This window comes from Nelumbo nucifera, chromosome 4 (genome assembly GCF_055504915.1).
Source record: "Nelumbo nucifera cultivar China Antique chromosome 4, China Antique-T2T, whole genome shotgun sequence".
Taxonomy (NCBI): domain Eukaryota; kingdom Viridiplantae; phylum Streptophyta; class Magnoliopsida; order Proteales; family Nelumbonaceae; genus Nelumbo; species Nelumbo nucifera.
This window is the reverse complement of record NC_142652.1, coordinates 37,645,792-37,706,739: the sequence shown is the minus strand read 5'-3', so window position 1 is coordinate 37,706,739 and position 60,948 is coordinate 37,645,792. Positions and strand designations below refer to the sequence as shown.

Genomic DNA, 60,948 nt, shown 5'->3' with positions numbered 1-60,948 from the left:
AGGTCTGAGACAGGAGGCGGACTGGGATGGCGTCGGCTCTCGCCTCGGGAGCGAACTCCAGGGCAGAAGAACTGCCTGCTATCATCCTGGGGGGCCTCCCTACAACGGCGGTGGTGCTGCTCCGAAGATTGATGACTATCTTCGGGTTGAGCGGACGCCCTCTCCCTTTGGCTCGGTGGACAGACATTCCTTCGAGGTGAGCCCGAGAGACAATTATTGCTCAATTATGATGGTTCGACCAGCGGATTATCATGGCTGAGGGCCGGTATCTCGATGTTCTCATGCTGACCCTGATCCTCTAACACCCCAACGGGGCGGTCGCCTTGAGAGGGACCTCCTGCTGGGGGTAGACTTCTTCCATTCATTGGGTGAGGCGGTCCAAACAATCAAGGACAACCTGAAACTGTTCATAGGTAACCAGGTTTGGTGTGTTCCTGGCTCTCCTCTCCATGGCTTCCGAGCTTACAGGGATCTTGGATCTAAGAGTGTTCTTGTTGTTTATCTTGAAGTGGGAGTTGTCTTAGCAACCACTTTCTCACAGACGGTACCAGTTGTTGCCGCGCGGTTTGGCCAAGGGCAATAAGGTAAATTTACTCTTCAAGTTTTGGATGTTATCCGAGGACCCCGAGGCTTCGGAAGAGGTTGACTAAAGGTGAGGACAACAAACCGAGGCGAGGACTATGATAGTCGAGGACTTCTAGTCGAGGCGAGGTCCTAGGTAGTTTGAGGTACTACAAGACAGAGAGTGTCAGAGGCCTCAGGGTGGATACCCGAGGCGGAGACTCCGATGCTTAAGTTAGTACGAGATGTGAAGTTGGGGAGAGTGTGACAGTGCACTTGGAGAAAGTCCTCGGATGCACTAGATCTCCCATAATTAATGCTTGGTAGATAATGTTGGTGCATGAGGTAAATGAGTGAGTAAATGTTGGAGTTACTCCGTTGTAACCCCTTTTCAGGGGTAGTTACCTCTTATTTATACTCGAACGTACTAACGCCTTGAATGAGAGCTGTACGAGGTCAAGCTATAGGCCTTGGCGGTATGCCAGATAGTTAGATGATTGGCTCCGTACGAAGGCAACAGGGCTCTCGCCTACAGTGGCTGACGTTAGCAGGTGTTAGTGGGCTGGGCCCTCTAGCCCTATGTGGGCTGGGCCAAGCTAATCCACATCAATAAATATAATATAATATAAGTATATATTTATATATAATGAATATATATTTATATAATACATAAAAAATATGTGACATATATTAAATATATATAAAATATACATATAAATATATATACCGATCGGTTCAGTTAATCATCGGATTTTCATAGGTTAACCGAAAACCAAACCGATCCTTTTGTTTTTCAAAAATTCCGAACGAAAACCGAATCAATCAATTCGGTTAACCAAATTTTGCGATTCTGTTTTTTCAATTCGGTTTTTCATGAACACCCTTAACAACCACTCTAACTCTTAATTAGTTCAGCTGGTCACAATTCACAAGCAAACCCTCATTATGAAGAACCATGGCCCACGGATCTTAGCCCATGGAAAGCAGGCTTTTCATGTTGTACTTGTACCAAATTACCAATGGGCCCTCTATTAGGGATGCTCATCAAACTGATGGAATTGATCGAACCGATCATCTTGGCCTAATTTGATTCGAATTGGTTAATTTTTTTATTATTTTCGGTTAATTTTGGTTCATTATTTTTTCTAACCCAATCAGGTTGGGTTGGTTTTTGCCTTTTTAGTTTAGCTGTTTATAAATATAAGAATTTTAATATGAAAAAGTGAAAAAATTCTTATATTTTCTAACCTAAAATATTTTATATTATAAAATTAAATTTGTTAACTTAATTTTTTTAACAATATTATAATAAATTTTTAAATTTAAATCCTTTTAAATCGACCGGATTAAACTAGTTTTCATTAATGATTGATCGATTTCAAATAACCAATTCTCTAACCCGATCAAGTCGGTTCGATTGGCCAAATAACCTGCAACGAACCGAACCGACCCGGGCCTGTATGCATGAGAATGCAACCGCACGTCTGGTCTGACGTGTATCTCTTAAGATTGGCGCAGCATGACGTGTTCTCCGACAGGAAGGCCAATAGGCAACCACTTTCTGCGTGTTACACGTATAAAGCTTCCTTTCCTGGACTCTGGAAGGTCGAAGTGGGCCCTACAAAGACCAGCTCATGCACTCAAAGTGGGCTGGGCCCTTGCTCTTTCTTTCGCGAATCTGGACTCGACCCACACGAAACGGCGTTTGTGTTGGCAACTCGCAACTGCGGGGTTTGGACTCCGATGCTCATCTCCCTCATTCTCTCCTCTCCACTTTCCTTTCTCTGCACTCTCGCTTCTGTGCAAATCCATGGATTATCAATCTAAAACCCAGGATAGGGTTTCGTCAATCTCGTAATTATTTTTTCTCCGATTCCTTGATTCTTCTGCTTTTTTTTTAGTCTGGAGCCATGGTGTTGAGATCTGGCAGGAGAAAGCTATCCTTCGATATTCTTAGCGGCAATGGCTCCATGGACGACGAATTTGTCCTTTTCCGATCAAATTCCGATCAAGTTCGACAGATTGATGGAGATGAAGGTCGTGTGGATCCTGGTGGGGATAAGCCAAATCGTCGCAAACGGAAGAACAAGAGTTCGAAGAAGAAGAAGTATTATATTGATTGTTCCATCGAGGAGGATCCGGTTACTGGTAATACGGGTGTTGATTCGGTGTTGGTTGATCAGAGATCTTGTTTATACGAGAACGGCTCTTGTGACAATGGAGTGAAGTCTGATTACCAAAGTTATAGGAGTCAGACCGTTATCTGTGAAGAAGTTACGGTTTCAGAGGAGAATGATGCAAATGTTCGAACTGTGCATCATGTGGCCGAGCATGATTTTCAGAATCTGCATGGGGATCGACATCAATCTGGGGAATTGAGACAGAGGAGTGTGGGTGGAAGTGGTCTATGTAATGAATCTGTATCGCGGACTGGCGAGCCTGCTAAGGAGGAGAACAGTGTGGGATTGAAGTCGTCGTCATCGGGGCAATGGCGGCCTGATCCTAATGGGAGTGCTGTTACAACTAAATTAGAAACAGAATTGTCACTGGACTGGAAGCAGCTAATGGCTGAAGATCCAAGTTGTGAGTCAACCTTTCTCAAGTACTTAACTCTTTAGTATCCCTAAAATTATTACTTTTGGTGTTTTTTGCGTAGCATCGTACATCCTAAGAAATTCATAATTTCTCTGATTTCTTGTGAATCATGCTAGTAGGGCTGCAAATGGATAATTTTGGAATAGGAAATACCTAGATCCAAAAACGATACGTTAATATTTGGATTCCAATGGAATCCTATCCGTCTAATTCAGATCGGACTCAGATGAACTAGAAATGACTTTGATAATGTATATCATGAGTATATGATTACTTAAAAATAACTTTTATGTGATTTAGAACCTATGACTCTTCAGGAAAACAACATTCGAACCAATTTATCCAATGGGTGTATATTAATTCTATGTGGATGTAAGCATATGTATGAAGAATATCAGATTGGATTGTGATCCATAATGGATGCAATTATAAATGGATGGAATTCAGATTTTGCTAGATGGGATTGGATTTGAATTCTACTTTGGACAAACAGATACCATTTGTTTCCTTCCTTACATGATAATGGTTTTGCTAAACTTCTCCATGTCCCTTTTATGGACTGAACTAAAATTTGGAAAATTCTAGAAACAATGAAGCTATGAAATTTAAGAAGAAAATAGCTAATTAGCAGGGCTATAAATTGGGCTAAATCTTTGGACCTTTGTCACCTTTCCCCTATGATGACATTTGGAGGAATTGGGAATTGGTGGCCAAAAGCTCTGTGGTGAGAGATAAGCCTGTGGTGGAGTGGTGACCTCTAGGCAACCCAGGGCCATCAGGTATTGGAGGAGTCTTCAGAAATGCATGCACAGGGTCAGATTATTGCTTTATTCTGGTCCTATTGGAGTGGGTGGTTCAGTTAGTGCGGATGTCCAAGCAGTGCTACAAGGAGAAGAGATTGCTAAAGAATAGATTTGTTAATTTAAGGTGACTTTAAATTAGTAATTGGGTGCCTGAAAGAACCGGATATGGTGGCCTGGTCTTATATGGAAGCTGGTGATGTGCGATCCGGTCGGTCCTAGCTGCCGGTCACCTTGCCTTTGACAGAGCCGAAGATGCCTGAAACAAGGAGGAAACTGGAGATTTCCGGGGAGGAACTCGGTAGGAACACTCTGAAGCTCAAGTTAATACTCTTGAGGAGGCAAGGAAAACAATGGATTTGAAGACTAGAAAGCACAAAAATCACATACCTCATTCTTTGGGGGAAGAAGGCCTTTTATAACCACTCTGGTACACTCACTCCCATATCTCTGCCAGATCGGATGTCATCAACTCTGCGGGGGCAGACATAACCGCCACTGTCTTCCCTGTCAGGGCCGTCTCTGCAACGTCTGAGATGGCGGTAGCAGGTGGCCGTTGGAGTGCGGCTGTGATGTGTCAGACCCTTAATCAGTCAGGCGCACCGCCTCCGGGTACGGACTTCTTTGGTGTCAGGTACGGTTCGTTCAGTCACGCGACCTGGAGCCGAAGTGCCGGAGTGGGGCGCGAGGTGGTCTTGAGTTCGGATAAAAGTGTGGCCTGAACTGACCCGAGGTGGGTCAGCTCGGGCTTTTGCCCTTTGCGATGCTCCTTGCAAGGTTCGGGGTCTCTAAGGGAAAGCTCGGGCTCTTCCTCCTGGGAAGTGTGGGTTCCTTTTGGGGGAGCTCGAGGCTTCTCTTTGGGGAGCTCGGGTCCTTCCTGGGATACGTTTGTCAGTTCGGGCTTCATCCTTAGCGAGTTCTCTTGATGTTGGGCTTCCCCTTGGTGAGCTCGGGTCTTCTTGGGACACGGTTGTTGCTGTGCTGAGCTAACGCTCCTGCCAAGTCACACTTGGTTACTTCCACGTGTCGTGCGGCCAAGGGGTCGGGCCAAATCTCCCTCCATCAATTGCCCCCCACTCCCCGTGCCCGGGGTCTCAACCCAGCGTGGGTAGTTCATGGGATAACGGGTGTATTTGCCTCGTGACGCTTTGGTCTTGGTTTGGAGATTCTTCGGTCTGACCTGTCTATGCTTTCGGCCCGATCAGGGTCGACTCGGCTCGACCAGGGGACAATTCCGGGTCGCGTGCATCTCACGCGCGGACGTCAAACGGCTATAAATTTTCGGACGTAAAAAATTCGCGCTAAACTGATTTCACCTCGGGGGTCGTGCAACTGGTTTTCTTGAGAGCCGTTGGATGGCTTTAATCCTGGCCATTGATGCGTGGTTACAGCGGCTATAAATAGTGGGGGCCCTGGTCACTTTTCCTTCGCCATTTCTCAGTACGCTTCTTGAGCTCGCGTCCAAGGTCTTCAGCTCGCGTCACTTTCCTCAGCTCGTGTCTCTCTCCTTAGCTCGATAGCTTTTTCCTTGGTGAGTCCCCTTAGCTTCTTTCCATTTCCTTTCCTCAATGTCCAGTTCGGGTAGTTTAGATCGTCTTTTAGGGTCTAAGGCTGGGACCTCGGCCCGGGCTGCTTCCGATAGCCCTCTGGGTGGGCCCGAGGTAGAGCCTTCGGGTCGGTCCAGTTCGGGTAGCTTTTTCCTTGGTGAGTCCCCTTAGCTTCTTTCCATTTCCTTTCCTCAATGTCCAGTTCGGGTAGTTTAGATCGTCTTTTAGGGTCTGAGGCTGGGACCTCGGCCCGGGCTGCTTCCGATAGCCCTCTGGGTGGGCCCGAGGTAGAGCCCAAGGTAGAGCCTTCGGGTCGGTCCAGTTCGGGTAGCCTGGCATCCACTTCTCGTCAAGTTCGGATGCCAGACAAGTTCGGACCTTCCACCATGACGTCGGAGAGACTTCGGTCTCTTGTTCGTCAGTTCAACCTGCCCGGGGAGTACACTTATGGTTTGCCCACGGGCGACTTCCCTTGGGTGCACGGTCCGGACGAGATCGTGATTTTTTGGGAGCAGCTCGTTGCCGGGCTGCGCCTTCCTTTTCATCCCCTTATCGTCGAAGTTCTGAATCACTTCGGCGTTACCATTGGTCAGCTTCACCCAAACTCTATCTGTAACGTCGTTGGGACCATCTCCCTTTGTTGCGCACACTACCTTCCGTTAGAAATTTTCTCCGCCATCCTGATGCTCAAGAAGCAAGCGGGTTCCCTCTCTCGGGGCAGGCGGGCCTATTACTTGTCTCCCCGCCCGAGGTTAAAACTCCTGCACGAGCTTCCGAGTAAGGTCCCGGCATGGAAGCAGGACTATTTCATAGTCCGAAGTGCTACGGGGTGGCCGTTTCCTTCTGATTGGAGGGCGACTTCTCCCGACCCCGGCGTTACTTTAGACAAAGACACGTTGGAGGGCCTCCAAGATTGGGCCCAGCTCGGGCTCGAGTGCAAAGATTATCTTGCGGAGGCTAAGCTTATCCAGGCCTGTCTGAGTTCGGGTAGGTTTCTTGCTCAGTTTCTTTTCTTCTCTCTCCCTTCTTCTTCTTTTTTTTTTTTTTTTACTGATGCCGAGCTCCTTTTGCAGGTGTCATGGAGGCGGAGAAGATCTGAGGTGCCAACTTGCTCGAAGGGATGAAGAGGCGAAAGTGGGCTACCAAGCGGGCTCGCGCCGGATCTCCTTGGGCCGTGGAGCCCGAAGCCCCAAGCCGCCCCCCAGTCATCGACCTAGAGTCTCCCAGGGAGCCCGAGGTGGCTGGGCCTGCTCCAGAGGCCGCAACGGAGCCCAAGATAGCAAAGGCTCGGGATATCGATACCACAGCCTCCCACACTCGGACGGTGCTCTCCAGCTCGGGGAGCCAGGAGGGGGTTGGTAGCATACTGACGCCGAGCTACACTCTTCGCAAGAGCAAGAAGGCTGTCAACCCCGGGGAGGTTGTGGCGTGGGTTGACCTCCCTCCAGGTCACATCGGGGCGCGCACTGCGTCACATGCTATGGTGGTAAGTCGTAGTGGTTTCTCTTGGTATTTTCCTTGTGCTATTATTCTCTTTTTGTCGGACTGACTTGTTCTCGCTTGGCAGGTAAACTCCTCCATCCACACCCTAACTCTTCAGGCGGAGAGGAGCCTGAAGCGGGCACAAGCTGCCGAGGAGGCTTCCCACGCAGCGCAGGCAGAGCTAAGGGCAGCGCAGGCCGAGCTGGAGGTAGCTCGGGAGCGGATTCGTCGTCTTGAGGGCGATGCTTCGGCTCAGCAGACCGAGCTGGAGAGGCTTCAGAGGGACAACGGGGCTCTGAGGCTTGTGGCGAAGAACCTCGCGACCTCGAAAGGGGTCTTGGAGCACGAGGTCGAATACCTCCAGGCCGACATCAAGGAGAAGACCGAGATCTTCCTCCAGGGCCTTGAGGATGCTAAGGTGAAGGCCGTCGACGACTACATTGCTTCGGCGCGCTTCGATGACTTGATGGTGGGCTCGTACCGGAGGGGTTTCAAGTTGAGCCGATGGATGATAAGGCATGCATACCTCGAGCTCGACACCAGTGCCATAAGCACTTCGCGCATCACTCCGGAGATGGCTGCCGCGGCCGACGATGATGCGGACTCTGAAGACGAAGCGGACCCTTCGAGTGCTGTTGAGGTTCCTTCTAAAGGCAAGGGAGATGTGCCTCTGAGCTGATGTATGCCGAGCCTGCGAGCTCGTTTTTGTTTGTTTTTTCTCTCTTTTTTTTTTTTGGAATGAAATGTAAACAAAGTATTTTGCAATGAAATGTCCCTTTTTTGGTTAAGTGTTGGGCACTGTCATTTTTCTTTTTTTACCAAACTGACTATATTGCCGAACTGCTAGAATTGGTCCCCGAGGCGAGTTAACATAGTAAGGCTATACGCCCGACCTGTTCTCCGCTTGGGTTGGTTAACAGGCTAGAATTCGTTGATGAGGTGTCGAGGTCATCGTCAGCTCGGTGCTGGCACTTGGCCTTCGCTTGCCCATGCCGAAGAGGCGATTGGGTCTTATGGTGCCGAGGTCCTTGTTAGCTCGGCATTCTGACCCTTAGGCTCTGGTAGTGGCTCATAGCCCACTTAGTTTGATAATTTATAGGTAATATCGTCTTAAGTTGACGATGTTCCATGCCTGGGGTATTTGTTTACCCTCAAGGGTTTCGAGCTCGTACGCTCCCCCGAGTGTTCTCTTTACTCGGTAGGGTCCTTCCCAGTTTGGTTCGATTTTGCCAACGCCGGGCTCAGGTACCATGACTTTGCGGAGAACTAGGTCGCCGACACGAAAGTTTCGTCTCTTGACTCTGGCATTGTAGTACCGAGCTACCCTTTGCTGGTACGCTGCGGTCCTGATGTAGGTGAGGTCTCTCACCTCGTTGAGCAGGTCGAGGTTGGTACGTAGCTAGTCTTCATTGGTCTGGTCGCCGTACGCTTCCAGTCATAATGAGGGGATTTCGATTTCAGCCGGGATGACTGCCTCCATACCATAGGTGAGGTTGAAGGGGGTTTCTCCGGTGGCGGTCTTCTCTGTATTTTGGTAGGCCCATAGGACGCTAGGTAGTTCGTCCGCCCATAGTCCTTTAGCTCGGTCTAGTCTGGCCTTCATTCCGCGGAGGATAGCTCTTCGTGACTTCTGCCTGACCATTTGCTTGGGGGTGTGCGACCGACGTGAAGTTTTGCCAAATCCCCATATCTTGGCACCATTCCTGGAATTTGATATCCTCGAACTGCTTGCCATTGTCGGAAATCAGTACCCGAGGTAACCCGAAGCGGCACACTATGTTCTTCCAAAAGAAGTTCTGGACGTTTCGAGCTGTGATTGTTGCGAGAGGTTCGGCTTCTACCCACTTTGTGAAGTAATCTACTGCCACTACTAGGAATTTCCTCCCACCTGTTGCTGGCGGGAATGGCCCAAGTAGGTCGATGCCCCATTGCGCGAAGGGCCATGGGCTGGTGAGATACTTGAGGTCGTCGGCAGGCTGGTGGTGACTATTGGCGTGCTTCTGGCATTTTTCGCATTTCCTGACCAGCCCAACGGCGTCTGCTTTCATTGTTGGCCAGTAGTACCCTTGTCGCAGTGCTTTTTGAGTGAGGGCCCTACCCCCCAGGTGTCCGCCACACAGGCCTTCATGAATGTCATGGAGTACGAGCTCGGCTTCGGGAGGCCGAAAGCAGCGCAGGTAGGGGAGCGTGTAGGATCTCCGGTACAGCCGTCCGTCTATTATGACGTATTTGGCTGCCTGGCGCTCTACCCTCCTGGCGGCGTTGCGGTCTGCGGGGAGGGTTCCATGTAGCAGGAAACTCGTGAGTGGATCGATCCAGCTCGGCTCTGCTTGGGCGACAGGAGCGACCTCCTCTGCCCCCCCGAGAATGCTAGGCCGAGGTAAGTCCTCTATGTACACAGTTCTCATGGTGTTGTCACTGGTGTTGGCTAACCGGGACAGGGCATTGGCCTCAGCGTTCTCGGACCTCGGGATTTGCTTGATGAAGTGTGACTGGAAGCTAAGCAGAGCCTCTTTTACCTTTGCCAAGTAGGCGACCATAGTTGGCTCGCGGGCTTCGTATTCGCCTGTGACTTGGTTGACCACAAGCTGGGAATCGCTGCAGATAACTATGTGTTTTGCCTTTACCTCTTGCGCCAGGGCTAGCCCGGCTATCAACGCCTCGTATTCCGCCCCATTGTTGGATGCCGCGAACTCGAAGTGTAGCGTGTACTCCAGTTTCGTGCCACTTGAACCGTGAAGAACTACACTAGCTCCGCTGCCCTGCTGATTTGAGGAGCCATCAACGTGAAGGATCCAGGGCTCTTCATCCCAGTTCGCGCTTGGCCTGACCAGGAGAGATACCGAACTGGGTGCGACCTCACGGGGCTCGGACTCAAACGGCCTGGGAGCACCGAGCTCACCTGAACTGGGAGCCTCGTGCTCAACCGAGCTAAGGACCTCGGAGCTGAACGTGCATTCTGCAACAAAATCCGCCAAGGCTTGAGCTTTGATAGCGGTTCGTGGCTTGTACTGGAGGTCGTACTCACTGAGTTCGATGGCCCACTTCTCGTCCCCCGAGCTAAGTCTTTCTTTCTCCTGTCCTCTGGGTTGGAGGGTTCGCCTTCCCTCTTCCTCTTTTTGATCCCGCTTTCAGTCCTCTGGTTGATCTCCTCCTCTGTCCTTATGAATTTGTCCGCGAGCTTGAGGAATTCAGCTATGGTAGCGGGCTAGTTGACCACCATGTGCCACTTGAACTCCTTGTGTGTCACACCCCTCTTGGCTGCCGCGAGCTGTACTGCGGGGTCTAGGCGCGATATCTGCAAGCACGCATCATTGAATCGCTTGACATAGCCCCGAATGGACTCTCCTTCCCTCTGGACTATCCCGAGGAGGCTCTCCTCGGTTCGGGGGCACCGCTTGCTAGTAACAAAGTGCGTGGTGAAGACTTGCACAAACTGGGTCCAGCTCCTTATCGACCCGGGGGCCAGGTTCCTGTACCAGGTGCGGGCCACTCCCCTGAAGGTGGTAGTGAAGGCCACACACATGCAGGACTTGCTGGCCCTTGCCAGGTGCATTTGGGACTGGAAAGCATCGACATGGTCATTGGGGTCAAAGGACCTATCATACTTGTCTAGAGGGGGGAGTTTGAAATTTTTGGGCATGGGAACCGCGTGGAGTTTTGATGACAGGGGGGAAGGGACTGAAAGAATAGGGGCAACTTTTACCTCGTCCGAGCTTGCTTCTTGTTTACCTCGGAGCTCGGGTAGGATGCGGGTGGTAGTACGACGACTTCGCCGGCGCCTCCGCTGCTGCTTGGAAGGCCTGGTATTGGCGCTGCTTGCCTCGATGTTGCCGAGCTCAATGGGCCCGGACTATTGGTGGTAGTCCGCGGCCAGGACGCCGAATTGGTTTTCTGCGAGCGGGGGCGCGAACTTAGAGTGTCGAGGTGCTGACTTGATTGACTGGGAGGTTCCTAATTCGCCGGTGAGTTGCGAGGCAGGGGTAGTTAGTCTTTCTCTCCTGCTTGGGGACGTGGCCTGGCTTCTGGAGGGGTTTTGAGGCTGGGGAGCTTCCCCTCAGTGAAGGCGCCCGCCCTGAGGAGAGGGCTTGACTGGCTTGATAGCAGGGTGTCGAGGTGGGAGCTACGGTTGGTTCAGAGGCAGTTGGGGGAACTGCTGTTGGTAGTGATACAGAGAAATGTGGTGTAGTACTTGATGCTGATGGAGCTGATGTTGTTGGAACTGCTGCATTTGGGCTTGCATGGCCCGCATGCATTACATCAAGTCATCAAGCTGATTCTAGCTGGTCGCCAAGGGGACAACGGTCGGTTCGGCGAAGGTTGTCTCAATAGGGAGGGGAAGGGGAACATTCACAGGTGCCACCGTGCTCGGTGCATTGAGGCTAGGGATTCCGTCCGCTGAGAGGGGGACGGTGAACTGTCCGATGCAGACAGTGGCGGGTTGAGGGTGTTCCCCTACAACACTCAAGTCGGCGTTGTGCTTGTTGCTGCTGGAGGAAGCCATGGATACTAAAGGTTTCTTTGAGAGAGAGAGTTAAAGGTTAGGGGAGGCCTTTTGAAGTCTTCCCACAGACGGCGCCAAATGATGATGCGCGATCCGGTCAGTCCTAGCTGCCGGTCACCTTGCCTTTGACAAAGCCGAAGATGCCTGAAACAAGGAGGAAACTGGAGATTTCCGGGGAGGAACCCGGTAGGAACACTCCGAAGCTCAAGTTAATACTCTTGAGGAGGCAAGGAAAACAATGGATTTCAAGACCAGAAAGCACAAAAATCACATACCTCATTCTTTGGGGGAAGGCCTTTTATAACCACTCTGGTACACTCACTCCCATATCTTTGCCAGATCGGGTGTCATCACCTCTGCGGGGGCAAACATAACCGCCATTGTCTTCCCTGTCAGGGCCGTCTCTGCAACGTCTGAGATGGCGGTAGCAGGTGGCTGTTGGAGTGCGACTGTCATGTGTCAGACCCTTAATCAGTCAGGCGCGCCGCCTCCGGGTACGGACTTCTTTGGTGTCAGGTACGGTTCATTCAGTCACGCGACCTGGAGCCGAAGTGCCGGAGTGGGGCGCGAGGTGGTCTTGAGTTCGGATAAAAGTGTGGCCTGAACTGACCCGAGGTGGGTCAGCTCGGGCTTTTGCCCTTTGCGATGCTCCTTGCAAGGTTCGGGGTCTCTAAGGGAAAGCTCGGGCTCTTCCTCCTGGGAAGTGTGGGTTCCTTTTGGGGGAGCTCGGGGCTTCTCTTTGGGGAGTTCGGGTCCTTCCTGGGATACGCTTGTCAGTTCGGGCTTCATCCTTAGCGAGTTCTCTTGACATCGGGCTTCCCCTTGGTGAGCTCGGGTCTTCTTGGGACACGGTTGTTGCTGTGCTGAGCTGACGCTCCTGCCAAGTCACACCTGGTTACTTCCACGTGTCGTGCGACCAAGGGGTCGGGCCAAATCTCCCTCCATCAGAAGCCTTGAGGAGATTTAAATGACTAACCACAAATACAACTGTAAATTGTCAATGGGAAAGAAGACCGGCAAATAGGAGTCAGCTTTTTTGGGTTGTTTTGAGGCAACAACTTGCACCTCTTTGAGGGAAGCAATTTCTGTGTACTTCCTTATTGATCTTTACTAATTAATAAAATTCTATTATTTATCAAAAAAAATTAAAGAAGAAAATAGAGATGGCGAACTTCCATTACCTCCTTATTCCCATTCAGTATTCAATTGCACTGATCATGTGGACGCTTTTAATATTTCATCCTGGTATACATACTGTTATCTCAATAATGTTTGTATACTGGTGCCTTGTTCTGTGCCACGCTGAAATACAACTAAGGATTTTGTGTTGCTTCCTTGCCATTCTCAGCATTTCATCCTGTTCATGTTGCTTTTAGTTGGTGTCTAGTAATGTTGATCAAGGTTCTGCAACTATAGTTACTAGCTAGCCAGTGATTGTCTTTCAGTTAGGGCCCGTTGCTTGTTTAATGGTAAAATCTTGGACTGATAAGCATGAGAATGCAACTTAAAGTCTGAGCATGACCACTTAATGCTGAAATGCTGTAGATTAAGTCCTCCAGTCCACTCCTCCCAAGACCCTGGATAATGGGGACCGGCAGGCATTGGTTAATGGCCTTTTAATGGTTTTCCTTCAGTTGATTTATAACACTAGTTTGGTGAAAAAGTGATGCGATTCCAATAAGCAAATTTCGTGCTTGCTTGTTTTTCAATTGTTGTTTCAGTGGAATGAATAGTCCACACCAAGGTAGCCAATGTTAAATAACCATATGGAGTTGATTCAGAACCATGTATCCTTGCCCAGAGCTTTAATAAGTCTTGCACATTGGATTATTTCTTTCCATCATAGTTGTCAAGGCGACAAGGCGCCCTTGGAGGCTCGCCTCGCTTAATCACCAAGCAGTTTTCTATAGTGTGTTAGACAAAACTTTTATATTCTTAATTTTTTGAGGTTATAATTTTAAAATAGTTATTTTTAAACTAAAATATTCATTTTGTGTGTTTATATACTAATTTCTATTTATTATTTTCTTATTTGTTAGGGTTAAATCAACACAAACATTGCTAAATGTTGTATTGAACCCTGAAAGACTTCAAAACCTGAACCAATAAGTAAGGAAGAACTTAAAATGTTGTCTAACCAACACATTTACTTCTTTTTCTTAACTAATTTTGTGTGTCTATACTATATACCAATTTTCTTCTTCCACCTTTTCTTTTCTTCTTTTCCTATAACAGAAATAGGGGTTCAGCCCTTATATTTTTTGAAATTTCTTTTCTTTCTTATTTTTTTTCTCATGAATATGTTGGAATATGTTGATTTTCTATATTTAAACATGAAGTTTATACTTTTCTCATGAAAATTATGGATAATTATTAAGGAAATATGATTATGGAACCTAGGGAACTACCTTAGGATACATATTTTTACTTGAAAAATTCCATTGCCTAGGCGACTAGGCAACAAGGCGCCCCCTTGTTGCCTAGCCTCGCCTTGGTGCCTTGAAAACTATGCTTTCCACTTTAAAACATATTTTTTTGGTCTTTGATTTGATTTTTTAGAGCCTTCTACCTGCACCAAATTGCTCCTTGTGCAGTCCTTGGTAATCTTTTTTTTTTTTTTTTATATGTAGTCCTTTGTAATCTATGCACAGGATTAGACCATAAAAATCCATCTAAGTTGACTTTAACCATATCATGCCATTAATTGGAGCAACTTTTCTATACTATTCTCATTTCTGATTTTTGTCTTTTCTACTCTTGCCACTTATCCATCTCAACCTCCTCATTTCAGTTAGACTCATTTTTTGAATTTGTTGTTTCTTGATTGTTCAATATTTTATAAATTATAGCAAGGCTTGCCTTATAACTTACTATAAAACTTTCCTTTAGTCTCATTGGTATATGTGGGTCATATAGCATACCACTTTCGACTTTAACCACCTTACTCTGATTCTTTGGACAAAGTCTTCTTTAATGTCCTTTCTCAAAAAAAAAAAAAAACTTCTTTAACGTCTGTCTTATTATGAATGATCCAAGGCATCAAAAGTAGTTAATTTGGGTTGTTTTCATGATCATCAACCTAATTGCACCACCATTTTTACTAATAAGTTTTACTAAAATTGCAAGACATGTATTCTGTCTTTGTCCGACTTATCTTGAAACCTTTGATTTTAAGGCATTTCTTTATTATTCTAGCTTTGCGTTCAACCCGCCTTTAGTTTTATCAGTTGATGCTATATTTTCAGTAAAAATGTACACCATCTTTAGTTTTGTTAGTTATTACATTGTGGAAGCTTTAATACAGTGCCTTATCTTACAGTGATTTATGAGATATATTTATATGGTCATTTGGCAGTTCTCTTTGCTGTGGAGAAATCACCAGTTAAATTTTTTATTGGAGAATTGTATTTTGGAAATTCTTTGCATAGCACAACAACCATTGGAAATGAAAAAGAGCGAGAAAGAGTCTATGATACTATCTTCCGTTTGCCATGGAGATGTGAACTGGTAAACTTTGCTCCTCTTATGGTTTTTTATAGAAAATTTGGTTGATTGCTTTTAAGTTGTTTCTGTGCTAGCTACCTCCCTTTTTCACTTGTATTTACACTTATATTCCTATTTAACAGTTATTATTGGTAAAAAAGGGTATTAGTGTATTGATTATATAGAAGTTAAGCTCCCTTCTGCTCAAGTGATGCAAATGTTGTTTATTTTATTTACATTGAGAATGGAATTTGTGCCTTATTTTTGTTTGATTAAACTGGGAAATGTTCTTGCAGTTAGCTAAGGCTTATTACCTAAATTATCTGCTCACAAATGTGCATCAATTGTGTGTTTCTGTTGCATTTTTCTTATGTCCAGATTTTCTGGAGTAATTTGGAGGTGCTGACAGTTTTTTCTTGCTTCCAATCTTACTTTTTTTTTTTTTTTATCAGCAACCCAAAAATTGATTCATTAAAATAGAAAGGAGAGATACAACAAGAAGTTGTGAAAAGAAACAACAAACCCAAGAAAATAAACCATCCCAATAGTTACAAATAAGCCCTGAACATGGATTGTCTCTGAAGTCCTTTTTGGTACCAGAAGGTGCTTATGCAGACACCTAATTTAGTTTGATTTTTATAATTAATTATTGCGGTTTAGTTAATTTAGATTGATGTTAATAATTCCATTTCCATTATCTAAATTGAATGACTTGAAAAGGGTATTTTCAATAAAAGGGCTATTACCCTATGTTGGTTTTGACTATCTGGGATATTGGGAGGGGTATGTTTGATATGGACCTGAAGGGGCCTTTTGCCCCCTAGCCAGGTTTAATTAGTACCCAACTGGGTTGTTGCTTGTTTTATTTCAATGAATGATAGATCAAATGATTTATTTGGTTTGAGATATTATAGGTGGTGATTTAATGGAGGTCTTCTTGGAATTCTTTGAGAGAGGTAAGATAAATTTGGGTGCCAATGCTACTTTCATAGCTTTGATTCCTAAAAAGATAAATGCAAACCACCCAAAGGATTTTAGGCCCATAAGCCTAATTGGGAGTATGTATAAGGTAATATCAAAGGTCTTGGCAGAAAGAATAAAAAAGGTACTACCTTCTTTGATTTCTCTGAACCAAGGGGCATTTGTGTCAGGAAGACAAATTATTGATCAGATCCTTATTGCCAATGAATGTGTGGATTACAGAAAAAGACAAGGAGAAAAGGGTCTGATTTGCAAACTGGATTTGGAGAAGGCCTATGATTTGGTGGACTGGGACATTTTACTGGAAGTATTGAGCAACAAGGGATTTGGAGAGAGGTGGTGCATGTGGGTTAAGGGCTGTATCTCTTCATGTCACTACTCTATTCTAGTAAATGGGGTAGCCAAGGATTTCTTCTCAACAAAGAGAGGATTAAGAGAAGGGGACCCTCTTTCTCCTTTCCTTTTCACCTTGATAGTTGATGTGTTGAGTGTCCAGATTACTGGAGCCGATGCTATAAATTTGATTAGAGGGTGGAGAGTAGGGAGGGAGGAAATAGTTGTAACCCACCTTCAATTTGCTGATGACTTGATTCTCTTTTGTGAAGGAGATCTAGAGGAGTTGGAAAATTTAAAGGTCTTGGTAGAGAATTTTGAAAAGGTCTCCAACTTGAGAGTAAATTGGAATAAAAGCTGTGTAGCTGGAATTAATAGGCAAGAAGGTCAGGTGGCATGGTTGGCTAGATCTCTAGGTTGTGAGGTAAGTCAATGGCCCCTTAAGTATTTAGGCTTACCTTTGGGAGGAAATCCGAGGTCTGTTAGCTTTTGGTACCTAGTCTTGGAAAGATTCTCAAAAAGACTAGCAGGTTGGAAAAGGAACTACATTTCTTTGGGAGTAGAATCCTCTAATTAAGTCAACACTAGCAAATTTGCTAGTGTACTTTTTGTCTACCTTCAAATTGCCTGTTAAGATTGCAAACCAGATTGAAAAAATAATGAGAGATTTTCTGTTTGAGCCTGGAGATACCAAAAAGGATCATAGGGTAAAATGGGAAGTGGTGTCTAGAAAGAAAGACAAAGGGGGTTTAGGGATTGGAAATATTAGAATAAGAAATGCAGCTTTGTTAGGCAAATGGTTATGGAGGTTTCGTAAGGAGCAAGAGAGTCTATGGCATAAGGTGGTAAGAAGTATTCATGGAATGGCAACAAATTGATGGGACGCTGGATTTGACCCAAGGGCTTCGCGTTTTTCCCCGTGGAAAGATATTGTTGGTATCTTGCCTTTCTTCTATCCTTTTATCAGGTATGATGCTTGTGCGGGTAATAAAATTCTTTTTTGGGAGGACTTGTGGATTGGGGAATCTCCTCTTAAGGATAGATTCCCGAACCTTTATTCCCTTTCTTTGAAAAAATCTCAATTTATCTCTTCTTTTCGTACTTCTGGGGATTCTTGGGATCTAGGACTAAGGAGAAGTTTGAGGGACTCAGAAGTGGAGTCAGCAATTGGTATTTTTTCTCTTCTAAGTTCAGTTTTTCTAGACCACTCCTCTCCGGACAGTAGAGTTTGGGCAGAAACTTCTACAGGTAGTTTTTCTTGTTCTTCATTTTTCAATGCTTTGGTCCTTCCTTCTAACCCGGTTTCCTCTTTTCCTGTTAAAGAAGTTTGGAGCACTTCGGTCCCCCCAAAAGTAAGGGCTTTTTGTTGGGAAGTGATTCTCCAAAAAATCAATATCTTGGAGGTGCTTCAAAGAAAGAGACCGAATTGGTGCTTGTCACCTCATGTTTGTAGCCTTTGTTTGAGGAATGGTGAGGCGGTGAGTCACCTATTAATTTCTTGTCCTTTTAGTGCTCTTACTTGGGATTGGTTTTCCTCTCTCTTTGATTGTAGGTGGAATCCTCCCACAAGTGTAGCGGATTTATTTGACCCTAGCTTTTTCCGACAACCAAAGAAGAAAGGAAGGGTGATGTGGAGAACAACGAGGGCAGCTATCTTGTGGGCAGTATGGGAAGAGAGAAACAATAGGATTTTCCAAGGGAAAGAAAAATCAGCTCCTGAAGTTATTGAAGGAATCACCATCAAGGCAGTACATTGGCTGAAAACTCTTGACTTGTTCAAGGATGTCTCTATAGATGATTTGATTAGAGGCTGGAATATTTTAGCAAGATCTTCTACTTCATCACCTACCATACAAGCAGTTTGGTCCCCTCCTTTGCAGTGTCATGTAAAACTGAACTTTGATGGCAGCTCTATTGGGAATCCCGGACCTTCTGGAATAGGGGGTGTGTTTAGAGATGCGGAAGGAAAAATCCTAGCTCTGTATTCTGGCCCAATAGGTGTGGGGGACTTGCTTAGAGCTGAAGTTTTGGCGCTCCTCCAGGGGCTCAGATGGGCCAAGCAATTGGGTTTCCAACAGTTGGAAGTGGAGGGGGATTCAAAATTAGTAGTAGGATGGCTGCAATCAAACAGTTTGGGAACGTGGCCCCTTAGACAACAGGTAAGGGAATTATTGAGCCTCACAAGGGAGCTGGATGCAAAAGTGTATTGGTCTAGGAGGTCAGCAAATGCTTTAGCTGACTACCTAGCAAAACAGGGGGTGAATCGGAAGTTTTTGTTTTGTGCAATGTTGTAAGATTTTTGTTATTCAGGGGTCACCTTTTACTTTGGAAGGTGATAGTTGTTTCTTATGGTTTTATCTAATGAAAGTTACCGTTTCCTATAAAAAAAATGATTTATCTGGTTTGGTAAATAAAAACTTGTAGTTTCTGTCTTATTTTTGTGTTATTTCTTTGTCATGGAGTTTCAGATATTAGCTCAATTTTTGCAGCTTATTAATGTTGGCTTCTTGGTCTGCTTGGATTCATTTCTGTCATTGCTGACTATCATGCCAGCAAGGGTACTTATGACCTTTAGGAGGCTTCTGAATACAAGGTGTGTTGTCTGAACCTTTGTATAAGTTGACTTCATTGATATATTAGTTAATAAAAATGTAAAGGTGCTAAGATTTATGATTTATCTTCAAATTCACTTATTTGAATATGCTTTTTAAAGGTAGTAGTTAATCTTTGACTTGTAGATGCTCATGCATGTCTATTTATTTGGCTCTAGAATAACTGAAAGAAATCAGGCATTTTCTGTTAGATCTTTGCAATTAAACAATTGGTAGAAGGCTATCTGATTTTCCAGTATATCAATGATATTTTAATTTCAGAATATACCATAGAAAAGTGATGCACTGTGAAGTGTCAACATGGCTGGCTTTGTGGAGATCTGATGTGTTCTTAAGAATTTTTAATTGAGTTTTTTATTTATTTTTATTTTTATTCTTTGCCTGCAACATAGTGCTGAATCTTGTTCTTTATCTGCTTCAACAACAAAAAAGGGGAAAAAATACAGCTTCTTATATTAGGGGACTTCATAAGTTATTATTAAATGATATGAATAGAATAAATATATCAGGTTGAAAAGCATCACTACCTTTCAGGATGTATAAGTATCTATAACCTTATTCTCAATCAAAGGAAATAGGCAGATGGCTTTCTTCCATTCTCAATTTAACCCCTCAGAAAGATACGACAATGGCTCCCTATGAACTGCAAAATCTATCATCAAAGACTTAAAAAAATACTAAGGATCTGGCCAAGATGTTAGCGGATCTTGTGATTTTGACTGAAATCAAAGCCATTGGTTGCTTCTTCCTCGGATGACGGAATTCTAATATCAATGTTTTTAGGTTGCCTACCCTGTCAAAAGTGAGACTCAACCCTGTTGTCCAAAGCCTCACAGAAAATCCCTTCTTCGACCATTTGAAGGAAAAACCTCCGTTGTAGATTTTATTCTCATTTTATCCCTCTCTTTTCAGTACTGAGAGGCTTGTTCCCTTTTCTTAACCAGACGATGGAGGACCTTGTGGAGGCTATACGATGGAAGAGAGTCTTAAAGGTGGAGGCAAAAAATTTCTTGTTTGAGGAAATGAGGATTGGAGGACAGATTAGCTTAAAGATCAGGGAAGCTAGAATGGCTACAGTTTTGTTGGTAGGGTTAGAGGCAACCAATGGTTTGGAGACTTTGTATTGGAAGCTGGTGGCAAAGGGAAGCAAGGGAGCTGGAAAGAGTTATATACAGAGACAGGAAAAAGATATGTGGTAGAATGCAAGAGAAACAACAGAGGGTCCTTCATGGCATTCTTAGAGATTTTCGCCAAGGGTAGAAAGCAAGTGGTATGTTTTCCTGCAGGGAGAACATAGTTTTCAAGGCGTCTAGGCGATTGTGGGCGATACTAGGATGCCTAGTCGCCTAGGCGATAAAAATTTAATAATAGAAAAACTAACTCTTGGATAGTTCCCTAGTTTTATAACCTTTCAGCATATGTATTAATTGAAAAAATAGCAATTCTCTTTAGTAAGAACATTAAATTTCCTCTAAAAATGTGGCAAATCATCACATCTAAAAGATAAAAATATTTACATATATTAATTTCATTATTTTCAAAAATAATACTACTATAATAAGTATTTAAAAGAGAAATTTCATATCAATTAGCAGCTAAAAAAGGTTATTAACTTTATATGATAAATATTCAAGGTGGAAAGTAAAATAGAAAAAACAAGGATGGAGTTTCTGTTTTGTTTAATAAGAGAGAGAGAATAGAAAAAAAAAACCTCTTTATAATTCTATTCTTTATTTCCTCTTTCTTTCTTTCTTTCTCTCTCCTCAAAACCCTTTGATCTTTTAAATTTCAATAGTAAAACATTAAAACAAAGTAAAATTGATATATATATATATATATATGATATTATAAAAGGCATCCACCTTGTCATTTTTGTTGCCTAGGTGGGCGCCTAGTTGCTAAAAGTCAAGGCGTTAGGGTGAGGCGCACAACCAAGGGTGTCTAGTTGCCTAGGTGACGCCTTGACAACTATGAGGGAGAAGAAGCCAAGGCTGGCAAGAGGTTGCTAGAACTATGAAAGACTTCTTCCTCAGATTGGGAACAGCTGAAGTAGAAAACATTGGAAAGAAAGATGAAGTCTTCAAGCACAAGGATGGGAAGAAGAAAAGGGGAGTGAAGTGGTGTTTTCAATCCAGGGGTTTCCAATTTGTTGTAATGAAGTTGATAAGATGGAATGTAAGAGGTTTATGAAGTGTGAAAAAGAGAAGGTTGACCAGAAATGTTTTTAGGAAGGAGAAACCAGACTTGGTGATGATTCAAGAGACCAAGTTATTAGCAATAGACAGAAAATTGATGAGGAACATTTGGGGAATTAGGGGTCTCAGTTGGTCCTACAGACCCTCTTGGGGGGCTTTTGGGGGGATTCTCACTATTTGGAAGAATGGGGAATTGGAGTGCTTGGAGGAATTGATTGGTCAATTCTCATTCCCTTTGAAATTTAAAAGAGCCTTAGATGGAAAAGAGTGCGCCTTGATGAATGTTTATGGTCCTAATAGTGTCTATTGGGAAGGTCCATGGTGCTTAGTGGGAGATTTCAATGTGATCAGATTTTCAAGGGAGCCAAATAATCCTAACCAAGGGATCACTACTAGTATGAGAAACTTAATGCTTTAGTGGACACCCTCAAGTTGAAAGAGCTTCCCTTATTGCAAGTAGACTTTACATGGTCAATTTTTTTTGGTAAGTAAAAGGAAAAGAATAAGTTAAAAAGAGAACAAGGAAAGCAAGATTCATCCTCCAACAGAGCTAGGGTGGCACCACACATCAATACCAACTCACCCACACTACCAAATAGAACAAAACACACACACACACACACACAAAAAAAAAAAAAAACAGCCACACGAACACCTTAATAAGAACGATTGGAAACATCAGAAGATCCTAAACACCATCATGAAAATTTATTCCTCATCAACAATTTATTCTTCCTCCCCTCCTTCCCCATTCCAAATTTCTCCCATCAGATTTTGAAAACTTACTTCCTCCTTTTTTCCAACTCCTCGAAAGCCCTTCTAACAAAAGCCTCGCTTCCCATGAAGAACAATCCCAACAATTTTCCAACTTATACTTCCCTTCAACAAGTTTTTCTATATCCATGTTTTTCTACTTCATCCCCTCCTTTGACACCACCTTCACCTCCTCCATGTTTACATGGTCAAATTTTCAGTCCCCCCTATGTAGTGATACAGTGGACCAGACCTGATATGTTTACTTGTGGTCCCATAAATTCAGTTTTCTTGTTGCTTGTTTTTGCTTTCTGCTTGCTTTCTTGTATTGTTATAGGTAGCAGGGCATTTCTTCTTTCTTATTCTCTGTTTGATTCCTGGGTTATTTTTCAACCTAAAAGTTCTGCTAACAGCAGTAACTTCAAGTTGGTATCAGAGCAGGTTTAGCTCTGCTCATGAATCTCATGTGAGCTCTTCCCAGCCGACTTCATGAGATTTTATCAGGGCTGGAGATTTAGCTCTCTTCGTGGCCTAATTCTTGGAGATTGGTGGAGTTCGAAGCTTGCCCAAGACAGTTCTATTCTTGGAGATTGCCCAGCAGTCGGGAAGAATCATAGAAACTTAGTTTGTATGAGATTTAGGGCTTAAATCTCAGATTAAAGGTGCTGCCCAGAAATTTCTGGGTAGTTTTCAGCTTTCCTGAAGTTTTGTAACAGGAGGTAGGGTTCTTGGAATCTCTGTGAGGAGCGGCTGCTCTTTTTCAACTTTCTCCAAGATTGTTTCTAGGGTTTCTTTTAAAAAACAATAAATCTACTGGATTTTGTCCCTATTCTCAGTTTTGGGGGTTCTTTTTGTATTCAAAAGGGGAGTCGATTGTGTTCTTTTTCTTCTTTGTGTTGAGTCCAGCATGGAGTTCTTTGGGAGTGAAGAGAAATCTGCTGGAGAAGGTGCTGGAGGGGCTGTTAGTATGACTGATAACAACCCTTTTTAGATTACCACAATTAGGTTAGATGGTTCAAACTACTTGGAGTGGGCTCAATCTGCCCTGATGGCCATGGGAGGAAGGGGAAAGCTAGGCTATGTGGCTGGAGACACTATGAAACCAGCCAAGGGAGACACTTCTTATGTAAAGTGGGTTCAAGAAAATTATCTTGTGATGACATGGTTGTGCAATTCGATGTAGCCCCATATTAATAGAAATTACCTTTGGGCAAAGACAACCAAGGATATTTGAGATAATATGAAAGAGATTTACTCACAACCACTTGATGTGGCTAGGGTTTATGAGTTGAAAATTGAAGTGAACAATCTAAAGCAGGGGGAGAAACCTGTATTGGTTTATTTCTTTACACTGAAATACTTATGGCATGAGATAGATCACCTTGAAACAATTGAGTGGGAGAGCAATAAGGATGCAGAAACTTATAGTAAATTGGTTGAGAGAAATAGAGTCTTTGAGTTTCTTGTGGGTCTGAATTCTGATTTTGACATTGTTAGACAACTTCTCACTAGGGAAAGTGTTACCTTGTCCCAAGCCTACTCCCTAGTGCATAGTGAAGAGAGTAGGGGGAAGGTTATGCTACAACATTCTCAAATGGAGGTAGCATTAGCAGCTGCAAGACAGAAGCATGGTGGTGGTAGGGAAAAAGAGATGAAGAATGAAGGAAAGAGGGGTATTTTGTGATTATTACAAGAAACCTAGGCACACAAGAGACACTTGTTTGAAGTTTCACCCTAATCTTATATTAGAAAGACTTAGGAATAAGAAGGGAAATGCAAATGCAACTATTACATAAGATGGTTGTTCCCTTCCTAGACCTTAATCTACTTCTTTGGAGATCTTAGCTGCAGCCAGGGCAGCTTTGACACAGTTGGAGAATGAAGCTGGACTTACAGGATCATCTTAGCCTACCTCTGCCACCACTGCTCGTCCTTCCTCTACATCAGCTTTTGCCCACTCAGGTACAAGAGCCACTGCTTTTCATGCCTCAACTCTAGGTAACACTAACTCTACTTGGATTGTAGACTCTGGTGCATCAGATCATATGACCAGCTTGTCTTCATTATTCACTTCATATAATTTGTCTTCAAGCAGAGATAAAGTATCTATAGCTGATGGCTCCCTTGTTCCTATTCCTGGCAAGGGAAACATCAAAGTTTCTGATGCCATTACCTTGTCCTAATTTACTTTCAGTCAGTAGTCTTACATGAAGCTAGAATTGCTCAGTAACTGTCTTTCCTAACCATTGTATTTTCCAAGATCTAGTGATAAGGAAGGTGATTGGGATTGGCCATGAGATAAATGGAATCTACTTGCTCAAGCATCCACCTGGAAGTGATAAAAGAGTTGCAAAGTCTTTTGTGTCTTAGTTTGTGAGTCATATTATGCTTTGGCATAATCGTTTGGGTCATTTGTCTATTGGGTCTTTGAAAAGCTTGTTTCTTGCTTTATTTAAGTCAGCTCAAATGTCTATTTTGAAGTGTGAGAGTTGTGATCTTGCAAAATATTGTATAGATCACCCTATTTTTTGAGTAATAAAAGAAGCAATGTTCCTTTTGAAATTGTGCATATTGATGTGTAGGGGGCAAATCATATTCCTACTATGGGGGGTATAAGTATTTCTTACTAGTTGTTGATGATTACTCCCGTTTCTAATGGGTTTATCTTATGCGTTCTCGAGATGAGGTTCCCACTTTAACTTATGCTTTTCATCAAATGGTCCTCACTCAATTTGAAGTTAGAATTAAAATTTTCAGATTTGGTAATGCCAAATAGTACTTCACTAAACACCTGAATTCATATTTTCTTGAGTATGGGGTTGTTCACCGGAGTACTTGTCCTCATACACCTTAGCAAAATGGGGTGGCTGAGAGAAAAAATAGGCATATCCTAGAAGTTGCAAGAAGCATTATGCTGAATTCTAATGTTCCCTTTCGTTTTTGGGGGGGTGCTATTCATACCACTGTGTATCTCATCAACTGAGTCCTTTCTCGTGTTTTGGATATGAAAGCTCCTTTTTCATAATTACATCATGAGAAAGATTTGTGTACCATCCCTTTTAAAGTTTTTGGGTGCACTTATTTTGTTCAAATTTTGGGACCTCATTGTTCTAAGTTTGATTCTAAGGCTGCTATATGTATATTCCTTGGTTATGCACATAATTAAAAGGGATATTGCTGTTATGATCCTTGTTCTGGCTCACAGTTTGTGTCCATGGATGTTAGTTTTTTTGAGGATGTACCTTATTACCTAGGTGTTTCTTTTCAGGGGGAGAATAGTGAGAGGGATGTTCCTAGTCTTGAAGTTCCTTTGCCTATTCCTATTCTTGAAGGAGAGTTGTGTAGTGAGAGTACTTGTCAGAGGTGTAAGGAGTTGAGGGCAAGGTTCAAAGTATCGATACGTATCGACCGATAAGTATCGTTCCGGGACCTCTCCGATATGCCCCTATAGTGGGTGTATCGGGGGTTCGATCGGTTCAGGGGGTGGAGGAGCCCTAAACCACCCCCTGAACCAGTTTTGAAAAAAAATAAAAAAAAAGTAAAAAAATGGTATTGATTCGCCCGATACACTCTTACCAATGTATCGGGCATATCGATATTTTGAACCTTGGTTGAGGGTTTTCCACAAGAGGTGGAGGCAAGTTGATTTTGGTGCTCATATTCAGTCTAGGCCAGTTCCTCTCATTTCTGTAGTTTCAGATTTAGGTACTTCCCCTCCTTGCTTGTTGATACATCACTCTCACCTTCTGATTCCTTATCCCCTCTAGATCTTGATCTTCCCATTGCAATCCGCAAAGGGAAGCGTCGGTGCACTTCATCCACCACCCATTGCATATCTCAGTTTATCACCTATGATCACCTTTCACCATCCTATAGGTCCTACCTGGCATCTATGTCTGCTGTATCTATTCATAGGTCTATCCAAGAAGCTCTTGTAGTACCTGAGTGGAAAAATGCAATGGAGGAAGAGATGGATGCTCTCATTAAGAATAAGACTTGGGAGCTAATTGCCAAACTAGAAGGGAAGAAACCAGTTGGGTGCAAATGGGTGTTCACTGTGAAGCATAATGCAAATGGTTCAGTTGAAAGGTATAAAACCCAGTTGGTTGTAGAGGGGTATACTTAGACTTATGGCATTGATTACCTATAAACCTTTGCACCTTTTTCCAAGATGGATACCATTAGAATTCTATTATCCCTTGTAGTAAATTTTTCATGGCCTCTGTTTCAACTGAATGTCAAGAATGCTTTCCTTAATGGTGATTTGCAGGAGGAGGTGTATATGGAGTTACCTCCTGGTTTTTATGATGAAGCTATAGGGTAGAAAGTTTGCAAATTACAAAAGGCCCTATATGGTTTAAAACAATCTCCAAGAGCCTGGTTTGACTGATTTAGATTGGTTCTTAAAAGTTTTGGTTATGTACAGGTCCACTCCGATCACTCTCTTCATTAAGAGAAATTGCACTTCTCTACACTTCTTGCAATGTATATTGACGACATTGTTGTGACTGGTTGTGATATTGATGAGATTGATTCTCTCAAACAATTGCTTAATAAGGAATTTGAAGTGAAAGACCTTGGTGACATGCAATATTTCTTGGGAATTGAAGTGGCTCACTCTAGACATGGTATCTTCATTTCACAGAGGAAGTATGTCCTTGATCTCCTTGGGGATACTGGGAAACTAGGAGTTAAACTAGTAGACACACCCATTGAATTGAATCATAAGATAAGTCTTGAAGACAAAGACATGTACCAACGATTGGTAGGAAAGCTCCTTTATCTATGTCTTACCCGTCCTGAGTCCTGACATCTCTTATGCTGTTAGTGTTGTCAGCCAATACATGCATTCTCCTAGAACCACTCATCTATTGGCTGTGGAAAGAATCCTTGCTTACTTGAAGAGATGTCCAGGTCGTAGCATACTCTTAAAGAACAATGGTCATATGCATAGTTTTCAAGGCGCCAAGGCAAGGGGGGCGCCTTGTCACCTAGTTGCCTAGGCAATGGATTTTTTTTATGTTAGAGACATAGATCCTAGGGTAGTTCCCTAGGTACCATAACAATATTTCCTTAATTATTCATAATTTTCAAAAGAAAATTATAAAGTTCATAATAAAGTATAGAAAATCAACATATTTATGAAAAGAAAAAGAAGAAGGAAAATAAAACTCAAAAAATATAGGGGCTGAACCCTTATTTTGTTATAGGAAAAGAAGAAAAGAAAAAGTATTGGTAGTAGTAATAGTAATAGTAGAAGAAGAATATATGGAAGAAGAAAATTTGCTGATTAAATAAAATTTTAAGTTCTTCCTTACTTATTGGTTTGGGTTTTGAAGTCTTTGAGGGTTCAATACAACATTTAGCAATGTTTATGTTGATTAAACCCTAATAAATAAGAAAATAATAAAATGAAGTTAGAATATAAACTAAAAAAATGAGTATTTTAGTTTAATAATGTCTATTTTATAATTATGATCTCAAAAAAGAATGAACAAAAAAGTATTTTATAGTAGAGTAAATCAGTGCTTGGCAATTAGGCGAGGCGAGCCTCAAAGGGCACCTTGTCGCCTAAGCACCCGCCTAGGTGTCACCTTGACAATTTGGTCATATGAAAATTGAGGTGTATATTGATGCTGATTGGGCCGGATGTGTTGATGATAGAAGATCAACTTTAGGGTATTGTGCTTTTGTTGGAGGTAACTTAGTGTCATGGCATAGCAAAAAACAAAATGTTGTTACTCGTTCAAGTGCCAAGGCAGAGTATAGGTCCATGGCTCAAGGTGTGGCTGAAGTGTTATGGCTGAGATCCCTTCTTGAGGAACTAGGGATTGAGTATTTGAAACCATTGAGGTTGTATTGTGATAATCAAGCTGCCATTAATATTGCTAACAACCCAATCTAGCATGACAAAACTAAACATATTGAGGTTGACCGTCACTTCATCCAAGAGAAAGTTGCTTCTCAAGATGTTTGCTTGCCCGATGTTGCCTTTGATATGCAGCTTGCTGATTTCTTCACCAAACCAGTCACCAAAGTCAAATTGGAATCAGATTTGTGCAAGTTGGGAATGATCAACATCTATTTCCAACTTGAGGGGGAGTGTAGTGATACTGTGGACCAGACCTGATATGTTTACTTGTGCTCCCATAAATTCAGTTATCTTGTTGCTTATTTTTGCTTTCTGCTTGCTTTCTTGTACTGTTGTAGGTAGTAGGGCATTTCTGTCCTTTTACTTCATGTTATGTTAAACACATATACTGCTTAGGGTGGCAATAATATAACATTCTGCCCCCATTCCTCTCCTCTTCTTCTTTTTTCTTCTCTTTTTGATTTCTGGGTTATTTTTTAACCTAAAAGTTCTGCTAACAGCAGTAACTTCAAGTCCCTACTTATACAAAGTTGGATATATTCCTCTTCTCTAATAATTGGAAGGAAATGTGGGGTACCCTAGCATCCAAAGCCTTACCTAGAGTGACTTTGGATCATTGTCCCATTAGTCTAGAGAAAGAATGTTTTGGAGGAGGTCTGTCACCCTTCAAATTTGAAAATATGTGGCTTGAAGATCCCTCTTTCAAGGAAAGATTGAAGGATTGATGGGGAGAGCCCAAATTCCTTAGGAAGTGAGAAATTAGTTAGTTTTTCTAGAAAGCTAAAGAGACTAAAGGAGAGAATTAAAGCTTGGAACAAAGAATCTTTAGGAAGGGTTTGGAAGGGTAGAGGAAACCAAGGAGAAGTTAACTTTGCGGATTGAAGAGTTGGACAAAAAAGAGGCTCTTAGAGCATTGTCTAAAGAGGGAAGGGAGGAAAGGTGGAGATGTGATTCAGTCCTGTACAATCAGAATAGAAACCTAGAAAAAATAAACAGAAATACAGAAGAGAGGAAAAATAGTGGAAGAGGAAGAAAAAAAGAAGAAAAGAATGAAGAAGGGAGAAGAAGAAGAGAGTTTGATCAGATCTCTCTCTATTCTCCTATTCTGTTTTATTAAAACCAATAATTATGGATTAATTACAATCTTGCCCTTAATGGGGCGGCCGACTATTAAACATTACTTAAAAAGAACAAAAGAATGTTAACAGGCCCACATGGACAAGGCCCATTAACACTAACGTAACATATAAGATAAAAAGAAACTAACTAAAGCACTACGGCCCATCCAACCCAATTTCTCTACACTCCCCCTCAAGCCAATCATTCCCAGCTTGCTTCTGTAATGTATTAGTTTCCCTTATGGAACACCCTTTGTCAAGACATCAGCCAACTATTCTTAACTTTTCAGAGGTAGTAAATGGCAAGCAAACTTCCCCTGAAGCAACTCTCTTCTGAATAAAATGTTTGTCAACCTCTATGTGCTTTGTTTTTATCATGCTAGATAGGATTATGTGCAATGTTAATAGTTGTTTGGTTGTCACAGTATAACATCATTGGCTTCTCACAATCCATACCCAATTCTCCAAAAGGGATCTAAGCCACAATAGTTTTGAAACTCCACAGTTCATGGCCCTGTATTTTGCCTCAGCTGAGGATCTGGCCACTACAGACTGTTTCTTACTCCACGAAACAATGTTACCTGCCACCAAAGTGCAGTATCCCGAGGTATACCTCCTATCATCAATACATCCAACCTACTCTGCATCAGTGTATGCCTCCAGTTTCATGTGTCCATGCTTAACAAAAAGAATGCCCTTCCCTGGAGTGCCTTTCAAGTAACACAAAATCCTCTCAACACCTGCCATATGCGTGTCTCTAGGAGAATGCATCAACTAACTAATGACACTCACTGAATAGGAAATATCCAGCCGGGTCATACAAAGATACAACAACTTCCCTAGTAGTCTTTGAAATACTCCCCTATCATACAATAACTCACCATCAATAGCCGAGAGTTATGATTCAAATCTATAGGTGTGGAGGCTGGTTTAACACCAATTCTGTCAGTCTTAGCAAGGAGGTCAAGGACATACTTGCATTGAGAAATGAAGATACTTTCTTTGGATTCGCAAACTATGGCGTGAATAGGTACTTAAATTCCACATGATTTGGATCAACATAGAATTCAATTTGATTTTCATCAAATTATCTATAGACAGCTTAAGTATGTTTGTGTTTGTCTTAAGAAGCTCATCATAAAATTAATTTGGATGGGTAGCTGAAAGTTAAAATGAAGCTTAGATGCTAGCTGGCTATGTGTAGTAAATGCTACATGTTGTGCTTCTCTAGTTATACCTTTCCATAGGTGTAATACTCATTTTAGTCATGGAGACCCACATGATTTATAAGATAACCTAACAATGCTTGTGACAGGCAGTTCAAGAGACCACATGCAGCAGAGCTATCTGATTTTGGGTGTTTAATTGTGTTGGCCCTTGGAGTCATTCTTCTTCAAGAAACAGGTGGAGTAAATGGAACTTCTGGATCACATTAATAATATCCCTCCAATGTTCCTTGATAAAAAAACATCCTACAATTTTGTTCTTTGTTCAGTTAGTCATTGAGCTGACCTGATATAGTTGGGATAAGGCTTGGATGATGATGATGATGATGATTCAGTTGGTCATTGGCCTGGAACTTTGAAGCATGAGAGTTTCTATATTGAGTAACTTGAACAAGAAGACTTTCTTTACAATATTTATTTTCTTCTATCAGATATCAGCCTAATATATCACATGATCCGTGGTCAAGGAACAATCAAGCTCTATGTGGTGTACAATGTATTAGAGGTCAGCCAGCAGATCAAGTGATTATGTCAATTTTGATGCACACTGCTTGCTTATTGAAATTGAACGTTATAATGCTTGGATTCAAAATCTATTTTAACTGATCCTTCAAACTGTGACAGATATTTGATAAACTATGCCAAAATTTTGGCGGGGATGTGTTGCAAACTCTGTTCAGTTCTTCAGAGGGGCTTGCAAATTCTTCACCAGAAAATATGAGATTTTGGCTGCGGAGATATATTTCTGATCAAGCATTAGCTATTGTTGCATCTAATATCCTTTTTTGTGGTTTATGCTTTTATGTTTTAGATTTTTTTGGTAGCTAGGTCATGGCAATCATACAATTTCCCTTTATTTTCCTTATCTAGTCATACTTGTGCATTCATTTATCTTATTAGCCCAGGCAATCACTTTATCTACGTGTATTGTTGCCCACAATAATGCACTGCTTGCTTTGCTGGTATCAAATAATTTTGCTGAGATTAAGAGCAATGTGTTTAAACGCTTTAGCAAGGACAACATTCACAGTGTGGTGTACCATGGTGAGTTGTTCTTCTACCTTTGTTCTTATTTGGTGGATTGGTGATCCACTACCACATTGAATGTGATCCGTGTTTCTGATGCTCAGACTTGTTAATAACTATGAATATCCTAAATGGTCCTGGGTCCTGCTATAATTGCATGCCATGGAGCCAACTAAAAATAAAATACATGGTGACAGTTCTTCTGATTTATCTTGAAAGGGCAGTCTTGGTCTTTCTGTTACCTTTCCAAAACTTTCCATATTTTCTTTTTTAATTCTATAACTTTTTTCCAGCTTATATTTAGGACTGGAACATGACAGAGCAATGCCCCGATGTTGATTGCTGGTCATAGTCAAGTATCATTCACTCCACAATTTAATGATGGATATGGTACTGAAAAGAATGGAATGGCAAAACAGGATTCGTGTATCTGAACCCATATAGTTGGGACAAGGCTTAGATGATGATGATGAGACTAGCACCATTCTGTCTGAAACTTAAAACTGAAGTAGAAGTTCTAGTATAGAGCCTACTTGTCTCCAGAAGAGCACTGGTGTTCTCAAGGTCTTAATAAAAAAGGTGTAGGGATTTTCAGTAAGGGCTGATTTGGACCATGAAATGCTGAGTTGGTTGCAGTTACAGAAACTTAAAGTTGCCACCTACCATGATTTTTTGTTTTGATAGCAAAGAAAAACCTTTATCACTTATAAGGTGCAAAGACAACACCTTCACTCAACACACAACACCAACCAAGAAAGCAAACACTCACTGACCATTACACCTCTTCAAAAGAAACAGGCTCTCCACCTCTCTCTCATCTTTCTCTCACCTTTATAGCTAGCAAAAGGAAAACAAGAATCCCCTTCATCAAAGCAACAACTTCAGACTCCCCACCCTCTGCCTGAGCCACTGCCTTTAAACCTCCCAATCAAATATTTCCTCCTGCCCTTCCTCATTCCCTGCCTCTCCTCCTTCCCCGGAAAAAAAGATTCCTTTTTAAATTTTTTTTCTGGATTATTTGTTTTGTCTTCTGTTGTGGGTGACATCTTGTCACCTTTTTTGTACCTCCTTTCTTTTCAATAAAATTTTCGTTTTTATTTATTTTCAAAAAAAGAAACTTTTCAAAATTCTCCTGGAAAAAGCCTCTCATCCTAAAAACCACATACCTAAATGCTTGCCAACCTCTACGTCCCTGTCAACCAAATTTTCAATCTCTGAGCTTCCTTGTTTCTTCACCTGCCCTTCTGTCAAGACATCGTCAACTCTCCCCTTAACTATACATCCACCTTCATTTTCCTTCTTCTCCGGATCTCCACTTCTCTCTGGCTCCTTTTCAGTCACACCCAACAGCTGATTTTTCTTGCTAATAGAATCTTGAAGCTCATGGCCTTCTCCAACAGAGCCTTCTTGTCTCGGAACTCTGACTTTTACACTCTTTCTTTTATACACCCTTTTATATTTATTAGTAGGACCTGCCCTACCAAACCATCTTGAAGTCACAAAAAAACCTTGGTAACATGTACAGCATGTTTTTTTTTTTTTTTGAGAAAAGTTAATCAATATTCATTGATAAAAGAATGAGATACATGAGGAGGTGTACAAAGCAGGGGGAGAACCACTACAATTTACAAAGGAGGAAGTTTGTTGCTATATAGATGCTCTAAGAGCACACCACATTTTGCTAAGCCATCTGCTGTATGGTTGTTTTCCCTAGGAATCCAAACTAACTTTACATTTAGGCATTCCGAAGAGTCCCTGGCCTCTTCTAAATGGTGACTTAATCTCCATGGTCCCCCCTCTGTCTCTTAACCATTTTATTGTATTTGCTGAATCACCTGCAATGGTTATATTTTGAATTCCCAAGCTTTTTATTATTCTGATTCCTGTGGGGGCAGCTTACTTGAGCTTTTGGAATTCTTCGAAACCTTCAGAGCATCAACATGATCATTTAAGCTTTTGGACTTCAGGCATTGGTACAATGCCTGCAAGGTTAACAAATCCTTAGTTGGAGAAAGAGAAGAGAAGAGGAGTGTGAGTGTTCTTTGGGGAAGAGGCTGGGGCTTTATTCTGACAGAGTAATAGTTAGTTCATCGTTAGAATGACTTTGCCCATATTACCTAGTATTTTGGTTTGTAATCCATGATTTGCAAAATCCAAATGCACCAGATTTTCTAGGTATAGGTTTCTTTAGTGCATATGGTTTATTGTGGTTGTTTAATAGTTTACTTAGATCCACAATGAATGTCTAAAGTGACAGGTATCATGCACCATAATATGATGGCAATGGTGTTAGATGGTATAAGATCACATCTGAATGTAGATCCACATAATAGTTGTTGTACTCGTCTTTAAGACAAGATTGTGAAGTATCCAGTAGGAGTCTTAGATTAAGTAGGCTTTTAATATTATGTTCAATCAATTAACTCAAGGTGGATATATAAGACTTGTTTTTCAAACTAGGCAGTAACCATAGATTTGCAAACTGGTTGAATAGAGCCAATTCACTTCAAGAAAATTAGTTAAGTTGACCTTACCTTCAAGACCTCTTATCCATAAAGGAGTAGGAGACCCCAAGGTTGGTGAGGTGATTATATCAGGAATATCGAGCCTTTATAGTTTTTGATAAGTGCATTCAATATATCATGATACAGGTGAAAACAATCAAGTTGCAAGTCTCTGCGAAGTCTCTGAAAGGGACCAACTTACCTCAAGGCATCTCTTCCCAATAAGGAATTACCCTCAGCTCATGCTGAGATTCTGGGGTGCCTTGCACTGCAAAGCATGACAGTTAAGGTTTAAAATGTGAGTGTTGATGGAAATATCGGTCATCTACGAATAGGAAACATGTTGGAAATATCCAATGAAATTTTGGGAAATTATGCAAGAAGCATGAAATATGAATGCAATGCACACTTCATCCGAAGAAATGGCCTAATAGACCCTCTGTTAAATGGTTGCAGATTTACTTGGAGGAATGGGCAGGACCTACAAACACTCAGAAGACTTGACAGGTTTCTGTACTCTGGAGGTTGGGAGGATCATGTAGGAAATATGATTCAAGAAGCATTGCCATTTCTGATGTCAGACCATAAACCAATTATGTCGAGACAACTTGTACCAATCAGTGGTCCAAGACCTTTTAAATTTGAGAACATATGGTTAGGCCACCCAGAATTTTTAGGTTGGGCAAAGGAAAAATGGGAGGGTTTCTAGGTGGAAGGCTTGGCAGGCTTCAAATTGGCCAGAAAATTTCAGCTACTGAAAGAAGAGATCAAGAAGTTGAATGTTTCGGTTTGGCAGGTTAGAATTTAGGAAGAAGGAGGTTGTGGATAAACTGGGCAGGTTGGACAAACGGGAAGAAACAAGGCTTTTGTTGAGGGAGGAGAGGGTGGAAAGAGAGAGGTTGGAGTCAGATCTGAAAAGTCTGATCTACAGAGAAGAGGAGAGTTAGAGACAAAAGTCCAGAATGATTTGGTTAAAAGCAGGGGACAGAAACACAGCCTTCTTTCACGCTTATGCCAATGCAAGGAGGAGGAGAAATTTGACAGAAAATTGGATGGAAATTTAGAAGGTGATAGGTTCTTACAAAACATTGTACACATCAAGGATAAGGAGAGGGATAACACTTGGAGATCTGGCACCAAAAAAGTTGTGTGAAAATTCAGCAATTTGGTTAGAGAGAGTTTGGATTCAATTTTACTTTCATCAAGGCTGGTTGGGAGTGGCTTGAGAAAGATTTTGAGCAAATGTTCAAGCAGTTCCACAGAGAGAAGATGATGAATGCCACCTTCATTTCTCTAATTCCTAAGAAGTAAGGTGCGATGGAGTTGAAGGACTTTAGGTTAAGATGTGTGCTTCATGAGGTGGTTGGTGTAGCTCAAATGGCTTTTGTAGAGGGGATGCAGATGTTGGATGGGGTCCTAGTGGCTAGTGAATGCATTGATTCTCGTCTGAGGAGTGGTAGACTAGGTCTGATTTGTAAGATTGATTTTGAGAAGGCCTATGATCATGTGGAGTGAGGTTTCTTAGACGAAATACAAAGCTTGATGGGGTTTGGGGAGAAGTGGAGGGCTTGGTTGTTTGCATGCATATCTACTGTCTCCTTTTCAATACTGCTGAATGGAATTTCCTCAGAGTTCTTTCAGGCTTATAGGGGCTTGAGGCAAGGAGATCCTGTGTCTCCTCTGTTGTTTGTTATGGTGATGGAGATATTGAACTTATTTCTAGAGAAAAGTGGTCAATTGGGCTTAATTGAGGGCTTTATGGTAGGAGGAGATGGACCTTGCATAACTCATCTGCAGTATGCAGATTATACTCTAATTTTTTCCGGATGCAAAGGTGGAGCAACTGCTGAATTTGAGGGCTGTGTTGGCAAACTTTGAGTTGTTAACAGGTCTGAAGATTAACCTTTCCAACAGCACAATAATAGCAGTTAGAGAGGTTGGGAGGGATTTGTTGAGGGAGTGTGCTGATGTCTTGGAATGTAGGATTGGTGAGCTCCCTTTCACATATCTGGGATTGTCGATTGGTGGTGCAATGGAATCAGTGTATTTGTGGAAAGCATTTTTGGAGAGAATTGAGAGAAGGCTAGATGGTGGAAAGCCAAATATCTATCCATGGGGGGGGGGGGAGTGACTCTAATCAAAGTGTTCTATTTAGCCTTGCAACATATTACCTGTCTTTGCTAAAGGTTCCACCTAAGGTAGCTGAAAGGATTGAAAATTTCTAGAGGGAATTTCTTTGGGAGGGTGTGGGTGGGAGAGGAGGGGGCAAGAAATTTCAATTAGTGCACTAGGACAAGGTGTGTTTACCAAAGGAGAAGGGTGGGCTTGGGATAAGGAGAGAATTTTTAACAGGGCACTACTGGGAAAATGGTTGTGAAGGTTTTGTTTAGGGAGAGAGGAGAATTCACTGTGGAGGAGGACTGTGGCTAGGAAATATGGAGCTGTGAGGTTTGGTTGGGAATCAAGGAAGGTGAGAGCTTCCTATGGGGTGAGTGTTTGGAAGGGGATTGTGGCCTTTAATAAGGAATTCAGAGACCTTAGTAGTTTTGTAGTAGGGGATGGGTCTAAAATCAGATTTTGGGAAGATGAATGGTGTGGGGTGGGTAAGCTATGCAAGTTATACCTGAGGCTGTACAGATTATCAGATGCTGAAATTACTATTAATGATTGTTATGAAAGAAGGGAAGATCAGTTGATTTGGAACCCGCAATTCAGGAGGTCTCTGCTGAACAGGGAAGTTGAAGGATGCATCTTGCTCTTAGAAAAACTTGAGGGGGCAAAACCTGCATTTCAGCAGAGAGATAAGCTCTGGTGGAAGGAGGGAAAGAATGTTAAATTCACAGTTAAGTCATGTTATATGGCTCTCAGCAGATCTATCTCAGCCCCAAGTCATATTAAAGGCATTTGGGGAAACCCAGTCCCTCCAAGAGTTGAGGCTCTGGCCTGGCTGGTAGCCATGGACAGTGTATTGACAGTTGATCATCTGAAATCTAGATGTTTTAGCATGGCTAGAAGATGCTGTCTGTGTGAGGGTCAGGAAGAGGATGCTACTCACTTATTCATATCTTGCAAGTTCTCAAGCTTCTTATGGAAAGTGTTCACATCTATGTTTGGGGTCTCAGGCCTTCACCCAACTTCAACAGCAGAGATTTTCTATACTTGGCCAGGCTGAGTGGGAGTAAGAAGGTAAAATTGTCATGGACAAGATGGTTGCAGTTGTGGTCTTGTGGGTAGATCAGTGATAGACTGCTTGCTTATTCTTCCAGAAGTCAAGTAGAAAGAGAAGACTTTGGTTTTAGATTAGGAGAAATCCTGGATTTTCAGATATGTATTGTGGAGAATGTTCTCTAATCTGAGTTTTGGTCTTTGTATTCGGATGATGACTTGTCACCTCCTGCTGTAACTTCTTTTTTCCCTTTAATAAAATTTTTATATTTACGTATAAAAAAAAAAACAAAGTAGGTTCCCCTTTGAAAGAGACAGGTTATGGCACAAAGTTATAACAAGCATTCATGGTCAGGAGGGTAATGGTTGTGATGCTAGACTCAACCCTCATTCTACTTTATCTTCCCCTTGGAAAGCAAAAATGACACATCACTTACCTACATGCATGGTAGCAAATATTTGGTGCCAACAAATGAAGACTAATCTGCCAGATTGGTGCTTCACAACACTTGGTTGTCCTATCATTCATTATATCACCTGTTTATTACATAATTTTTGGCTTAGTCTCTCATATTCTGTTTTGCAATTGTGCGTGTCAGATTCGGTGGAGAGGTTCCACATTCTCTCATTTCTCTTATTTGTGCTAGCTCAAAATATTCTGGAGGCTGAGGGTCCCTGGTTTGGGAATTTTCTTTTTGTAAGTTTACTGAAGATATCTAAGCTCATACTTTACAAGAAAAATTAAAGAGTTTCTCTTACAGAGCCCTTTTAACTCGGTTACATGTTTTATTTGGACAAGGCAGAATGCTCTTCTGGTTTACATATGTGAAATGTCCATTGACATTATCAAGCATTCATTCATTGCAAAATTCAATGAAATAAAGCCCATTGCATTTTCTGAGTTTCTGGAAGACCTCTGCAAACAGGTATTATTTCTGTCAGGCTAGAAGTTATTCCTTTGTATGATGATATGATCCACCTCCAGGGTCAAGATGATAACTTCTTTGCTTCATTTGTAAAGAATAGTTCTATTCCTAAGCAAGCAGCTTTACTCAATAAGAAATACAAAAAACAATCTTACTAAACAGGAAAATTATGGAATGATACTTTCAACCTTAGGTCTCATAATGTTAAAGAAAAATCATGTTTCATTATACTTCCCACCCAACTTGGAAGAAGATTCCCTCGGTACAACCCAATGACCCATCCCTCCCTACCCCCACCACAGAAATAACATTGGCCATTGGTATAGACAACCTTATGATCCGGGATCATAAGGTATTGATCCGTTTGAATGAACTGGTCACCCTGGACGCCAACATCCTGACCTCCCCTTAGTATGCTGTTTCAGAAATCAGGGCTCTTCAACCCATCTTACAACTGACCAATTTCCTTGTGAGAATCTCCCCCTATACCAAAAGTTTGCCTCCAATCCAGTGGATAATTCCAATTGGGTTGTTATTTCTTTCTTTGTTTTTTTTTTTTTTTTTTTCTAATGGATTACAGAAACAACTTTACTAATATGAAGGAGTATATTACAAGAAATCAGTCATCCCAGAGGTTGAAAATGACCGATACTCAAAAGGAAACAGCCAAGTACCACCCCTATAACACAACAGACTAGAGACCTGTCGATTTCTCTCCCAACCCCTCATTTTGCCAATCCATTTGTTTTTTTTTCTTTATTTTTTACTGCCTTTGATTTATGAAAGCCATTATCTTGGGCTCATTATTGGATGGTCCAAATGCATCTTATTAATGAGATTCCCCTTGTTTACTATTGGTTGATACGGGACATTTTCATTTGGGATATATTTGTAGACAAACTGATATTTTCTTCTGCTTTCTATTCCACCCAGATTTTGAATATTGCGCCAGAGAATGGAAAGAAAAACCTTACTTTTGTTCCTTTGGCACCAGCATGCGTGGTAAGACTCTTCTTTACAAATGTAATGTTTAGATAAACTTACGTTATATTGTAGTTTAGGTTGATGTTGTGGCTGAAATTTAAATCTTGATTATTCCTAAAATATAACCTCTGGTTTCAGGTTATCCGAGTGCTAACTCCGGTATATTCAGCTCATCTTCCCTATGGCCCACTCCCATGGAGGCTGCTTTGGATCTTTCTCTTGTTAGCAATGACCTATGTTATGCTCGCAACCGTCAAGGTATTGAACGGCATGGGCCTACAAAAACTCGCCGTTTGGTATGTCCATAGATGCCAGAAGAGAAAACACCACCTTCACTCGGACTAACCTATAAATGCAATTAGCTTGGGTCTTTAGTGCTCCCAGATCACTTTACCACAACAGGTCTCATACGACCCTGAGTGCATCTTCTGGTTCCGGCAAGGGCCAAGGGTCCGTCAGTTTTGCACCATCAACCATTACCGGAGTAGTGGAGTAGTGTATGGACCCCTTGCTGGGTCAGTCACCCGCATGCTCCAATCTGTTAACAAAAATTTTGGTTTTCACATAAAATCTTCTTTCAAATTTTGTCCAAAAGAAAAAGAATGTATGTATATCTGCAAAACCCATCAAATCTGTGATGTAAAATACCCTCTCTCTCTCATACACACCACACATTCATAGTGCGCAGGAGAGAGAGAGAGAGAGAGAGAGAGAGAGAGAGAGAGAGAGAGCCAGTTCCACAGAAGAACCAGTTCATGCACAAAACTCATCCTTGAATTAATGTGGAATTGAGTTTATAGCAAATGGAAACTCTAGATACGTTATCCACTGCATCTGTCATCTTTCAAAGTTTTAGGCTGATGATGCCTATCCTCAAGGCATGGTTTCTAAATTGGAAATGGCACTAAGCAAAACGGAATGGCCAAATAGTTCCCATTGCCATACTTATTATAACGGATCCAAAGTGTTCCTTGGTGCTTGCTGAAGTAAATCAGTAATCAAAACCTAATTGGATCAGTCAGTTTTAATTTTTTGCTACTTTTTGAGAGGTATTTGGATGAAAGGGCTGTACCAAGGTTCAAAGTATTGACACGTATGGGCTGATACGTATCGTGCTGGTGGCTTTCTGATACATTTTTACAGGGGTTGTATTAGGTCAGCCATCGGTTGAGAGGGCAGTTGGGCCTTAAAATGGTCCTTCTGATCTGATTTAAAAAAAAAAGTAGAAAAAAAAGCACCGACACAGGTTGTATGCTAATAGAGTGTATCAGAACGAGTCGATATTTAGAACCTTGGGCTGTACAAAATGACTAGATGAGGGGTAGCATGTCCCCAAAGATCAATACAAATAATGTAATTAAAAATAAAGTTGGGGATAATATCCTGGTTATGGAGTTCTAAGCCTTGTTTGGTGAATGGAGTTCACGTCTGCTTGCACCACTCCTTTGGAAGTGGAGAAACAAATAAGGTGCAAGGCACATTTATTGCTTATGGTGCCTTGAGTTAATCACGGCCTTCTTTGACGCCCTGCTGCTTTTTGGAGCTCTAGTTTTCTAGGGGTCGAAGCTTCTCTGACATTTTAATTGTCTTCTTGGCCATAGATCAGGTTCTCCAAGATTCAATATTACAATTTTAAGATTCAGATTAGCAATTCTCTCCTCTTACCAAAGAAAAAAAAAGTTTCAAAAGACAAACGTTCAATCTCTCTTAGGCAAGGTTCAGAGGGGTTGGTTTAAGGCTTGGCTATCCTCTGAACCAGTGGCTGACCCGATATAACCCATGTAGGGGTGTATCGAGAAGCCACTGGCAAGATACTTATTGGCTGATAGGGGCCAATATGGGCTGATACTTTGAACCTTTCTCCTAGGAACTAGTAAGTATTACATTGGGGTGTGAAGAGGAGGAAGAAACTCATAACATCATAAGAAAAGATAATTTAAAAATGTGAGAAATTCACAGGTTAAATGAATCTATTAAGAAGCCAAAAATGTTAGGTGTAAAAAACCCTAGAAAGTAAGACATAATATTTGATACGAGGCTTCATTTGTTTGCGATGCAATTTCTTTTGCACTAGTACAAGTGCACGTCTGCATGAAAACACAAATAAAAAAAGTATATATATATATATATATATATATATATATATATATATATATATATATATATATATATAAAATTTTTGAAAGTATATAAAATACTTTTACTTTGGTATTTTTTGTTTTGAAAACCATTTGAGTAAAAAAAATTTGAAAAGTATGCTTTTCAAAGCATTTCTTGTTTGGCAGATGGTATAAAGTACATAATACAAGGCTATCTTGTGTTTTTCGTACTTTTATACTTTCAAAAGTACAGAAATACTTTATAAAAGTTTATCCAAACAGGGCCTAAATTCTTACTCATTTTTACCTCCGATTTTTACTATACTCTGCTTCAAGTTTTGTTTTACTCCATTTGCACCGCAAGAAAACCAAATGAAATAAAATTTCAGAACAAAAATAAATCAGAACTTGCATTTAACTCATTTGCACTCCCATACTTTTACATTAATGCAAACAGCATTGCATAGCAAACAAACTAGGCTCTGGTTCCATTCTTAGAAGTAAAACCATAATTTGATGTTTACAGAATGAAGCTGAAACTCAGATTAAAACACCTTAGCAAGAGCCACAGCTCCAAAGAAAAACCATTTCTCAGAACATCAATTGACATAATATCTGGTGTGTTGCCCGGTGCCCCGGGAGTACTTGCACTAGAATTTGATGCAAACACTGGCATGTATACGGTGCTACGGCACCAATCACAAGTAAACACACATCAGTGTTCCATAAACATGGTGTGTATACCAGGTTACCACGTCCCCCATGTGTACAGAACACTGGTGTATTCACTCTTGATTGGTGATGTGTAGGGCTGTCAATGAACTGGATATTGGTTCACCCCGATATACTCTAATATGAGCCCATAAGAGATGGATCGATTCTAATCCAGTTTTATAAAATACTTTGGACCATTATCTTTGGACTGGTCCAATTCAAAATGTTTTATTGGACTGTTAACTTGTTCAAATTGATTTTAATTCAGATTGGATTCAATCCAAACCTGTATGGATATTAATTCAAGCCAAGTCAATCCAATATAAATCTGTTACACATGGAGCAAGTCCTATCCAATCCAATAAATACTTTGGACCATTAAGTCTTGACGGTCCAATTATATCTTATTGGACTGTCCAACATATTCATAATTTCATATTGGCTTTTATTTGGACAGGTCCAACCCAAACCTGTCCATTGGCATCCCCACACGTGGCCCATTGGACATGCCAGTGTTCCGAGCAGAACAGTCTGGAGTCGAAAAGATGACTAGCACCTATTAGAGCATCTATTAATCTATTATTCAACTATTGACAATGATTCCAGCTTAAAATAAAAAAAAAAAAAAAAACCATTCAACAATTTTCTCTCAGTTCTGCTTCAAAACAACATGGTTTACAAAAATCCTGTTGTTTCTGTCATAAAAAATAATGAAAATTTTCAATCAATATCCTGTACTTTGGTTAGAGTGATAATTTGGTTGTTGAACTTTAAAATACTACAATTTAGTCCTTGAACTTTCACAATCTAGTAGTTGTCATTAATGGACTGTTAGCTATGCATATCAGTGACCTCATGTGCGATTTAATACTTCTGAAAATATCAAAATTACCCTTAAAAATAACACTGTTCATCATCTCTTCAAAATATGAAACAGAGCATAGGCTCTCCATCACGAACCAGCAACCTACAAATTCTTATGTTCATCTACACATAAACATCCAAAAAAGTAATTTTCATTTCACAATCACCATCATTTCTTAGATCTTTGGAAGCTAATAATAAAAAGAAAAAAAAAAACAAGAAAATTTATCAATAATAATATATTACTATTACACTCTTGCATTACAGATATCTATATATAAGAAATCCATATGAAATCCAAGAACACAAGTGCAAAAAGAAAAAAAAAGGAAAATTAAGGTGATGGACAGAGCAGAAAGTGTTTTCATCTGCCCATGTTGTTAACATTCATCTTCTCGAAATAGCGAATTGAGAGGAGAGAGAAAGAGAATTGAACCTCGTCTTTTTCCCAATGAACTAGCGTTTTTTATGGAATTATCGGAGTCGGAAACGGAGACGAAAGAGAGGGAGTAGACAATAACGATGATGCGGCCCATGGAGACGGCGACAGTGATAGAGGTGGTTTTAAGAGGGGCTAGAGACAATGAGAATGGAGGCAACGAAAACCTCCAAGAGCAAGAACCATGGAACGGAGTTGTTGATTGCCACAACCGGTGTTCGTCCAATGTTGGGTGCAGACCAACTCCCACAATCGCTCATCACAGGCCATCATGTACCACTATTTGTTAACGCAAGATGCGAGCGTGTGTCCAAGTGCTTCAGCATCTCGAAGAGCAGATCCTCATCGAGAAGCACAAACCCGGTCTCTTGACCACTCTCCTCCTTTCTTTTTCGCTCCTTCTCTTCTTCCTCCTTTTCTCGTCATCAACTGTTGGATCTTTGCCGGTGATGAGTGCTGTCTTCATCTCGAAATACAACCCAAAGGAAATTTTCGATCTCAGAAGTCTGGGTCTAAGACTCTTCTTTCTCATTTCTCTGCTCGCTGATTCCATAGTTCTGCTCTTGACTACCCTCTTCTTCTTCGCTCCTTTTCTTGTCATCAACCGCCGGATCTTTGCTAGTGATGAGTGCTCTATTCATCTCGAAATACAACCAAAAAACAAAAAACCCCAAAGGAAATTTTCGATCTCAGAAGTCTGGATGTAGGACTCTTCTCCCTCGCTTCTCTACTCGCTGATTCCAAAGCTCTGCTATGAAATTGACTTTGATTTGATTAGGATGATTTGACTTGAGTAATGTATCTTGTTTAGTTGAATTATTAAAATATTTAGGACTGGGATTTGACAAAATAACGAGGGTGCCATGGGCATACTGAATTTAGACATACCATTCAGTACAGGATACTGAATTTTCCCTAGAAAAAAAACCATTAGATGACTAAATTATCACTTGAACCAGACTACAGGGTACTGATTTTTCCCCAAAAAAGAAAAAATGAGCTCAAGGGCGCTTCTCATCATCCAAAGTCAGTACTTAGTGGAAACCCGTATCCACTGAAACGCCAAGTCTTATCATTGCTCGTTGATAGGTGGTGAGTCCCTGAGGATCAAACAATCCACAGACTTATGTTTTTTCGATGTGGGATTCTGCCAAGTGAGAAGCCGGAAAGATCTTGAATAATATATTATCGTGGAACTCAAACTCCGAGTGCCCAATCAATCTCAATGTAGCTCATATAAAAGTACTGCAGAAATTGCGCTCAAGTTCGCTGCTTGTCGACGTTGTCGTATAGTATAGTAATCAGGATTAGATTTAGATGGCAATCGTGGTCTATTCTCTAAACTGATGCTGAAAAAGACATTATTTCCTTTCAAAGTGAAGTAGAATCATCAGGGCTTTTCAAAGACGATCCATTTATTATTATTATTATTATTTTGAACAGACACCCATTTATTATCGCTATTTGAGAATTTTATTACATCTAACCTGTAAAAAAATAATGCCACGGGAAAGCTTGCCTTGCATAGATGAGAATTGCGTAACTTGCGCAACAGTACTCTACTCAGAGGCCTTTTCGTGTTTTGGGGGTAACCCTCACTCTCCCCGATACAAAAACAACCCAGAACCAGAAAAATGAACCTGCAAATCACCAATGTATGCTCATTTGTGGGACTGAATTTGCTTCTTTTTGAAGCATACAGGTCAAGCTAACAGGTAACAGCTGCCTAAAGGGGATTTGACCTCCAAATACAAGCCTTACTTAATGCTTGAACCCATGCAATGTATGGGTTTTGGCATAATTCATCAGTTTGGTCAAAGCCAAGATCCATGTTTGAGGTTGGTCTTAGGTTAGCCCTTAATCCGACCCAGCCCCAATAAAAAAAGGGGCAAATTTCTTATATTACCCTTAATCCATGTTTGAGGTTGGTTTTAGGTTAATTGATTAATTTTACCCTTACTGTTTATATATTATTTTAAAATCTTCCTATTATTTCTGACAATTGTTTAAAATCTTCTCTACCATTAATTTTCCATTATAAACCATTCACATGTGACACCATGTCACTTATATATTTTTTAAAATCTCTGAAATACCCTTTTATCAAAGTTAACTCACACCACCGAGATCGGGAGCGGAACCTGTGTACCACTGTCACTGCTGAACCAATGGTTTCTGAGGTAGGTTTCTCGAGAGTTATTGTTGAAGAGCAGTCAACAAAAGTGGGAACCGACCTGACATGCGAGGAGCAGAGTTCATCCTGTTCGAGCTGTCAACGTTGGCAAAGTTCATCCTGGGAGCCTGCTTGGCGTGTGAGGAGCAGAGTTCAGCCTGGGTCATGTTATAAGAGCAGTCAACGTTGGAAAAGTTCTTCAATAGGTCGAGGCTAGCCTGTCCGAGCTTTTCGGCCACGAGGATAGTACGTTTTGCATCCATGGCCACCACAACAAAAGTGGGAGCCGCCCTGGCCAGTGAAGGAGCAATAATGGAAATGCAGAAGGCAGAGGAGAGAGGAAATCGCCATGAGAGAGACGGAGAGGAAGATTGGTGTTTCTTCAGAGGGAGGAGAGAGAGGGTTAGATGCATTGGTACCCATTGCAGTAATTTGCATGCCTCTGCTGCTACTGCTTTCTTAGAGTAAAATCTACCCAAGGAAGGGGACTTCGGACTCAGTTGGTGATATTAAATAATAAATATAGGTCTCACCAGCGGCTGTGGTCCTCTTCCTCCTCCACTCTCTCTCTCTCTCTCCTCACTTATTTCTTTCATTCTCGTGCCTTCCATATCAATTGCATTTATTTCTTGTTAAAGAGATCATACTCATTCGGATTCGAGTGAAACTTCACAGTGGGTTAGCTGGCGGCGGAAGCCATGATTGTACCATTTGTATGCTTGAATTTGAAGAGAATGACTACATCCACACCCTCCCCGTCTATACTCATGCCTTCCATGTGGACTGCATTGATATATGGCTTAGGTTTCATTAATGGCGTCAGAAGCTGAAGATCATATCCATTGAAGAAGCATAACCTTGAAGAAACTCAAAATGGATTAATTCTTCAAAAATTCTATCAGTTGGGTTTTATTCTGAAATTTTGAGAAATAATGGAGGACAAATTAGACATTTCGCTTTTTCTCTTAACACTTAACAATGATGTCAATTGTAAGAAATAATAGGGATATTTTAAGATAATATGTAAACAATAAAGGTAGAATTAGTTAATTAACTAATGAAATAAAATTTATTGTAAACAATAAGCAAAAACTGCTCAGTTTAGAAGTAGTACAAATACAAATATGTATAGTGCAAATACATGCAAAATAATACAAAATAGAAGGTGGTTTTGCACTCGACTGATTTGTATTTGTACTCTTTCCAAATTGAGCCTAATGAAAAGAAATTTAACAATGAAAAGTAAAAAATAATAGTTCAAATTACTTTTTATTCCCTCAAAGTTAGAAAGGGACCAAATTCAAAAGTATGAATATTTTAATTAAAAAAATGTCCACAAAGCGCAATTATTTTATTCCTTAAATATATATACGATTTAATAAGAGGATTGGGAGTTAATATTTTAAATATTGTACATGCTTCCTGCATTTCCTTCCAAACCAAACACAACTTAATGGAGAGAAAAAATAAACTAAAAAACAGTAATTCAAATTACATCCTTTGCCTTGATAATAAAAAATGTCCAAATTAAAAAATTGGGGATATTTTAGTTAAAAGAATTCTAGAATTTAGATTTCATCCCTACTTTTAATAGTATCTAATATAGATATAGATATTAGATTGTGTTTTTTGTTTTTTGTTTGCTAAATGATATAGATAAATATATAGATATAGATAGATTGCAATAGCTGTTTTTTCAAGGAATTATATCTGATAAGGGCAACTTTTGGGCCCTAATATCAATAAAAGTAATACTTTTAATATAATTTCTAAAATGGGTTAACTATTTAAAAAAAAAATCAAATAAGAACAAAAATATTGTTCATCTTCTTCCTCCGTCAATTTCCAACAACACCTCCGCCTACCTCCGCCTACCTCCGGCAACACCTTCACCCACCTCAACATAGTAAGCAACGGTTTATCTAGGTCTTAAGGGAAGCTGACCGAGGAGATATTTATGCTCAAGTGGAGGATGCTAGGAAAGTTGGACTCCCAAAAGGGTATGAGGAGAGAGTGGATGGGGTGGGATTAATAGTGAGAGACTGGGCTCCATAGCTTGAGATCTTGGCTCACCCTTCAATTACTGGATTCATGAGCCACTGTGGTTGGAATTCATTCATGGAGAGCATCAACATGGGCGTGTCGATTGCAGCTTGGCCAATGCACTCAGACCAGCCAAGGAACACCATGCTTGTGACCGAGGTGTTGAAGGTTGGTATTGTAGTCGGAGAATGGCAACGACGAGAAGAACGGGTTTCTTCAGTCACAATTGCAAATGCAGTCACCAAGTTGATGGCTTCAGAGGAAGGAAATAAAATGAAAAAGAGAGCTGAGAATGGTTTATAGGTGGGCGGAGGTATTGTCGGAGATTGTCGGAGGTCGGCAGTAGTTGATGAATAATTTAAAAGAGGAAGAAGATGAATAATGTTTTTACCCTGATATTTTTTAAAGAAAATTTAACTTATTTTAAAAATTATATATAAAATATTACTTTTATTGATATTAGGGCCTAAAAATTGCCTATCACCTATAATCCCTTCTTTTAACGTTAGATTGCAATAGCTGTTTGACTAAATAGATTCTAATTTGTCTTACATCCCCCACTTGTCTTAAATAATAAGAGGTCAAGCAATGAAAATAAATGAGATGCTGAAATTTTTCAACACTTGGACTCTTTGCTTAGAGTCCTGGATACAGACCTCACCTCCCCTCATCAGTCTTGATTTTCAAGTTTCTTTTTTATTTCTTCCAAACGATTCCACACCCATTTAATCACATTCACTATGAACAACAAATTCACAGTATTTCTGTGCTAAATCCACCAAGAGGGCTGAGGCCCTAATCAGAATCAAACGAGAGGATCGACAAATGAATGGATCACCCTCAGACAACTCGTCCTCTCACCACCAACCTGTTTCTCTTCTTCTTGCTTATTTCTTCCAATCTCCTCACTTTCTTCCTCTTTTCCTCCACTTCCTGCTCTTTCACCAATCCTACGACAACCTCCAATGTCCCTTCCCCGAGAATAAGTGAAGACGTCTATGTCGTTGACGATGAATCTCAGCGCCTCCCACCTGAATTTATTGCCTTCATATCTCCGGAGGAACTCCCATTTGGATATACCAAAAACTTCGACTCCGACACCATCTACCCTCCCGTCGGCCAATCCTGCACTCTCTTTGCTGATGAGCTCCGCCACTACATGTCATACAAGGTGAACGGTTCATGCCCAGACGACGAGCTTCTAGCTCAAAAGCTCCTCCTCAAGGGTTGTGAGCCTCTCCCTCGCCGCCGTTGCCGTCCATCTGCCCCTGCTAAATATGCTGAGCCCCTCCCCCTCCCCACCAGCCTCTGGTCGACCCCATCTGATGCTTCAGTTGTATGGACCGCCTATACTTGCAAGAACTACGCATGCCTGATCAATCGCATGCGTACCCAGAAGGGTTTTGATGACTGCAAGGACTGTTTCGATCTCAATGGCCGCGAGAAGACTCGGTGGACTGCAACAAACAGTGGTGGAGGGCTAGACTTCGCCATTGACGAGGTGCTCGGTACGAAGAAACCCGGCACGATTCGCATCGGGCTCGACATCGGAGGTGGTACTGGTACATTTGCAGTCAGGATGAGAGAAAGAAACATAACGATCGTTACAACTTCCATGAATCTGAATGGCCCCTTCAACAGCTTCATAGCATCAAGAGGGGTTGTGCCTTTGTATCTGAGCATCTCTCAGAGGCTACCCTTCTTCGACAATACGTTGGATATTGTGCACTCGATGCATGTTCTGAGCAATTGGATTCCAACAACGCTGTTGCACTTCTTGTTGTTTGATGTCTACAGGGTGCTCAGGCCTGGTGGGTTGTTTTGGCTTGACCATTTCTTTTGTGTGGAGGAGCAGTTTGAGGAGGTTTATGCTCCTTTGATCGATAACATTGGATTCAAGAAGGTGAAGTGGGTTGTTGGGAGGAAGCTGGACCGAGGGCCGGAGCTCAGGGAAATGTACCTCTCGGCTCTGTTGGAGAAGCCATTGAAGAATTCTTGGTGAGAATTTAATGTTGATCAGAGGTTTTCTTGGTTTCTCTTTTGGAGTGGTTCAAATGATTTGCTGGGTAGTTTCTTTGTCAGTCCACAGAATATGATGTAATATAGTTTTGTCCAGGCACATAATTTGTTCTCTCAGAGTATCATCATGTGGTGCTGCTGACTTAGAGGATCACCATGTTAGATGCATTGTTCAGTTCAGGATTTGAACTCTAGTAAATGCTAAGTTGACCTGGCTACATAGATTGTAGTGATTTTATTATTTCTTTATTTATTGGGTTCGGGTCACATTAATCGTAGGCTCTCATACCAAACAGCTCTGCTCGTATAGGGAGTCCAGATTGGCTCTCCACAGGGATATAATCTGTAGGGTATGCTGTCCTTTTGTTTTAATGCATTAACATGTGTTCTTAGTTATGCGTGTGAGACCATTCATTCATTGTGTTCAAATTGTAGTTTTAAGTGCACCAAGGTCACCCTGATCCCTTTTCCTTCAAGGTTGAGAATTTTGAGAAGAAAGATCTATTTTCTTTCTTGACTCAATGGATGTGAGTATTTGCTTGGTTAGGGGGAGAATTAGATTGAATATGCATCCAAGAGGGCTATAATTTCACCTTTTTTAAGGGTCCATTTGGGAGGCTTCAGTGTTGATTGAGCCACTTCAAATAAGCTACTAAAATGAGCTTCAACAAAAAATCCATTTCTCAGCTCTATGTAAGCCTAATAGTAAGGAGTTCTAGGACATTTTCAATTCAGAAAAGTTTTTCTAAGTCTAATTCAAGCATTACTATTTGGGTTATGTTTAGATTATCCAATCACAATCAAGTTGCACTTTATTGCAGGTAGCCAATGTCCTATGCTCTAGATAAATTTATATGATTTTTCGTATCTTATTGTTAAATATTATTTATTAATTTTTATTTTTTATTAGTTTGTTATTATTTCTGCATTATTTTTAAAGTAAAATTATAAAAAACATCCTCTTATAACATTCTTATAAAATCTCCCTTGTATATTGATCCTAACAAATACCTCCTTTCTATTAGCTTTTTAATAACAAAGATGTAGAAGTTACCAAAATAGTCTTATCATTGTTAAACCATTATCATACATAATAATACAATCTGAAGTTTTCAACTTTATCCTTCACTATTTACTTTGTCAAACAACTTTCAAAGAATAGTTCTCTCTATTCTTCTTGAACTAATTAAGGTAAAAAGATTGGCGTGAAATAAAAGGAAATATATATTTTATTTTCTAGGTATTTTAGTAAATTTGTATCTGACTTAAATTGGTTAAGGGTTAATTTGATATTAAAAAAACTAATGCATTATATCATCTTTTTCTATTTGGAATGCTAATGAAAGAAAGGTACTTGCACCTTTTTTTCTGAACAATAGGGGAGGTTTTTGTTAAGGTCAAAACATAGGGGATTTTTATAGGATTTTTAGATAATTAATAAAAATTAATTATAAAATTAATAAATGTTAGATAATTTTATAATAATTTTACATGAATTTTATAGTTTTTAACAATTAATAACTACTTTTTGTTTTGAGTTTCCTAAAATAATTAATAATTATATTTTAGTGCTTAATTTATTTTATTATGTTTTATTAATTAGGTTATTTTTATCATTTTAATAACAAATATTTTCATCAATAATAGCAATTAATAATTATAGTTTTTATGATGTTTTATTTAATGTATTCAACAAACAATTGACCTAGATGGTTGAACCATTCAAATCATTACCTTGGCCTATTTCTAATTCTAGGTTTTCCTAAATCCTGCTATTTTGTTAAAAACCATTGACTTGGTCAAACTAGTGACTCTAAAATTATGCAACTTTTAAATGAAAGTAGATTATTTCGACTGATAATATATCATTGAGTACTAAAAGGTTTATAAATTATAACTAAATAGAATTTGATTTTTATTATGAAGTAAATAACTGTTATATATATGAATGCCTTAATAATTAATTACTTTTAGAAGTCTATTAGTGTTAGTGAACTTTTCTTGGTAGAATGTTATTTTGAAATCTAAATGGGTTTTGAAAAAGGGAAAATCTATGATACGGGAAATATATGATAGGGAAAGAGTTTTGACCAATCAAAACCCACCCATGAATTTTGATAAATGACACCTGATTCACTCCCATGTTTATGATTCCAATTTATTGGTGAATTGTTTTTCCGATATCATATCTTTTCCATATCATAGTTGAACCCTTTGAAAAATGATAACTAATCATTCTAACACTGGATATCATGAGAAAGTTTGTTTAACTATTTAAGAAAGTAATTAACACTTAATCAAATGAACACAAAACAAGTAAATAAATAATTGATGAAATTAATAAAAATTATAATTAGTTAAATATTTTTAAATATTGAGCATTTAATAATTAATTAAATAATTAAATATTTTCTTGAGCAATGTTAAAGAAAATACAGGAGGGACTCACTTCCCAAACACCCCCTAATAATGTCTAAAGTCCGGTTTTTTTTTTTTAATTTTAATTACACATTAAACGTGATACATGGGACCCGTTCCTGAAAATGAACACAGACAATAAAGAAGCTGTTTCCACTGCTTCTAAATTGTAAAAAAATAATGAAAACACAGGAATAGCCTTCTTCTGCTATCGTCTTTAGAAATGAGAATGCCGGAAGGAATTGTTGCAACACAACAATTTCTTAACAAGTTACGGAAAACCAATGTTGTCATATTCAGACCGTACCATATGGTTGAACAGGTGATCTCTTGATTGATGGTTTTCATGGTTAGCATGATCCGATTGTGCAATTAACCCCATAAAACCATGACCCATTGAGCATTCTGGTTTTTGGTCTGATTTAAGATTCTTGATAGGATTGCTGAAAAATCCATTGGATTAGTTCATTCTGGAATTCTGTTTCGAATTTTGTTTTGGGTCATTTACTAAAATACCCCTTATAGTTTTATCAATTTATTAAAACTTAACCTATAGTTCATGTTTTACTAAAACATCCCCTATATTTTGCAATTAATTTACTTAATCGACCTTCCATTAATGAATGTGGAAAATGACAGTTTTAATTCTAACATCCATTCAAATAAATTTAATCAAAAGAAATTAAAAACAAAAATACCATTTTTGCCCCTAATAAAACACAAACAAGCACTCTATTTTTCTCTATTTGGTTAATTTTGTTTTTTATATGAAAAAGTGTTAGGGGTAATTCTGGAATAAACAACTATATATCCATAACCTTGAACATTTTCCACTTAGCTTAGGGTATTTTTGGAATAAACAACCAGGGGTCCATGCCCTTGAACATTTTCCACTAAGTTTTGATGATCATGTTACTATTTTCAGATGTCAAAACAAATAGTTTTTAATGAAATGTCGATTAAGTAAACACGTTGCAAACTATAAGGGTGTTTTAATAAAATGCAAATTATATGGTAAATTTAAAAAAAAATCTATAAAATTATAAGAGGTGTTCTAATAAATAACCCTTTTATTTTCATATAGTTTTCTTTCATGTGGAAGCATGAAATTGTACCCCTTCATACACCCTCATTTTTTGGATCATTGCTTGGTTCAAAAGGCTGATAGAGTTGTACTAGTTTGAAGGAAATAATATAACCTGGAACAATCTGGGTTTCCTGCTCACAACTCTCTACCCACACTCTACCCGTCTTGAATTGCAGCCACACATCCCATCTTGTATTGTGAGATGTCTGGCTGCCCAGATTGCTGTGGGTAGAGAAAGTGAGTAGTAAATCTGATCACAACCTGCAAAGAGTAGTCAAGCAGAGGGAAGAAGAAATGGGAAATGCAAATTAGATACCAGTTGTAAGAAGACCAACCCAAATTAGATACCAGTTGGATAGGTCGCTAGGGTTGTGGTTATTTTATTGGGTCTGTTGTAGACCTGGTTGGGCTTTGGGAGGAAGTTCAGCCCTGCAGGCTACACTAACGCAAGCTTTACAGCACAACAGTTTTCTACCTTTTACTTAAATGGAATTAGTAATTTTTTTGGCGATCGATTGAGTGTTTGATTGGAAGAATCGATTTATCAAACTTATTTTCCTAAGAACCATGATTTGGAGGGCTTTGTGGAATGACTGATTTCTCCGGGAAAACATGTTCGATAGATATATTGCTGACAAGATAGACACAACATTATTGGTCTGCATAGACACGTACTTGACATGTCAGACATAAATTCAAAATCACCCGAAGCTATCGAGAGAGATGTAATAGAAGGGGTGCAGGTCGAAATATTGGGCCGAATGGTCAAGAAGCCTGGCCCTATTAAAATTTGATGTATTTGGGTTGGACTTGTGTAAGGGTTAGGCCCAGGTGGAGCTCGGGTTAGAACAAAGTAAGACTGGACTTGGGCTATCTAAGCGCTAGGCCCAGGTCCAATCGGAAAAATAAAAGCCTCGAACTTTTGGACCCAGGCCCAATCCATGTAAAATTGGGCCTACGTAAGTTGTACCCCTAAATAGATACTAGCTCATTTTGGAGGGAGCGCTTTTTTTTAAGTACTTATTCAAATAAACATTTATTTTAGGCCAGGATTACACCAATAAGCACTTGCGTTTGGGAAATAAGTCCAAATAAGTGCTTTATTCCTGAAAATAAGCACTTATTCAAAAATTCGAAATTTGAACTTATTTTTAAGTGCTTATTCAATAAGTACATATTTCCTTTCTTGGTCCATATTGGGCCACATAAGTTGTACACCTAAATAGATACTAGCCCATTTCGTAGAGTGCTTATTTTTAAGTACTTGTTCAAATAAGCATTTATTTTGGGCTGGAACTACACCAAGAAACACTTGTATTTGGGAAATAAGTCCAAATAAGTGTTTATTCCTGAAAATAAACACTTATTCAAAAATCCAAAATTTGAACTTATTTTTAAGTTCTTATTCAATAAGTACTTATTTACTTTCTGGCCCATATTCCCTAAATAGATGCTAGCCCATTTTGGAGAATGCTTACAAATAAGCATTTACTTTAGGCCGGGACTACACTTATTCGAAAACCCAATTTTGAACTTATTTTTAAGTGTTCATTCAATAAGTACTTATTTCCTTTCTGGCCCATATTGGCCTTCTCCAGCATTCTAAAAAAACCTAGCTATTCTACTCCTTCGGTGAGAGCACACCACAAGAGTGATCGGGGCCAATAACCGGGCACATATTGCTTATCAAAAAGATCAAGCAAAGGTTCCCAATTTAGTGGGAATTCCAAATCCTCTATGGAAAGTACATGGACCAATTATCATACACCACAGTCCATGAGTTACACATATCCTAGTTCAACTGTGCCAAAGTATGTATGGCTAGCAAGAAGGATTGCTCTTGAGAATCCTGAGCAAATTGTTCATTTGTTTATTGTTTCTTCACCTTACTAAAAACTCTTCTCAATGGAAGAAAAAATCATATGGATTTGAGGTATTCAATATTGTCTAATGGCTATGATTTGGTACAGTCCATTTTTAATTAGGCTCAGTTTGGAAAGAATACAAATACAAATATGTATAGTGCAAATACATACAAAATAATACAAAGTACAAGGCTTTACATTCTACAAATTTGTATTTGTACTCTTTCTAAACTGAGCCTTAAGAAAAATCCAAAAGGTGGAAATTAAGAAGGGGATGGAGCAACAAGAGAGCCTCTGACATGGAATATTATACATTGCTTTATATACAAATATAAACTTTGTTAAATAAATTTAATTTTTTTTTAGATGATTGAATAAATTTTAATGTATATGTTAAATTGTGTATTTTCTTTTCCAGTTTAGTGCCCTGATGGTTTTGTCCATCTCAATATGAATATAACAGGTCCACTATTGAAAATAAGGCTCAATTTGGAAGGAGTGCAAATACAAATATGTATAGTACAAATACATACAAAATAATACAAACTATAAGGTTTTGCACTCTACATATTTGTATTTGTATTCCTTCCAAACTGAGCTTAATGATCATTGTCTGTCCATTTATTCATTCTAACCAATTGACCTTAAACAGATTTTTTAACACAGCCCTTCACTTTTTCTCATTTCTCTTAAACCGAACGAATACACAAATGCAAATATGTAGAGTGCAAAATCTTGTATTTTTGTAATTTTGTAACTATTTGTACTGTGCATATTCTCTTTCCAAACTGAGCCTAACTGGCATTTCAAAACATTTTTAACAAAAGTTGTCTAGCTAAGCAATTATTTATTTTTAATGATCAAATTAATACTAATCCTTTATTAAATAATTGCTTAAAAGGAAAAAAAAAGATATATAATTGTTTAAAAAAATATCTGAAAATTGGCTGAAGAGCCTCAAACACACCGCATACAATTAGCTGTGGGTTTGCATCACAAACTTTTGCAGTTATTTGAAGATTCTACCCCTAGCTTGAGTTGTGCATGCCTTAAACTTTGAATTTCAACAATATTGTCCCTCATTTGTGTTTCAATGGAATTTTTGACAATATTGATTGAATTTAATGAAATCAGTTTTACTTAATTCATTAACTTAATTAATATACTTATTTCTCTTTAAGTCTCCAATCATCATCTTGGATATCAATTTAAAACAAAGCCGTGCATTACACGGAGCCCTGCTAGTAAGTTATAAATACATAAGAAACTCAAGTTTTAATAGTTTACATGAAGAGATATATTACAATGGATGATACTAGGAGACTAGAGCATTAGATATTATACAATATTAATGTTAGTAATAATTGTTGCAAAAAATCCTAATAAAACAGATTCGAATGGCACTTAAAAATGAAAATAAAATAGGGATAAAGAGAAATAAGTACAGAGAATACACACAAATTTACGTGGTTCAGCTTATAACCTATGTCAACGGGCAAAGGAGGAACAAAAATCCACTATGAAGTTAGTAATGGAGAAGAAAATACCGAGTTTTGCCCTCACAGAAAACCCTAAGCTCCAAATACACCTAATATCCCACTCATCTCTTACAAGACTAAGCTTCTATACATAAGAGAAAACCCCCAAAATACATAATTCTTCGTATTCAGTTCAGACCTATAAGATGAATATGGATTGGATTCATACCGTTGCGCATCCACTACAAACCACTATGAAATTTTACCTTCGGGTTTTTCTCAAAATAATTCAGAGTGGATTCATGAAGCGAATCACCACAAAGAATTCAAGGCACAAACATAACAATAATACATCAAACAATAAAAAAATACATTAAACAATATTTGAGCTTCCATTATGCTAAAAATTCATTATAAGACATCAAATTTTTGTTAGATCAATGAGTTTGATAGATGATTGATATATCCATCTTATAATTCTTTTTTACCATAAAAATCATTTAGAATTTATAAAATAAATTGTCTCGTTAATTTTTGTTTTTTTCCTAAAAATTAAAAAAAATTCTTATACATATTATACTTCTTTCCCACAATGAAAATCATTTATAACACACACACACAAAAGGTTGAAGGTGTTCTTTGGATTGACTATGCATGGCAATTTATTATTGAATGATTCCAACAAGTCATTTCTCTATGATTTTTTGGCTTGCTGTCTTTGAGTAGATGAAGACAAAACCATGTTAGTTGAAGGTATTCTTTATTCTTTATTCCAACTGTGCATATTCTCTTTCCAAACTGAGCCTAACTGGTGCGTTCTGTAGGAAACCCCTTCTAACTGAATTCAGATTTGGTCCTCACTAAACGTTTCCTACCCATGTATTCGGAACATCTCTCCATACTTGTATGTTTTATCATAGGGAGATATTCATGCAAAAGGCTGTGAATAGGGTTTTGTGAGGAACAAATCGGAATTCATTCCAACTCTGCTAGATCCGGATTCTTTTAAGTAGTAACATCAGAAGATAGAAAATTAAACTTCTTCTTTGCCTTCTAACCCTCAGAAAGAACCAGCTTCACAGCTTCACTCACCTGATGCAGATCATCTTCCGACCTAAAGCTCTTCATAAGCCAAGGGAGGATCTAATAATGCCAGCTATCCACCCGTTTTCTGGTAGATTATTCAAACAGCAGGAGCAGCAGGCTTGGAAGGTTGTACGTGGTTGCTGGGATCATCTCTTGGAAAGCAGTGGAGCTAAACAAAAAACTGATAAAGTCGCGATCCTTAAACAATACAAGGATGCAGTAGCTGGAGTAAAGAACCAAATCAGATCCATATATGCTTATAAAGATGAAGAGTTGGGTGGTGGGATCTCCAGCAGATGGGACGATGAGTTGATGAAGAAAATGATCAAGCAAGGCTGCTTTATGCTGCAACTAGCCTTGTTCTCCTTGGGTGGTCTGAAGGAACACCCAGTCTTTCATCAGGCTGGGCTGGAGAAGATCAGCTACTGGGTAGCCTGCATTTTTAGGTTCAAGAATCAGATCCCACTTGTCGTCTTGAGGGAGCTGATGAAGCAGAGCTTCTTTGAGAGTGCTGTGAGATCAGGAAACTGGAAACGGCCAAAAGACATACCCAGAACGATCTTGTTTGATTTCTTGCTGCAGCCGATGCTAATTGACCCGAGAAACAAGACGAGTTTTATCAGAAAACTCCGCAACTTTGCAATTGCCAACACCTGCGTTGATCACGCACACCGAGAACCTCCGACCCTTGTTCATGCTCTATGGTTGTCGGTAACTGGACGGATCCATTCTGGTGGAGCCGGCAAAGTTAATGAAGCAGAAGAAGAAGATATCGGTGAATGGTCCACTGTTCGTAGTGCAACAGAGCTGCAGAAAGTGGGGATTAACTTCAGAAGCAATGAAGGAAAAGGCACACGAGGAATAAAGTTCGAGAAGCAAATGTTGGAAGCAGTTCTCTATCTGCCTCTCTTATCAATCGAATCCAGCACAAAGGAACTGCTGCAGAACTTGATTGATTATGAAACGAATACAAGCTTGGGCAGACACCAGCGTGAAGTCTGTGCATATTTGAAGTTGATGAGTGAGCTTGTCCGGACTCCTGAGGATGCCAAAGTACTTGCCCAGCATGGAGTCATCCATGGCGATCCAAAACAGGAAGAACAATTGCCCGCAATGTTAACTAGTTTCTGGTTGAAAGATGCGGGGAATAACCAGAATCTGGGTCTGGTTCGGCGTCAGATTTGTATCGCCTATGTGAAGCCAAAAAAGTGGGAGAAGTTGAGATATCTTCTCATTTTGACAGTTCTGCTCACATTGGTCCAGACCATCTATAGTGTCCTTAGCTTTCATCTCAAATAACAACTTTATCTATCTATCTACTCTATCTATAGATAGATATAAACAACAATATTCATGCTTATTTTTAATGACTGCAAGTAGTTTCTTTCTAGGCTGGAAGATGGTTAAGAGTAGAACTCTGGTCAACTTCCAATTCTTTGTATTTTACTAAAATTCAAGGATGGAGGGGTGTGGTTGTGTACTCCAACTCCTTGAATTAGATTTTAACATGTAATGGCTTAATTGGAGACTTAATATCTCTTGGGTTAATAATAATATTATTATTATTTTAGATATTATGTTTTGCTAGAACTTATAATTATGTTGCTTATATTGTAGTTCAAAAAGCTAAAACTTGGAATTCTCAGTGTGTATGGTGGTATAATCCACCACAGTGGTTAGAACAATATGTTAGTAATTTTCCAATAAAAAGAATGCATATAGTTAACGTATTTCAACCTAGCTAGTAAGTAGTAACCCATAGAGATGTCAACCCTTACCTAGCCCGACTTTATATGTGGGGTTGACATATTTCAACCTAGATAATAACCGTAGGGATGCAAGTTAGGTCCGGGTTAGGTCAGGTTGGGGTCAACCATGCCATAATTAGACCTGTTCATGGGCCGGGCCGGGCCAGGTTCGGGCCGGGCTTTTATTCTTCATTAACAGAAATATGTTAGGCCCGAGCCCGGCTCGACCAACGGGCCTACAACTTGGGCCCGAGCCCGAGTCCGAAGCCCGACCTAATAAAAAAATTAGAAATTTTCCCTATTCAATAATCAATATAAATCAGAATTTATTTACATTAAAAAAATATATAAATTCAAAATTTATTTATATTAAAAAAAGAATATAAAAAAGAGAAAGAGGATGTGGAGAATAAGAATTTGGTTGGAAAAAGAAGAGAAAGAGGTGAAAAAAAGAGGGGTATTCAACTAGGGTTTTAGGTTTAGTTATAGGTCGGGCCGAGCTGGGCTCGGGCCGGGCTATTTTGGCAAATCCTGAGCCCGGTTCGAATTTATTGCGGGCCGGGCTTTTTGGCCCGAGGTTAAGCCCGCGGGCCTATATACCTGTTCAAGCCCGTCCGGGGGCCGAGCCGGGTCGGGCCAGCCCATCGGGCCACCCGGCCCATGAACACGTCTAGCCATAACCCATATAGTTGAAACTTGGACCTTCAACCTTAGCCCAAGTCCATAATTGGGAATGGGTTAACGTTGGCCTGATTTTCTTCATTTAAAAGGCCATTACTCAACCTTAGCCCAACTATGAGATTTTTTTTTGTACGAAGTGGAAATTCCTGATTTTCTTCATTTCTTTTAGATGTCATGTTATTCCTTATATTAGACTTATTAGGTTTTTTGGGTAAAATATAAAAACCTCCCTTGAAATTTATGACAATCATAAAAACTTCCCCTATAATTTCACTTTAATAAAAACCTCTAAATTTTTAAAGAATTCGACAAAAACCTCCCTTCTATCACTAATTCAGATGAAAAACCATTAAATTATGAAAGCGCCCCTGATTAATCCTTAGGGCATCATTAAAATATTTCAAAAATATTAGAATTGTAAAAATTTCAAAATACTGGTTCCTAATTTAGCTTTAAAGAAGCTTATTCAGCAGTTCATTTTGTTTCGACAACTGAATACCAGTGGCTGAAACGGGTGGTAGGAGTCGTGACATTACAAGAACGATTTTTGTCGGCAGTCTGGCAGGTGTAGAAGCCATGAAAATGCTTGCCAAGTTTTTAGCCGATGGCTTGCAAAAGGGACGGGTGAAGAGAGGAAGGTCACTTCTGAGATTGAGTTACTTGTAAAATCAAGCATATTCAACAGGTCTTGCTTGGAAGATGCAGCACAATCCCCAATTTATTAAAGCTTCTATCCACGAATGATCCATCAATACAAGAGAAGCCATGGCAACCCTGTTGAACCTTTCAAAACATTCCAAGAGCAAAATGTTAATTGTCAAGAACAATGGATTGGGATTGATTTTGGATGTTCTAAGAGGAGGAATTAGAAAACATTCTAGCAGCTGCTACATTTTTTTATCTTCAGTTAAGGAGTACAAAAAACTAATTGGAAAGATGCCAAATGTAATCTCTTCCTTGGTAGAGCTGATGAGGATTGGAACAGTTCGTGGGAATAAGAATGCTTGTGAGGAGAAAACAAACCACTGTTGCTGAGAGTTGTAGTAGTGGTAAAAAGAAACAAAGGCAGGGAAAACATAAAGAAGAAGAAGAAACAGAAGATGGGGAAGAAGAGAAAGAGAGGGAGAGAGAAATAAACGAAAAAAATAAGAGAGCGAAGAGAAGAGTGGGGAGAAAGTGAGAGCTTTGAGGAGGTTTCCATTGCTAGTTGCTTAAACTCTGTTTGCTGCCATTGTGAAGAAGATGAACCTTTCGGTTGCTCTGGCTTGATGGAAGAGAGGAGGGACAATGGGGATGGAGAAAGAAGAAATCAAAGAGGTTTTTATTAAAGTGAAATTATAGGGAAGGTTTTTATGATTGTGAGAAACTTTAAGGGAGGTTTTTATATTTTACCCTTTTTTTGACAAATATGTGGATCATGGTTAAACCACCACATGAAAGCCCAATGAAATGGCACCTGACTGAGCCGATGATTGCCACACTCCCATAACTTGGATGAGTGAAGGAACAGAATTACTGGTGCATTCTCATACACCCTGAAGGCTAACATTGGTGCACACCACAATCT

At 40.2% G+C, this 60,948-nt stretch overlaps 3 protein-coding genes and 1 pseudogene across 4 annotated transcripts; 3 read left to right on the top strand and 1 right to left on the bottom strand.

The window, feature by feature from the left end:
• Positions 1 to 2,240: 2,240 nt before the first annotated feature.
• Positions 2,241 to 39,500, top strand: LOC104607291 (protein POLLEN DEFECTIVE IN GUIDANCE 1). 2 transcript variants are annotated; one of them, XR_016085601.1, is made up of 11 exons: positions 2,241 to 3,144; positions 14,845 to 14,996; positions 18,776 to 18,879; positions 30,152 to 30,240; positions 30,494 to 30,567; positions 30,687 to 30,837; positions 30,939 to 31,106; positions 37,357 to 37,454; positions 37,557 to 37,683; positions 38,617 to 38,685; positions 38,806 to 39,500. XR_016085601.1 is itself a non-coding variant. In XM_010272909.3 (11 exons), the coding sequence occupies exons 1-11, from the start codon at positions 2,472 to 2,474 to the stop codon at positions 39,010 to 39,012; spliced, it is 1,908 nt and encodes a 635-aa protein (XP_010271211.2). In that variant the 5' UTR covers positions 2,243 to 2,471; the 3' UTR covers positions 39,013 to 39,500. The 2 variants fall into 2 exon arrangements, 1 of the variants encoding a protein (XP_010271211.2); XM_010272909.3 differs by having other exon boundaries at positions 2,243 to 3,144; positions 37,561 to 37,683.
• Positions 3,172 to 7,770, top strand: LOC148792197 (uncharacterized). Its single transcript, XM_088903521.1, has 3 exons — positions 3,172 to 6,490; positions 6,577 to 6,989; positions 7,071 to 7,770. The coding sequence occupies exons 2-3, from the start codon at positions 6,624 to 6,626 to the stop codon at positions 7,662 to 7,664; spliced, it is 960 nt and encodes a 319-aa protein (XP_088759647.1). The 5' UTR covers positions 3,172 to 6,490; positions 6,577 to 6,623; the 3' UTR covers positions 7,665 to 7,770.
• A 3,014-nt stretch (positions 39,501 to 42,514) lies between the features above and the next one.
• Positions 42,515 to 43,849, bottom strand: LOC148792196 (F-box protein GID2-like; annotated as a pseudogene).
• A 3,606-nt stretch (positions 43,850 to 47,455) lies between these two features.
• On the top strand, positions 47,456 to 49,142 carry LOC104607292 (putative methyltransferase At1g29790). The gene has a single exon (XM_010272912.3). The coding sequence runs from the start codon at positions 47,829 to 47,831 to the stop codon at positions 48,999 to 49,001; it is 1,173 nt and encodes a 390-aa protein (XP_010271214.1). The 5' UTR covers positions 47,456 to 47,828; the 3' UTR covers positions 49,002 to 49,142.
• Positions 49,143 to 60,948: the final 11,806 nt, after the last annotated feature.

Bases quoted from the DNA above. Each gene is read 5' to 3' on its own strand.
- LOC104607291 (XM_010272909.3), top strand. From the start codon at position 2,472: ATGGTGTTGAGATCTGGCAGGAGAAAGCTATCCTTCGATATTCTTAGC. The intron at 30,568-30,686 runs GTCAGCCAGCAG...AAACTGTGACAG, and splicing joins TGGTGTACAATGTATTAGAG to ATATTTGATAAACTATGCCA. The intron at 37,684-38,616 runs GTATTATTTCTG...TATTCCACCCAG, and splicing joins TGGAAGACCTCTGCAAACAG to ATTTTGAATATTGCGCCAGA.
- LOC148792197 (XM_088903521.1), top strand. From the start codon at position 6,624: ATGAAGAGGCGAAAGTGGGCTACCAAGCGGGCTCGCGCCGGATCTCCT. The intron at 6,990-7,070 runs GTAAGTCGTAGT...CTCGCTTGGCAG, and splicing joins CTGCGTCACATGCTATGGTG to GTAAACTCCTCCATCCACAC.
- LOC104607292 (XM_010272912.3), top strand. From the start codon at position 47,829: ATGGATCACCCTCAGACAACTCGTCCTCTCACCACCAACCTGTTTCTC.